Genomic DNA, 69,502 nt, shown 5'->3' with positions numbered 1-69,502 from the left:
GGTGCAGGGTCCCAAAGCCTTGGGCCGTCCTGGACTGCCCCCCCCATGCCACAGGCAGGGAGCTGGAAGGGAAGCGGGGCTGCCGGGATAGAACCGACGCCCATATGGGATCCCGGGCATGCAAGGCGAGGACCTTAACCACTGTGCCACCGCGCCGGGCCCAGTTTTTGTGATTTTTACAAAATCTCTGACTCCTTCTAATGACCATTGAGGGACTTTGTGGCTCTCAGGCCCCCGGGGTCAGCGTGATTTAGCGCACTGTGCAGGCAGCAGCGTCCCGCGGGCACCTGGCTCACACAGGCTCCGGCCCCATATTGATGCTGACCTTTTCACAAGCCAGGTCAGGTCTCCATGGAGCCACAGCTGAGCCCTCTGGCTGGCTGTCCCGTGTGCAGGGGCAGTTCCGGCCCCACTGCAGGCTGCACTGGGGACTACTTCAGGGAGTTACCACTGGTGTGGGCGACCAGGTAAGCCCCTGGCCTCAGCTCTGACATGGGGGTTCTGACCGTGAGCTCCCCTTGTTTAGGTCAGGACACCCCCAGCCCTTCTGCTTGGGCATCAACTGCCAGATGCAGCTGTGTAAGGGTCGCTGATTGAAAACGTCACTGTCCCCACCTTCTTCTAGATTTTACCCACTCTCTCCTCGGGGTTCCCGCACTCCCACCCTGCCCTGCATGCTCTCCTCGGGGTTCCCGCACACCCACCGCGCCCTGCATGCTCTCCTGGGGGTTCCCGCACTCCCACCCTGCCCTGCATGCTCTCCTCGGGGTTCCCGCACTCCCACCGCGCCCTGCATCCTCTCCTCGGGGTTCCCGCACTCCCACCGCGCCCTGCATCCTCTCCTCGGGGTTCCCGCACTCCCACCCTGCCCTGCATGCTCTCCTCGGGGTTCCCGCACACCCACCGTGCCCTGCATGCTCTCCTCGGGGTTCCCGCACACCCACCGTGCCCTGCATGCTCTCCTCGGGGTTCCCGCACACCCACCGTGCCCTGCATGCCCATCGCACCCCTCCCCTCTCCTGCTAGAGCCTCCTGCTCCAAACTTCCCTCCACTCTGGCCAGGTTATCAGTGTAAATAGCAAAGCGAGGCATGTCACTGTCCTGCTGGAATTCTTCCTGGAAAGCTGCTCTGTGGGGTGGCCCCCACCCTCGCCAGCCCTGCTCACTCTTCTCTGCCCATGCTTGCTTGGACATCTCTGCCTGGGATGCCCCTGCCCCCAGCCAGCTGGCACCAAGACACCTGTGGCATCAGGAGCTTTGCCTTCCTACTTCCGACACCCAAGGCTGAGCAGTCTGCAGCAGAGGCTGGGCCCGCCATGCCAGTTCTGGCAAGGACCATGTGGCAACGGCTGGAGCATGCAGTCATGTCTCAAGCCAGGGCACAGAAAGACAAACACACCAGGGTCCCAGAGCCTGCTCTGAGGGCTGTGCCCTATGTCCTAAGGACTCTACCACACCAGCGCCACTCTGGGGCCCTGGAACTCACAACCTGACAAAGCAACTGCTCATCATGCAAGATGTGCTGCAAGTCTGAGTTGTAGTGCAGAGCTGGAGCCGGGGAAGGTCCCCAGGGCTGCCGCTGGGCATCAGGTGCCCGGAGGACTTGCTTGGAGGCTGCAGCGCAACATCCAGTGTGGGAGCCTGGCTGTGACACCCGTGTGGAGGGCATGGGGCAGGGCACACCTGGGGGAGCTGGCACCACAGACAGGGTCATGGGGTCACAGGGGGCAGGAAGGGTGTGGGTGGGGAGGCCAGTGCCCTGTGCTCCTGATCTGTTTTCCAGCCCCATGGCTGGACCTTGGTAAACAAATGAGTAACCCTGGCCCTGATAGCAGTGGGCCTCCCTCAGGTCATAGCAGCCCTGAGAAGGCCAAGGGCCAGAGCAGGTCAGCTGTGGTCAGCTGAGGGGCCCGCCCACAGGACGGCAGGCTGGAAGGGAACACGCTCCGGGAGGATCCCCGTGTCCGGAAGGAATGTAATCCCCTCAGAGGGACTTTCCGGGCAGCTCAGCCCACGCATGACGTGGAGGTCTTGTGGGGACGAGTGGCTCTCCAAGTGCGCTTCCTGGGCCAGCAGCCCTTGCACCGGACACTCTAATCCCACCAGCAGAAACTGGGGCTGGAGCTGGACAGCAGACCAGGCAACTTTGGCCCAGGTTTATACAGATTTGCGTAGATCTGCATGATTTACATATATGGATGTTGTTTATGCATACACAGGAATGCTAAGCTGCAAATCTTTAAATATGACTTGTGTCACTTCTGCAGACAACAGAACACCTTCACTGTCTGAATTTCTGCGAATCCATAGGTATGTGGTGGGCGGCACCAGTTACAGGATGAAAAGCACTGCAGGATCACAAGTTGAGCCAGAAGTTGCAAACTGCAGGATCACAGCATCAGAAAATGTCTCATACAAGCCCAGCCTCGGCTCTCACTGTACCACAGCACAGCACAGGACCCACTGGCTGGAGCAACCAGCTGCCAGGAGCTCTCGCTACACTAGTTCATACAGGGCACCTCTCCCATGAGAACAGCCTCGAGCCTCCCTGGGCATTCTCACTGCTTGGGCCAGCCTTCTAGCAATTTCCTGTCACTCCCAGGTCTGCTCATGTGGATCCAGCACTGCCCCCCTACAGCCAAGATCCCCAATACCCCTCAGCCCATAGGGGGCCTAAGGGAGACAGAGGGACCTGAAAGAGCAGCTGCTCTGTAAGGACGCGGCCAGGCCTCTGCACAGTGGGCAGCGGCTGTGGTCAGGCAGAGGCACGCTCAGAGCCTGGGGCTGCATGCAGGGCTCGAGCCACCAGCTGCCGTCCTGGTGTCAGAGCGTTAGTTCTAGATGCAGGTACTCTGCTTTGGATCCAGCCCCCTGCTAACACACCTGGGAAGATCACAGAAGGTGGCCCAAGGGCCTGGGGGAGCAGGACGGAGTTCCTGGATCAGGTCAGCCGGCCAGCCTTGACTGCTGCAGCCCTTTTGAGGAATGAACCAGAGGATGGAAAAATTCTCTCTCAACCCTACACCTGTCACTTTACATTTAAATGAAGTAAATCTTTAAAAGAAAAAGGTCTCTAGCTTCCGGTAGCATGTTCTTGTATGTGAATCAACTCCTAAGGAGCCACTCCAAAGTTTTAGACCAAAAAATGAGTTCAGCCAGGGCTGTAGGACACACGGTAACTAGAGAAACGTTTACTGCATTTGCACACTCTAACAAAACTCATCCAAAGTGAAGGGAAGGAATCCCAGGGACAACAGCTGCAAAAAGAGAGAGAAAATGCTCAGGAATGTATTTATTTTGGCTTTTAGAAGGTTTATTTGTTTATTTGAAAGGCAGAGTGCTACCAAATGGGCTCTTCCGTCCACTGATCACTCCGGAAAGGCCCACAGCTCTGCCAGGCTGCAGTGTAGAGTCGGGGCTCGGCCTGGGCCTCCCACACACGGCAGGAACCCGGGGCCTCGGCTCATTGCCTTCTGTCTCCAGCAACTTCAGCAGGGAACTGGAGCAGAGACCCGGAGCAGCTGGAGCTCGGTCAGACGTGGGCAGTGGGACGTGGGCAGCTTAAATCCGCTGAGAGCACGCCCAGCCCCTGGCAGAGCCATCGGACTGCAAGGTTCAAGACTTACACAGTAACAGCAGTTACAACAGTAACTGTTGAACGACACTGTGAAGACTGAATCAGTGGGGAAACCGTCTGGGTCATGATACATCAGACTTGGTATTGTTGGGGTGACCCCAGCCAGTCTCTCATTTCTACAGAAATTGACAAGCTGATAGAAAATTCCCATGGAAATTCAAGAGACTTGGATGGAAACCTGACTCAGAATCATGGGAAGCCTGGGAGGAAGCGAGAGGAACACAGCTGAGTGTGCAGACTCACTCGCCCCATGGTGGTCAGGTCACGGCCAAGCAGGGTGGAGCTGGACATGCCGGGCCACAGGGACGGGGAGAGGGGGCTCTGTGGAGGGCTTGGTCTGACCTGGGGCCCTCCCTCAACACCTCTCCAAAGAGCCACCTTCTGGCCCCCCACCCAGGAGCCTCAGACGTTCAGACCAGGGCTCAGCCATGGACACTCTGGTTTGGTGACTCCCAGTCTCAGTCTTGCACACTCAGTCTTGCACACTTCTCACACTTGTCCTGGCTGGGGCAGCTCCTCTACAGGCAACCACACTGCAGATGGCACCATGTCCACTGTGGGGGCTTCTCACCAGCCATGCAGCCTTAGCTCTTCCCATTAACTCAGCTATTCTGCTAGCCACTAGGGACTCCAGGCCCACAGTCAGCAAGTGGGCGCTGCCTGTGCCAGGGGTGCAGGTTTCCACAACCGGCTAGCTCTGCTGAGGGGCCCCGAGCTGGGGGAGTGGTTCAGGCAATCCTGGAATGACTGAGGCCTGCTGATGGCCAACTTTCTTCCATCACCTGCCAGCTTGCCAGGGGTTCTTTCTGGGCTGAGCTACTTTCTTCGCATGGGTCACGGAGCAGCAGGAATGTCTGTGCGGGCAGGGTCTTGGAGCCCTGGGAACCATCCCAAGGCTGCTTCCCAGCCCTTCAGGGCCGCCTGCTCATGGCCGCTGCATCCACATGACTGAGGCAGGCTGTCTCCAAGCCTGCCTGGGCATTCCTCCACGCAGTGCTGCAAGTGTGCCCACTCTGCTGCAGCCGGACCCTGTGGAGTGCTGGCCACACTGTGTTCTCCAGCTGAGGGGCAGCTGTGATGGTGAAGAGGTTGCTGAGTGGTCTGGGGTGGTGCATGCCTTCGGGATGGACACAAGGAAGTGTAGCAAGGTGCAGCAGGGGAGGTTTCTTATAAAGTTCACACTCAGCCACCAGGGCCGTGGCATTCGGGCTAAACCTCCACCATGGCACTGGCAGCCCACACAGGTGCTGGTACAATACCCAGATGCTCTACCTTCTGCCCAGCACCTTGATAATGGCCTGGGAAGGCAGCAGAGGATGGTCTAAGGCCTTGGGCCCCTGCACCCACGGTGGGAGACCCAGAGGAAGCTCCTGGCCTCAGTTTGGCCCACCCCCTCCAGCCACAGTGGCCATCTGGGGAGTGAACCGGCAGGCAGAAGCCCACTCTGCCTCGCCCTGAGTCTGACTTTCACATAGATAAATAAGCCCATTAAGCAGTGGTTTGGATGTCCTTTCTATTTCAGATGTGGGAGCTGGAAAGTGAACTATTCTTGAGGGAGTCGTATCAGCAGCCTCCAGGACAGGGTGCAGAGCCCCAGGGACCTGCCCATTTGCGAGCTTTTTCAGGAGGTCTGCAGGTGTCATAGGTCCATGCACCATGGACGGGGTGGGTCAGTTGCATGCCCTGCCCATCGCTGGGGCAAGGCCAGTCAGGCAGACCCTGCAGTCCATTATGGAAGGAAGCCCTGGATGGGGATACTGAGGCTTCTTCTTACATGTCCTTCCCTGCCAGTGTCCTCCTGGCAGGCAGTGGGGCAGCCAGCTTCAGCAGCCCCCAGGGCAGACACTCGTGACCCCATGGCCAACCAGACCTGCCAGGCATGCTGAGTCCATCTTCCAGGGTCCCCCATAACCGCGCCTCCTTCCCGCCTCCCATCTCACGACGATGGCTCTGCACCCCAGGTACGGTGATCTCAAGCATCCACAGGGCAATGTAGTGGGTGGCTCCATGCAGGCTCTCAAAGAAACCGAACATCCCTTCTGGGTTCCTGAGGTTTTCAAGACCACCCTGCAGTGCCCGCCCCACACCCTCCTGCCCAGAGCAGCAGTCTCATTGCCCACTTCTGCGCTGCCAGCTTGACCTGCCAGGTCCCTTGTCGTCTGCTTTCCAGGGGCTGCACTGGGCCAGGCATAGAGAGTCAGTGGATGGCAGAGCCCAGCAGGGATCCCTGTGTGGCTGCACAGTGCGGGCAAGCCATGGCTCGTGTGTCTGGGATGAAACAGTGAGGACTGCGGCCTTAGCTTAGAGAATTGGACCTGACAAGGTCTGTGTCCACACACATGCCTGGGGCAGGGGTGATCCTTGCTCCTCCTCTGCATCGGTCCTGTCTGATGGTTGCATCCACTTGCTGGATGCCACAATAGAGTGGGCGTTAACCATGAAAGACCCTGGGAGCCTCTGCAAGTGGCAGCAGCATACTGTCCCTGCACAAGCCTGCTCACCTGGCAGAGGGGCTACAGGCCATGGCCTTGAGGGACCTCGGCTGGCAGCAGAGGCACCCACTGCTCTGTGTGGGGCCAGGAGGCAGGCACTATGAGTAGAGTGGCACTCCAGCCTGCTGCCCCTGTGGGTTCTGAGCCCAGCTGTGGGCCACTCCTGCCTGCCCTCCACCCCTCCCACCCTTGACCCCTGCCTGCACCCCCAGTGAATTGCCATACCAACTCCATGCTTCTGTCTGTGGCCTGGTCTGGATTCCTCACCCTGAACAGCTGGGGCTTGGCTGGGGGCTCTGCAGTGTTCTGTGGCCCAGGAGGCTGTGACCAACAAGCAGAGCCCATGCTGGCTTTGGGCCCAGGCCTGGCCTGCCACTGGCTCTCAGTCTGCCACATTCACTTTGGCGGCCCCCCTGCTCAGTGCCAGCCCCGGCATCTGAGCTGCCTTGGGAAGAGGCCCTTGTGGGCATGAGGCTGTGAAGATGAAGGCAGGTCCCCCACACTGCTGCCCAGCAACGGGCGGAATAGGTGGGCTGGCTGCAGGAGCCTGGCAGGTGGAACTCTAAACCATAGGCTCATTCTAGCAGCTCTCATAGTGTGTATTTTTAAATTTCTTTTTGAGAGAGCCTGCCCATCTGCAGGTTCACTCCCCAAGTCCTGCTGTGGCCAGGCTGGACTGAGTTAAAGCCGAGAGCATGGAACAGAAGCCCAGTCTTCCACGTGAGGTTGGAGGGCAGCTGGGGTCAGAGGCCAGGGGGTGGGATTCTGCCTTCCAGGGTTGCCCCGCCGGGAAGCGTGCTGTGACCTTGTTTTAGGCTCCCTCCGCACACTGTGTCTGTGAGGATGGACGGTTCCAGCTGTGCAGCTGGGCCCAGCGATTCCCTGCTGCTCCCCTTCCCTTGCCTCCTCTGGTTCTTCCTGGGGTGGGAAAGGAGACAGGACCCCGTCCGGCCCCAGGTTCATTGTGGACCCTGCTGTGTCCGACCGTTGAGGCAGCACAGGTGTGTGTGGACGACTTGGATCACATTTTGGCGGTATCCTTCTGCCTGGGGCTCCCCGGGGACTGGAAGAGCAGCACGTGAACTGCTATTGACACAGAATCACTCGGGGTGATGCTGCAGCCCTGACGCCGCTGGGTGGTTTTCACTACCTATTCCCTTCACACACTGCCTGAGATGACTCACACGTCTTTGTATTTTCCCTCAGCTAAACCCCTCAGGCCTGGGCTGCCCAGCTCTCGGGGTCCTTCTGCTGAGCTCCCCGGAGCAGGTGCTTGGCCCCTCCTCTGCTCCAACATCTGCAAGGGTCCCTGAGACCCGCTGATGTGAGGGGGCGCTGCATGGGGGTGAGTCATGGCTCCCATGGGAGTTGCAGCCATGGACTCCATGTCTTCACCGATAAGCTGCCACAGTGTCTGCCTCTGCTGGCCCTGCACGGCCCCGGTGTACTAAGGACGTGGCGGCTTTCACCAGCGTGCCGGCATGACTGTGGCAGGGACTGTCCCACACAGTACACGGTGCCGTCACGCCCCACTCCTGTTCTGCAGATTGGTACCTGACATCTGTTCTCTTTGTGGGGCGTGCTTGGCCATCATCTAGCTAGAGGCTCCCCACACTTCCCTGGGTGCTCCCATATTCTGCATGACTGTGTGGATGAGAGAGAGAGACACACAGAGAGAGCTTCCACCCAACTGAGATTGCTGTTCTTTGGAGATTTTTGGATAACACATGAATTATTTATTTTCATTCTTATGTTTAATTGGATAGGTGTTTAATTCAACACTGCTCCACATTCATTTGCCTTGCTATTTCATAAGCTCATTGGCATTGAGTTGGAAATGTTCCTAGCTTCCATTTTGGTCTGATGTTAGTCCCTGATTTATGGAGAGCAGTGTACTCTGGTGACTGTTCTAGCAGTCCGTTACGACGGGCTTCAGCCCAACTCTACTCCCGCCCAGGACGTCAGACCTGCGAGCCTGTGCAGCGTGGCCGTTGGCTGGGCCACTGCACGCTCACCACCTGCCAGTCCACTCCGTGGCTGCTGGCCTTGTGTTCCGCTGAGGGTTAGATTAAAGCCATTTACTCTGTTACCCGAAGCCCCTAAATTCTAATTGTATTTTACATTTATCAGCACTTAGAAATTTGCAACTACATCTGTGTTTGTCTCTTTTTCTTTGCAGCTGAGCATGTGGTGCTAGCTGTGAGGTGTGTTTCTCCCTTTGTTTTTGACTGTTGCGCTCACATCACCACTCTGCTCTTACAGGCGACGTGCCGCATGCCAGTGCGCACCCCCAGGGGCTCCAGTTCCTTAGCTTCTCTGGAACCTCTGGCTTCTTTGGTTCAGTTCTTCACCCATCTGGGGTGATGCAGGAGTGGTTGTCACCCCATGTGCTGCACAGCCCTGAGACCGCTGTGCCGTGCTCATGTTGCTGTGTCAGGGTGATTGCCATGGCCATTGTCAGCTCTTATAGCAGATCTTGGTCTTTCCTCTGTGGCCTTGGCTTGACTGACTCACCACTCCCACAGCTAAGGGCTTTGTGTAGGCCATCCTTAGCAGATGTGCAGCATTTACGGGACAGTGGCTCAGTGGCTGCCGTTCCCAGCAAGGGGCCAGCTGGGCTGGCATGGGTGGAGGACTGGCCCTCAGGGTGGGATTCTTCATGCTCCAGTTGCCTGAACGGCTGCGTCATCTCCCCTGGTCCGTGGGAATGAGATGACGACTGGCCCACTGCAGGGAGATGAGCGATCCCTGCGTCATCCCAGGCCCTCCCCCACCAGGCAGTTGGGGGAGGGAGGCGGGGAGCAGGCTCAGGCCTGGCCAGCTGGAGTCTGCCCAACAGCTGACTCCAACACACCCCCTCAGGATAACTCAGACGCTGATTCAGTGCTGCTCTGCAGACACGATGACTGAGTGCAGGACTGCCGGCGGCCTCGGCTGCCTGTCCTGCACGCACACACATATACAGCCGTGGGATGCCAGCTGACACACGCTGTGGCCGCCAGCACAGACTCAACATGCCAGTCTGTAGCTGTGGTCCGGACCTGCTGGCACTGAGGTTGGACACAAGCCCAAAGAACACCACGCTGCGCTGGCCCTGCTCTCACGCTGTTGTCGTCTCTTCTCATGTCTCCTGTTCCCCACCGCGTCCAGGGGCAGCCGGGCTCCTGCCTGTGCAGCAGCAGCCACGCTCAGCATCTCCTCCCACTCCTGCAGGCACTGCTGCGTCCTGCCCACACCCTGTGCCCAGAGCCCATGCCCACTGGCTGGTTCTCGTCGTGCCCATGACCTTGCCATTCACAGCCACCACAGGCCCCTCAGGTGGCCTTAGCTGGCCTGGCCGCTGCAGTCAGTGGTGTATGCCCATCCTTGTCCCCTTCCTGTGATGGTAGACTCTTCCTCGGCTGCATTGTCCCGACTGACCACCAAGCACGGACCCTGGACATGCAAGCAGACAAGCCTGGGCACCCATGCTGAGCCAGCACAAGAGCCTGGCATGGCAGCCGTGGCTGGCAGTGAATACCTTGGCCAGCAACGGGGGGACATCAAGGAGGGGGCCTCTCCTGGGTGACCCAGCAGCAAGGAGGGACTCCTTGTGTGGGGTGAGGTGTGAGAAGAACTGTGGCAGGAAGGGTGGTGTCCTGCAGTGACAGGCGGCATGCAGCCCTGCCTGGGAGGGGGCACTGAGAGGCCTTTTGGAGAGGCGCCTCTGCAACTGGATGGCAGGTATTCAGTGCTGCTCCCAAGCATGGAAACTGACCCCAGAGGACCCTGGCCATCCCCAAAACAGCCCCAGGCTCCTGGAGGCCAGGCCAGGGCAGCAGCAGGAGGCCAGCAGCAGGAGTGCACCTGTCTCTTCAGCCCCAGGACACTTTTCGTGCAAAAAACCATGAACCTGACTTGGCCAGCGTAGGTAGAACAGAGAGCCTGCATTTCCAGTGAGTTCCTGGGAAGTCCAGGTCTGACAAGCCCCACCAAGCTGAGCTCCTGAGGGACAGAGGGCAGCGGGCATGCAGCCTGGCTGCTGGGTACCTTTGCCCATGGCATAACTCCTGGGCTGGAGTCTGGGACGAGCCTGACATGAGCTTCCTGCCAGTGCTGGTCCCGTGAGGCCTGGCTCCTGCTGCCCACGCCAGAGACCTCCCTGGCCTGCAGGACCTGCACCTCCTGCCTGCACAGCCCCAGGCCCTCCGGAGATCACCCTGCCCTTGGTGATGGGAGGAACAGCCCTTCTCTGCGATGTTTGTCCCTGTCTCCCTTGGCTTTGGTGACTCACCCTGCAGGGAGCACTCATACAGGGCCCCTGGCTTTGAGTCCATGGTTCAGTCCCGGGACAGCCCCCTGTGCGAGCCTTTGAGCCCAGCTCCAGCTTGGCCTTCGTTGCAGTTTGCATTTGGGCACTGGACATGAGAACAGCTCTGCCTTTCAAGTAAGTTCTCAAAAAGCTTCAGGAAAAAGACTGAAAGATCTTCAAGAGAAGCACATGAAGTAAAACGCGTGTAGGTTGTTTAATGATGCTGGAGCAGACCCTTCGGCTCCGTGTGGCCACCCAGAAGCCTGGTTGGTTACCAGGAAAGCCTGTTGTCCAGCACCCAGGACGGTCCTGCAGTCATGGGTGACCCAAGTGCCCGGGCCCCTGAGCCCACGTGAGAGACCCCAAGGAAGCTGGTACGCTATTAGAGGAGTGGACCAGCAGACAGAAAACCTCTTGGTCTCTCCCTCTCCCTCTCTCTCTGTAACTTGACTTTCAAATGAGTAAGTGCCTTTTCTTTCTTTCTCTTCCTGTCTCATTTTCTTCCTTCCTTTCTTTTTTTTTTTTCAGTAGCCATGCTCCCAGGTTGTGTTTGAATTCCTTTCCCAAATTTCCAAAATCACCAGCTTTTTCAGTCCAACCTCAACTCTTCTAAGACAGGCTGGAAAAATGAGGTGTTGGGCTGTCCCAGGGCAGCCTGGGGGAGCCAGGGGAAGCCAGTAGTAAGGTCCTAGCAAGGCTGCGGGTGTGGAATGGCCCTGGAGCCCCTGTCAGGCTGTCTGTGGTGATTTCTTGGCCTTGTCTCTCAATCCCTTCTGGCTGTGGGCCCCTGCTGTTCAGAGCTCCAGAGGCCCCTGCTGTTCAGAGGCCAGAGGCCACTTAGTAATTCACAGGTGGCACCCCAGCGCCACCTGCTGGCTGCCATCGCTCTGCTTCCCAGGGACCCAACCCCTGGCCGCATCCCTCTGACCCAGTGTTGGCGTGTTCTCTCCTGCACATTGCCACAACCTTGGTGGGCCAGGACAAGGGCATGGCCAGGGCACGGGCAGGGCCACACTCCCTCCAGGGCTGAAGAGGTGTCCTTCCAGAACACTGTGACGGTGCTGAAGGTCTGGCTGTGTAGGCTTGGGTGTTCTGAATCGCACTGTTGCGGTGTGCCAGGAGCAGAGGTGCCTGGTATGAATGCAAAGTCCCAGACAGACATAACCAGCATTGTGTGCCAGTTCCTGGTTGGCCCCAGGCATCAGGTCTAAGGGGCCCAGGGCTAGTGGTCCAGCAAGGAAAGCCGTTCCCTGGGGTGGCATGACTGAGCGTCCTGCACACCTGTGACAGGTGAAACCGGCTTGTATATGGGAGCTCCGGTCTCCTGGACCGCCACGTCCCGCCATGACTCTGAGGAATCTGGACATACCCTGCACAGACGGTGACTCCCCAGCGAAACTACAGCCCAGGAGCTGTTCTCCCTGCCACGGGCCATGGGGAGCGGGCAGACACCCAGGCAGAGCCACCTCTCATGGTGGCCGTGCAGAGCCTGCTCTGCGGCGGGTTGGAATTTCTGGTCGACTTTGAGGCTGCTGGGATACCCAGAGACAGGAAATGGCATTGGGTCCACCAGCCCAGGAGGGACGCCAGGCTTCAGCCGGGAGGGCAGACAGTCGGATGAAAGGCGTCACTGCCAAGGAGAGCCCAGGCAGGGACCGCTCTCTCTTCCTGCATCAGCACCTCCCCCGTAGAGTTAGCCAGTGAGGGGAAGAGCTCCAGACTTCGTCCCTCTCTCCCTCGCGCTCTGACCCTGCAGGGTCCCCGAAGGAGAGCAACTGCACTGCCCTCACCCTTCAAAGCTGGGAGGGGCTGGGATGCTCCCAGTAGCCCCAGGGATCAGAAGGGGCCTGGAGAGAGGGGACGACCAGGGCTCACACTGCAGCTTCTGCCTGCGGTACTAGGGAGAGGGCAGGCCCGAGGCACCTGTGAGCTGGGGCAAAACTTTGCCCTGGGAGAGGCTGTGCTCAAGGACCTGGACCCTGTCCTGGCTCCCTCTCTGGCTGGACCAGGTCACAGATCAACATCCCTGTGTGGGGACTGGGGCAGGAGCTGTGTGGCCGCCCTGTGGCCCACAGCACACCTGGCTGTGACCTCCACATGCCTGCTTTTGAGGCCAGGGGCTGGCCCTGGACGTGCTGCTTCTCGGGAAAATGGGCACAGCCAGGGAATGACTGCAGAGGTGCCATGAAGCTAGAGGGCACAGGCCCTGACAACCCGAGGAAGCTGTGTGAGCAGCGGAGATGGGATCAAAGCCCTTGTCACATAAGGAGGTGGTTCTGTCCTCTTGTTCTTTCCCTTTCCCAGCAACACCTGGGGCTGCAGCTGGAGGAGCCCTGGAGGTCGTCCAGCAGGGCTGCCCAGCTCTGGGCCCCAGGATAGAGGACCTGGGGTCAGGCTCGAGCCCTGGGTAAGAGCCAGGAGCCCCAGGCTGGATCGGCCAGGTGCTGACTGGACGCTGACAGGGTACCGAGTGTGTGCAGGACAGTGTTCCTTGCTGTTGTTCATTCTGCCTGCTGCTCCCAGGCCTGGGCATGGCTCTGGGCCTGGGCAGAGCTGTGGGTGCCCAGGTGCCTGCTTGGCTTAGAGACCCTTCCCCAAGGCCCACCCCCACCCCCAGCGGTGAAGGCTGAGGTGCAGGGTTGGGCTCCGGATTGCCTGCTTCTGCCAGGCAGATGCTGCCCACTGATGCTCAGCAGTTTTGATCTTCCGCCTCTCCCACAGATGCTCAGTGACCCCTGTCCCCTTGCCCCTTCCCACAGACACTCAGCCGCTCTGGTTCCCACCCCTGCCCACAGATGCTCGGGGCCCCATTCCCCCCACCTGGTCATGGACACTTGGTGGCCCATAGACTCTCAGTGGCCGCAGTCCCCCTGCCTCTACCCATGGACACTTGGTGGCTCCAGTTCTCACCCTGTCTATGAATACTCAGTGGACCTGGTCCTGTCTCCTGCCCGTGGATGCTCGGTAGCCCTGGTTGTGTCTCCCACCTCTAGGAGCAGTGGACAGGGCCTGGGACTTTCCTCCATTTTCTTTTGGGCACCTGAAGGGTCTATAGCAGTCACTGATTCAGATTTGCTCTAGGACACTGAGCAGTCAGAGACCCGTCTGAGGCCACAGGAGGGCATGAAGCAAATGCGACCGTCCCCTTGGACGGAGTCAGGGAACCACTTCTGCCAGATGCACCAGGCATAGGAGGCAGTGTCCTCTCACCACACAGGGGACACTGAACCAAGTCTTGCCATGGACCAAGTCTTGAGTACAGGGCAACATGTCCGGGGTCAGAGCCTTGTGTGTCCAGGCACTGGTGGACCAGCTCCTGGCTCATGAAGGACAAAAGCCCAAAGTCCTGGCCAACTCCCAACGAGCCTGAGGCATGGCCGGGGGACTCTGGGCCTGGTCACAGGCCTGCCTGGGATACCAGGCTGCCAAGGGCAGTCCTCGCTCAGCACAGGTGCACAGCATTCAGTGAATCAGCTGGAGGAAGCCAGCTAAGTCACATCTGCTGCTTCTCCACCAGCCAGCAGGTGGCGCTGGCAGGGGCCCAGGAGCCTCTGTCCTTCCTCTGACTAGGCCCCTTCCCTGGAAACCACAGCTGAAGGAACCCACAGATCCCTGGCTACAACACGCTCATGAGACACTGAGGGCCCGGCATGCTGGTGACGCCAAGACTGGGTTGGACGAGGCCCCTGGCCACTTGTGAGCTGCTCTGCCAGGACTCAGCAGCCATTTCTGTGCCTGGGACCCCCCATATCCTGTCCGTCCTCAGAGGGGGATTCCAGGATGAACACACAGGTCAGCCCCTGCTCGCTGGGGACAGCGCAGGGGCATCCACAGCAGGAGGGACCCGGGTCATGCCCTGTCACGTGCTGGGTCCCCAGCCTGGCAGCAGGCTCAGGTTTATACAGATCAGGTGAGGAAGGTGTTACAGACTCTGACGGGAGGATTGTGGGGTCTTCCTGTCAGGGAAGTGGCCAACACCCAGCCAGGTCCCAGGGAGTGTCAGGACATGACCTTGCTGGCTGCCATCCCCTCCCTGGGACCCACACCACATGGGCGGCTGTTCCTGTTAGCTGTCACCTGCATTGTCCCCAGGGAGAGTGGGACCAGCGTGCTGGGTCCAGCTCATTCCCCAGGGCACACAGGGCACTGGGACACAGCTGTCCCCTGACTACCAGTGCCAGATGAAAGGACCTGGCCAGTGGTGCTGTCTGTCCCTCCTCCCCCAGTAGAATCCTTCCCAGCTGTGGGCACAAGCTGCTGGTCCCTCTGACTCCGCTGCTCTTTGGGGGCAAACAGCATGTCCACCCAGAGCCTGGGCTGCCTACCATGAGCGGGGCAGGGCAGTCACTGCTTGTAGGCTGTCCCCACTGCCACCCATCCCCCAGTCACTCACGGGCTGCCTATCAGTGACAGGAATGGCCTGGGATGCCTAGTCCCTCTCGGTAGCTGCGCAGAGCCAGCAGTGCCATCCTTCATGGCTCTCTGGGGTTTTCCTCTGTGACCCCCTCAGCCATGTTCCCCAGGTGGGTGTGACCTCTTGTGCCCAGCCTGCATGAGCAGGGCTTTGGCGGTGACTTGGCTGTACCTGCTTCTGCTGCCTGGTTCAGGTCCAGCTAAGGACGTGAGGAAGCAGGTGGGGGCTGCTGGGTGGGCTCTGGATGACAATGGGCAGGACCCTAGGTGATAGGTGAAGGGGAGTCTAGGAGGACATGCCGGGGGCAAAACACCTCGTGGGTCCCATGCGGCCCAAGCCCTTCCCTTAGGGTCACGCAGGTGCTGTCCCCAGGATCAGGGCAAGCAGAGCTGCACTGCCTTGGGGAGAACCCTCCCCACCCCCAGAAGGAGGTAGGGCAGACTGAATATCAGCTACAAAGGTCAACCGAGGCAGGACCGTGGTATGGTAGTGCTCCCCAAGTTTATGGGTGTAGGGTGTGAGGACACCCAGCAACCACAGAGGGGGTGCAGTGAGTGGGTGCTTGCCAGTACCCCCAGCAAGCTGCAGACAGCACCCAGTCCCCACAGGTAGTCTGTCCCCCCAACCCCTGCTCTAAGGGGCAACTCTCACGGACACTGGCTGTGCTTCGCAGGGGCTACCGAAGAAGAGGCTGTGCTGACCGAGGCTGGCAGCTGAGTCAGTCAGCTGCCCTTCAGTCTGTGGCTCCAAGCTGCATGGTCTGCTGGTCTGGGGCAGCCATGGAGCACCAGGGACTGAGGCAGCAGACTCAGGAGACTTCTACCTGCACAGGAGGGTCTGGGACCCACAGGCAGGCTCCTGCAGGAGATGGGGAGACAGGAGGGTGTGAGGCGTCCACCCCGCCCCAGATGGCCCAGGTGTGCGCCCTCACTGCAGTGGTCAGCAAAGGATGTTACTCCAGGCTCCTGTGTCTCCCTGCTCTGGAGGGCAGGTGTGGTTCCCCAGGTGGGAGGCATGGCAGCACCCTGGGGGTACACCTGGATGGCTCCAGATTTGAATTCTGGCTTTCAGAATAAGGGTGTGTATGTGTGAAGGCACCCGAGTCTAGCAGAGGCTGCATTGTGGGGACTGTGTGATCACTTGGCACAGCCGGTAGGACAAAGGGCAGCTGTTTGCAGTGAAATGTGGAGAGTGGGCTCCATTAGCGGCTCGGAACGTGTTCACAGCTGTTCCCCATGGCACTGCCCAGCTCAGGCTGGGATCCGCTCCCTACCACTCCCCATGGGGCTGAGGGCTCAGGGTGTGTGTGGGTGCAGGTGTTCACTGTGAGTAAGCCAGGAGGTAACACCGATTGACCTTCCTGCATTGAGTATGGTGCTGCCACGGGAAGAGCCAACTGTGAAAGCTGGCATTCTCCTGGCCTCCCAGGTTCCTGACAGTGGAGCCCCATGCTCTGTCAGCACAAGAAACTGGCTGCCAGCAACTTAATAGGGGCACTGGGCTAAGACATGGGACTGGACCAAGACACAGGGCATTGAGCTGGGCAGGGAGCTGAACCCTGAGCCTTGAGTGGACACTAAGCCCTGTGAGTGAGCACTGGACACTGGGCGCTGAGTGGACACTGAGCCTTGAGTGGACATTGTGCCCTGTGAGTGAGCACTGGACACTGGGCCCTGAGTGGACGCTGAGCCTGGAGTGGACACTATGCCCTGTGAGTGGGACTGAACTGGATGCTGGGCACTGAGTGGATGCTGAGCCTGGAGTGGACACTGGCTCCTGTAGCAGGTTGCCGCCATCCTCCCCCTGCCCGGTCCTGGTGTGTCTGTGTTGCTCTAATGGAGCACCTTATTCAGCATTTGCCATTTGCATATACAACCTGTGCAGGACACAGACGTGGGAGGGAGCACAGATGGGCATGCATAAACCACATTCACTTCTCGGCTGCTCTGGGTGTCATCAGCTTCCGGATTGTGCTGGAAGCTGTGGTGCCATGATTGTGTGAGGCTGGCAGACACTCACCTGCCCCACGTCCTGATGCCGCCCACATCCTGGATGGGAAGTGGCTCTTCCATCACTCCCTGTGACCGGCAGTGTGGATGCAGAACTGGAATGTCTCCTGTGACAAACACCACACACTGTCGCCATCACTATCACCACAACACGTCCTACGCCCTGGCAATGGCAGCATCTCCCACATGGGAGATGCACACTGGCCCTGGACAGGCTCTGATTTTCAGGACATGGGTGAGGGAGGTATCTGCAAGGAGGTGAGCATGCAGATATGTGATGGGGCCTGCATGGTGTATGTGCAGAGTGTGTTGGGCTGTGCATTCAGACATGTGTGGTGGGCCCTGTGAAGTATGCATACAGCTGCGCGTGGTGACCTGTGTGGTATGTGTACAGACGTGTGATAGGCCCGCCCACGTCCCACATGCAGCCACCGGAATCACAGGAATGCGGGGTTCTGCAGCCCATGGCCAGGGCCGCTCCTCTCCGGCTGCTGGGGGCTGCTGGCATCCTGTAGCCTACAGAGGCACGTGCCTGTGGATTTACACTTTCCATATTAGACTGACTTCTCTCTGAACTGCACTCCTGAGATTAGGGGTCTGGGAGTGGCATGGGTTCTCACAGGACCCAGGTGAGAGTGGACAGGCATGGAGCCACTTACCACCTGTAGATCACCGTCCACGTGAGACCTGCCATGCCACCAATGAGCAGGGCGCCTAGCGCGATGGAGACCCAGGATGCCCGTGGGAGCCTGCCGGAGTCTGGGTACAGGATGGGCCAGGTAAGTGGGCTGGCAGGTAGGCAGTGTCTGTCCTCCCACCTAGCCAGCCCCACAGCACAGCCTGTTGGGGGGGTTCCTGTGTGCCTGGAGAAGCTATGCCAAGAGCCCAGACCCCCAACAGGCCAGGAGCCAAGTGTCCCCGGGGGTGGGCAGAGGCAGCCCACTTCCCCTCCATGGAGTAGAGACCCAGTCACTGCAGGACAGATGGGTGCTGCCCTGAATTCATGGGGCTGGGACAGAGAGAGGTGCTCAGACCTGAATGTTGATCCACTCATGGGAATTTTGACTTTGTGTAACCCGGGCTGAGCTGTGCACCTGCATACATCTTGGGGCAATCGAGACCCATCTTCCCGCTCCACAGAGCCATGCCCCCAACTCACCCACACAGGTCCTGCCATCCTCGCCCAGCTCATAGGGGTCAGCGCAGATGCAGCGGAAGCCTCCCTTTGTGTTGAGGCACCGAGCTGGACCATGGCAAAGCGCACGTGTTGGGTCCACGCACTCATCCACATCTGCACAGATGACGCTGGTCAGTGAGCCAGCTCTGCCTGTGCCCTGGCAGCCTCAGCCCTGCCACTGGGTTTGTGGTGACATGTGGCCACCATCCTGCCACCCTCTCAGCTGCAGGACCCAGCTCAGGTGGTCACCATGTGCACCTCAGGGTTGAACAGCAATTCCTGACCTCAGGGCCTGCCCTGTGTCCACCTTGGTCCCGGTGAACCCTGTGGAACTCACAGCCACGGTCAGGGCAAGCAGCTGGGGAAGCTGTGTGTAGATGTGTGGGCACCTCCTGGGCACAGAGTCTCACAGGGCAGAGGCATGGTGGGAGAAGGATGGGGTGACACTGCAGACAAGCCTGTGTGATCCAGGCTGCCACGGGAACCTAGGCCCTATCCTCCACCCTTCAGGCAATAGTTAGTGTGCAGGCTTGGAGACAGGGCCCTAACCGACCTCCAGGCCTCCCAAACCTGCTGCTCAGGGGAGCCGCTGCCCCTCTGTGCGTGATGGAGGTGGGCAGTAGACCCGCACCTGTGGGTCCCCGGCTAGCCCCTGGCCCCGTGTCAGGGTGTGGTAGTGTGACCTCTGGAGCCAACCTGGGAGCTGAAGATGCCTGACAGCATTCTTGTGAGACTTGAAAGGAGGGCACCCCCTCCACCTCTCACTGCTGACGTGACTGGCACTTGTACACTTTCGTGTGTCCTGGTTGTGTGTGCCCTGCTCTGGGGTGAACCATGGCTCGTGTCGCTGTGCCGCCCTCACGCACTGCATCACAGCACATGGTGCTAACCCACCAACAGCCCCAGGCCACACACAGCTTGCAGATGCACACTCACAGCCCATGAGTGAGACCAGACCTTGTCCTTGTCTTGAGGGTCCCCAGGGGCTCTTGGAAGCACTGCAGGTCCACAGGCCAGGCAGGTGCCTGAATTTGTGCTCCAGGTCTGGCCTCTCTGCAGCTTAGCCCTCCTCTCTATGACAGCCTGAGAAGATGAGGTCCCTGAGCCTCAGGGTGCACAGGTCACAGCACCACAATCCACAGTTGAACCCTGGGCCTCAGCACCTCCCCTGAGGGTGTGTTCAAAGACCGGATTACCCACTGCCTGCCCACTGCCACTGCGCACCAGACGCTAGACCTAGACCCCTGGATATGCTCAGCTTTTGGCTGGACCCTGTCTTCCCTCATCTTGTTCTGCTCCTTTAGGTCAGTGGTGTAGAGCAGGCCAGGGGCCACTGGAGGGCAGTACCTCGCTGCATGGCTGCCCCAGAACCTGGGACCTGACACCTGTGGCCCAGACACCTGGGGTGACTCTTACCCAACACCATCACGGGGAGAAGCAAGCAGACATGAATAGTGGCTATAGGCACAGTGGCTGTGGGTAGCTCCTGGACACCTGGATGTGAGCAGGGTGGCAAGCTGACAACAACATGGGCCGCAGGTGGCAGGGGTCTCACAGCGTGGGCACCAATGGAGGAGTTGGTTCCACAGGACCTGGTGACTGCCTCCTCTCTTCCATCTGTCCACAGGCCTCTCCCTGGGCACTACTGGGTGCTGTAGCTGCTCGGCTGATGGAATTCTGGCTCCATGGCCATTTGAGGGTCAACCTGGTCACTGGCAGAGGAGCCCTTTCCTGTGTGCCCGGTGGCTCTGAACACAGGTAAACCCACAGGTATGTCCAGACATGACCCACAGAAGCACCTTCAGAAGCACCCACAGGCAAATACACAGGAGCACCCACAGAAACTCCCACAGGAGCACCCACAGGAGCATCACAGGGGCACCCACAGGAGCATCACAGGGGCACCCACAGGAGCACCACAGGAGCACCCATAGGAGCACCCACAGGAACACCACAGGAGCACTCACAGGAGCACCCACAGGGGCACTCACAGGAGCATCACAGGAGCACCCACAGAAACTTCCACGGGAGCACTCACAGGGGCACCCACAGGAGCACCACAGGAGCACCCACAGGAGCACCACAGGAGCACCCACAGAAACTTCTACAGGAGCACTCACAGGAGCACCCACAGGAGCACCTACAGGAGCACCACAGGAGCACCCACAGAAACTTCTACAGGAGCACCCACAGGAGCACCTACAAGAGCACCACAGGAGCACCCACAGGAGCACCCATAGGAGCACCTACAGGAGCACCCACAGGAGCACCACAGGAACACCCATGGGAGCACCCACAGAAGCTCTCACAGGAGCACCCACAGGAGCACCCGCAGGAGCACCACAGGAGCACCCACAGGAGCACCCACAGGAGCACTCACAGAAGCACCCACAGCACAGGAGCACCCACAGGGGCACTCACAGGCATAACAACAGAAGCACCCACAGGAGCACGCACAGGAGCACCCACAGGAGGAGCACTCACAGAGGAGCCCACAGATGTTCCAATCACGCCATCTGTTGGTATGTTTCTTGCTCTCCCCCTGCCCACCCTCCCAGTTTGGGCTCATCTCCAGATGGCTCCTGCTGAAGGACTGACCTTTGCAAACGGGGGGCTGGGAGTTCCACCCCTGTGGGGTGCAGGTGACTTGCTCTGGCCCCTGCAGCTCATATCCGTGACGGCAGGAGAACACCAGTGTGCGCCTCCCCGACTCCTCACACAGCACAAAGTCCCCGCCGTCCACCGGGCTTGGGAGGCCACACCTGTCATCTGTGTGAGGTAGGGGATTCAGGATGGCTCCCAGGCCTGGGATGCAGCCACCTCAAGGGTGGTTCAAGTCCTGGCTGCTCCACTTCCTATCCAGCTCCCTGCTCAAGTTCTGGGAAGACAGCTGCTGATAGCCCACGTGCTTGGGCTAGTGTAACCCTATACGAGAAAGCGGAAGCTCCTGGCTCCACCCTGGCCCACACCTGGCCATTGTGGCCATCTGGGGAGTGAACCAGCTGATAGAACCCCCGCTCTAACTCTCTAGCTCTGCCTCTCAAATAAACAAACATCTTTTAAAACTAAGTTTGTGACCTGCTTGCTGCTTTCAACCAGGGCCTAGAGGGTTGTGCGGGGGCCCCATGGAGCCAGCACAGCATCTGCTGTGGAGACTAGGCCTCTGGACAAGGGAGCTGCACCCCAATGGCTCCTGAGACCCTTCTCTGTGGCACAGGACAGCATGCCTTGGCATGGTTCTGGCAGGGTGTCTGCTGCTGGGCCATGCCCAGGCTGTGAACTTGCCCCTCCCAGCCTGCAATCAGCTTCCTCCAGAGCCTGAGCAGAGGTCCTGGGGAGACACCCCTGCAGGCCCCGGGAAGTGGCGCAGACAGGGCTTCCTCACGGTCACCTGCAGGAAAGGTCTCGCGCCAGGCATCCAGGCTCAAACCCGGGATGTCCTTGCAGGATTTGAAGTCTCGGGGGAACTGTCCACCTCGGAAGGCATCAGCTGGCACCCAGGTCAGGCCGGTATTGTCACAGACCACACGGGACAGGGAGTGCTTCTGTAGCTCCTGTCGCTGGGCCTCGGTGAACACCGGATCGTGCTCCCACCAGAACCTACCAGGGAGGGGACCCAGGGTGAGCTGGGCTAAGCCCACTGGCCCATCACATACCCAGTCACATGGCAGGTCCTGCCGAGGGTTGGGAGGCCAGACATGGGGCAGGGCAGGGGCAGGGGGCTGAGGGTGAGGGGAGAGAAGAGGGAGAAAAGGACAGAAGGGGAGAGAGGAGGAGGGAGAGGAGAGCGAGAAGACAGTGAGAGCAGTGGAAGGACCCCACCAGGGCACTGAGCAGCAACTGGGCAAGGTCCACGTGATGACTCCTGCCTGGGATGCCACATACTCCCCACCCCGTACACTCCCTCTAGTGCTGGCCCAGTGCACTCCCTCTGGTCCCTGCCCCTCATGCTGCCTCTGCTGTCCACCCCACTCACTGTGGAGGTAGCCTAGGCTGAAAGCGCTGCATGGGGCCGCACCTGTCGCCGTCCCGAAGGGCCCTCATCTGCCGACCGATGATGCAGGCAAAGAGGGGCCCTGTGCGTGCCCCAGGCAGTGGCGCCTCGGCCAGGCCACCCAGCCACACGTCGATGTTGTCGGGGTGCCCGTACAACTCCACCAGCTTTTGGGCCGTGCGCGTGTCTGCAAGGACCTCGCTCAGGTGGGCCAGGGTCTCCAGGCGCTGCAGGCCGCAGAATTCCCTCCACGCGTTGTAACCTGGGGCGGGCATGGGTGAACAGTCCGAGGCGCAGCTCTGCCTCTGGGCTGGTGGTGGCCTCCCCACCACCCCCAAGCTCAGCATTCTGGAATGTTCCAACAGGGAAGTAGGCTCACAGTGGGAGGTCTGCACACAGGAGCCAGGAGCAGGCCTCAGTGGTCAGCCCAGGATCTCACTTTCTCCCAACCCTGCTCAGCCTCACTCCTGCAGACACACACACACACACACACACACAACACACAACACACACACACACCCTGGCAAGCAGACCTGGCAGCCCGTGGTCCCGACCCCTCTGCAGGTTCAGCGATGCCAGATCCAGGGTGCCTGAGTTGGACAGCACGAAGAGCCGCTCCGTCAGCTCCTCGTTCATCAGCTGCCCGTGCACCTGCAACTTGGCTGGTCTTGCGAGGAGGCCTCTGACCAGTGGGTCCACTCCCCCTGGAAGACACCGCGGGGTCCCCAGACTGGCCTCCAAGTGCGAGCGCAGAGACTGGCTTCTCTGTCACTGTGCATGGCGGCACTTGGCAGAACGCTCTGAGCTCCATTTGCACGCAGCCTCGGGGTGCCCCCAGCCACTGAGGACCAGCTCGGGCCATGTGGGGCAGATCCCATTTCCTCACAGCACGTAGGGCCCACGCAGCATGAGCCCTGTGCAGGAGCCGTGTGTGGGATCCAGTGCCATGGCTTCCAGACTGACAGGAGGGGCCTGGGAGAAGAGCTGACAGAGTGGCCAAGGGAGCTTGCCCATGGCGAGGCTCCCACGGAACGGCTCCCTTCCTGAGGTGGCCAATGTGGTCCATGTTGCTGGCCAAAGCCACAGCCGGAGCCAGGCACATTCTGGTAAAGAACTGATAGTGTCAACTACAGCAGGGCTTAAGGTCGGGTTTCTGTGCCTGGTTCTGCGACACCATGGCTGGAGTCAACCACACCTGCCCCATTCACTTGTGAGCGGGAGGACCTCCCAGCAAGAAAGCAGGCATTTCTGGACAGCTCAGGCTGACTGACAGGCACCCTGCTGGGGTGGGCATCATGCCCGAGGGTCATGTGGGGTCTTGCCTGGACAATCATGGGTGGGACTGTGGGTTCAGGGAGTCTGGCAGGTTGGAGTTGAGTGACACTGTAGCCACTCAGTGGCCTAAGCAACAGCCAAACCACTCAGTGGTCTAAACAACAGCTGAGCTATTTTTCCGGACTGGCAGACCAGGGCTCCCTGCTGCTGGACACTGGGCAGCAGGCTCGGCTGCCAGCTGGGACAAGGCCGTGACTCCAGGCACACAGACCTTCCCTGATGAGACGCCAGGGGCTGAAGAACACGTCACGAAGCTGCAGCAGGGGGCGGTCAGGCAACTCCTGGAAGCGGGTGTCCAGCCGCCGCACCCAAGGCAGCACTGTAGCGTGGCCGAAGCGGAAGGCGGCCGTGGAGAAGACATTGGACACTGTAGGGTTCACGGTGGGGTCGTAGCCGGTGTATGGACCCACATACTGCTGGAAGGCCTGGGGGCCCAGGATCTGGGGTACGTAATCCCGTAGTGTGATGATCTGCAAGGAGAGGAAGTGGGTGAGCTGCGGGGTGGGCACAAAGCCCAGGTACAGGGTGGGGAGCCAGACAGCGCAACAGGAGGAGGAACACCAACAGGAAGAAGAGCTTCCTGGTGTCCCTGACAGCCACCCCGGGGCCGGGGTCATTGCTGCCCTGGGGAGCCCCAAGGGCTTTGGCCCCTGCTTGTTGCAGCTGCCCCCAGACACTCCCCAGGCAGGTGGTCACACAGGCCCTGCAGTCCTGCACTGGCCACTCCCCACATCACGAGCCAGCTTCTTCCTCTCCCAACCCATGCCGTATGTCCCCCTGACCTTAGTCAGATCCCTCCTGGCATCCAGGATCCAGAACTGAGAGGACCCTGCCCCGTGAGTGGCCATGTGGCCATTCAATAGTGCTCTGCTTTTATGTGAAAAAGCCTCTTCTGGGTGAGAAGAGAGGATATTCCTGGTTTGATCCAGGGCTAACATGTTAGGGGTAACCTTGATCAGAAGTAACTGTCAGTAGCCCATTTCGCTCTCTGCACTGTTCTACACATTGGTTAGGGGAACCCCACCCCCACGGTTCAAGGCCAGTGGTGTGTGTCAGGCAGGGGGGTCGGGAAGGGGCCAAGGCCGTGAGCTCCACCCCAAACCATCACCCTGGAGCCAATTCCAGCTGATTTTGGCTGATTTCTGGCCAAGCCCAGGTGTATCCATTGCTCACCCTGCAGCAGAGCCTTGCTCCCCATCAGGCTGCAGACGCCACAACACCCTCCTGGAGACCGCCACATCCTGCATCCCCTGCATCCCCCTCCGTGCTCCAACCTGCCTGCTCTCCCTCCTGCTGTCAGGCCCCCGCCATGTGAGGCAGGGGCAGCTCTGCAGGAGGCTGCCCGAGTTGCCATCAGCTAGGGGGTGGTCTCTGCTCCCCTGTTCTCCTTTGTCCTGAGTGTGATCTTGTAGGCGTGAGCACAGGAGTCTGGCCTGAGGCCAGCTGGGGTCTCTCCCACTACAATGAGGGGTCCCCTGTCTCCATACCAAGATGACAAACTAAAGACTGTGTGGCCTGCCCAACCGCTGCAGATGAAGACCCCCATCTGTGATCTACGCTCCCAGATCTCTGGTGGGCCACGAGTGTCCCATCTTTCACAGTCTCAGCTCCTCTTAGGAACATCAGCCACATTCTGTGCCAAGACTAAAGGTCTGTTCCCATGGAGCCCCATCCACGTGGGGCAGGAACACAGACCAGCTGATGATCTGTCGGGCTTGTGACGCCACTGGCCCCGTCTGAGCTGCTCGCCCATGCTCAGCTCGTCCACTCCATGCTGGGTGTCAGATGGTGACTGTGCAGCCAGGGAAAGCAGCCCAGGCTCCAGGATTCAGAGTGGACAGAGCACAGCCTGCCGCCCATGGCAACAATTCTGACTGCACCCACCAAGTCGGCTACTGGCTTGTTCTCAACCCCATGTTCACTGTCGCTCTAGGTTCAGACTCTGTGTAGGCACTCCCCACTTTCATTTCTCACTCTAGCACCTTACACATGTGTGTGCACACACATACATGCTCATGTGTACATGTCTCACCGGTCCCAGCAGGTGTGGGACATCTACACATTAGGCAGACTGGCTCCCTGCAGCTGCCCAACCTGTCCCCTTACACATGTGTGTACACACACACACCTCACCGGTCCTGGCAGGTGTGGGACACCTCCACATTCGCCAGACTGGCTCCCTGCAGCTGCCCAACCTGTCTGCTCACCGCCCAGCAGCTTAGGGATTACTGCCTGGGTGGTGGGGGCTTCCAGGTGGGTGCCTGGACTTGCACCGCATGTGCCTAGACAAGACTCACCTCCCTTCTTTGGAAGAAGGGTTGCATCTGTTAGGACATGGGACAAAACCAAGTGTCCAGGCAGGATGTGGGGCAAGGGACACACATGGCTGGAATTACTGATGCAAGCCACATGCTCACCTTCCCCAAGCATCTACCAACACTCGCCAAGTGTTGTCCTCATACCGCATAAGCACGTGTACCAACTGTCTCTAGACTGTTGGAGTCCATATGAAAGAGGAAGCAGGAATTAAAATGACCACTTTGGGTCACAGGCTCCTGGGGGGTCTGGGATCTGGGTGGGGTCCGCAGTGTGAAGAGGAGGGGCTGGGAAGGCACCATCTGTTCTGAAGCGAACCCTAGCAGACCTTGCCCGCACTTGTGGGGATACCCGGGACTGCCCAGATGACAGGACACACAAAGCCTCCTCCTGCTGGGGAATGCCGTGGTGACTTGGCTGGTAAGTGGTGTGGGGTGATTACAATTCCGGATTCCTCCAAACGGGGCGACTCTGAATTCCTTCGGAGTGCCCAAGGCCTTGCCTACATCGGGTTAGGGGTATCACAGCCCATCCACCCGCACACCTGATGCAGGGCTCCCACCACCTTGCGCGCCTCCTGGTATGCAGTATCCGCGCTCCAATGGGGGTTGAGGGCCTTCAGCTTGACGGCCAGGCGGTTGTGCTCTCGCAACCACAGCGTGTGCACAGCCGTCAGCGAGGGGACCTCGCTGGCTCTCCCATCCCCAGCCAGGAAGCAGGGGGCGCGGGCCTCTGCTGGGGTGCCGGGCCCTGGCGCGCAGGCAGCGGGCACGCGCGGTGCAAAGGGCAGGAAGGCGCGGCCGGCATCCGAGTGGTGCGCGTTGATGCGCAGCAGCCCCTCGGCGCTGGTCCAGTTGCGCAGCAGCGTCTCAGAGGCAGGCGAGCTGCCATACACCGTGGACGCGTCGAGGAACGAGGTCAGCCCGTTCATCTGCTGCCGCGGGTTGGCCTGGGACAGGTTGCTGAAGAGTGCGCCCTGGTCACCGGTGCCGCAGGCTGGAGAGGAGCGGTAGAAGGGCAGGCACGCGGCGGATGAGGCATTCCCGGGGAGCTGTGGGTCAGAGGATCAGAGAGGGCACCCATTTGCAGCCTTAGGCAGAGACGACCCCAACTCTTGTGCTGTTCCTAGCTCAGGCTTTCCCTGTGGGGCCAGCCTGGACCGTTGGAGGAGCGCATGTCTGCAGATTCATCAGCATGCCGCTCTGGCTGCTGACCATCTCAGCGCAGTTATCTGGGAAGGTGGGAAATCACAGGGCTTTGCTGGCATCAGCACTGAGTGCGCAGACTGCCAGAGGGACAGGGCTGCGGGGTCTGGCCCCAGCTCCACTGTGCCCGGCAACTGTGGCTAGGGCCACGTGAGAGCCGGCACCCTCCCAGCACCGTCACATAGCACAGCTCTGTGGATGCCCCAGTCAGCTGGTCCAGGTTTGGGTCTTCTGACTCAAGGCTCCTCACAGGTCCTCCCAGTGAGACTATCCAAGCCTGCTGAGGTCTTGGCCACACCTTCAGGTGGGCGGCACCAGCACTGCCCACCCATTTCCTAACTAGTTAAGAGACCACCCATGGGGAACATCTTACCTGTAGGTTCCCCGCCCAACAAGGAGGGGTCAGGGATCTTTAAAATCCCAAGAGCCTCTCTCAAATCTTTGGTGTCTCTCCCTCCCCGGAGGTGCTTCCCCTTCCCTCTCCCTTCCCTGCTCACCTGGTCCCTTCACAAATAAAGCTTTTCTGTCTGCAACAGATTCCCAGCTTTTTATTTCTAATACTAAGCTGAGGAAAGAACCCACCGTGCTTTTCTGGTAACACCCAGTTTCTGGTCTGAGGCCAGAAGGTCAGGGCTGCGGGCAAGCCCCAGAGGACTGTCCATACTGAGGCTCTGGAACTCGACCCAGCCATATGATGGTTTCTGCTCTTTAGCATAGCCTGCTTACTTCCTCTCTGACCTGAATGCCCTGGCTCACATAGCTGGGGTGCCCGCTGCCAGCTTCTGCTTTATTATGGCTGCCAGACTTGGGGCTGCTGACTGGCCCTCATGTGCAAATGCTTTTGTCCTGACAGCCAGCTGTGGCTCAGCTCCTAAAGGGCGCAGTGGACACCCTGGGGACAGAACCTGGGCTTCCCACCTGCACTCGGCCTCAATACCCTCCCCATCTGTGTGTGGCTGGTCAGTCAGGCAGGTCTCCTGCATGGGTGGCAGGAACGTCCCTCTGCCTTCCAGGATGGAGACACAGGAAGCTGGACTCAAGTGCAGGGGCCGGGGCTCAGAACAGACGCTCTGACACAGCATGCAGGCAGCCGGTGCCTGCTCCATACCCTATGTGATCTAAAAACTGATTTCATTGCTACTTTGCTCTGAATACAAAACTAAAGCTCCGCCACAGACATTTTGAAAAACCAGGGGAATGTCTTACTGATGGAGCAAGAGCCCAAGCCTCAAATCTGCTTGGAATTCCTTGCCCACATGACCAAGGAATTATTAGGTGAGGAATCGAGTCTCCTTTTAGACAACAAAAGCCACGTACAGCTAAAGTGCCCAAACAAACCTGAACCCAGGACTGCATAAGGTCCCCAGGAGCAGGGTGGAGTTAGAGCCACCATCTGTAGGCTCCAAGGGTTTGCAGCAGTTCAGGCTCTGAGCCACCTAGGTGAGGATGGGTCCTGTCTGCCTGTCTGCCCCAACAGTTCCTGCCTTGGCTAGGAGTCCCCTTCCTCCAGGCTCTTCTCTCCGTATGCCGCATCCTGGGAATGTTCTGTTCAGGGCCTTGACAGATGCACTGGGACATGAGATGGAGACAGCATATATCCAGTACATGCACATACACGTTGTATGTGTATGTATGCATGTGTGAGATGGACGTGAGATGGAGAACACACATCCAGTACGTGCACACATGTACCTATGTGCGAGATGCACACAGGTGAATTAATCAGGTGACTTTCTTGGGGTGCCCAGGAAAGTCACAATGGTTGCTACCGCTGGGAGCAGGACCCAAGGAGGAGATGCTGATCTTTTGTCTATCTTTCCTGTGTGACCACTTAGCAGGCAACCGGAAGCCTGCCCTGTTACCTGGATAGGGAAGCATGGGCTCCAATTCTTGCATGTCAGCTGGCAGTCGATGCCCCCTGAGAAGGCGGCCCTGCTGAGGCTCTGAGGCGTGAAGGCAATGTCGTGACTGATGTACTGTCCCCATGCTGTAAGGAAATCCGAGTGCTGCTTGTCCTCTGTCACTGCCTCATTGGGGGCTTGAATAACTTGTCTTGTCACTTCTCGAACCTGGGGACAATGCTAAAGGTCATCCACACGACTCGTCCACAACTGGGAGACAGTGGTGTCTGGCCCAGGTCAGAACATGGGGTTACCACAGGTCAGGACACAGGGGTTACTGAAGGTCAGGACACAGGGATCACATCCAGGTCGTGACACAGGGGGTCATGTCCAGGTCAAGATACAGGGGTCACGTTCAGGTCAGGATATGGTAGTCACTCCCAGGTCAGGACATAGGAGTCACATCCAGGTCAGGATATGGTGGTCACCCCCAGGTCAGGATGCAGGGGTCACGTTCAGGTCAGGATATGGTGGTCACATCCAGCTTAGGACACAATGGTCACATCCAGCTCAGAACACAGGGTCATATCCAGGTCAGGATGCAGAGGTCATGTCTGGGTCAAGACACAGGACAAATGACCCTTTGGGTCAGCAGGTTGGTCAGATTCAGTGTGAGTTAAACAGACACACTAAGTTCTGGACATGCAGTAGGTACTCCACCTCCACAGACAAGAGTAAGTGAAGCAACGGACACACCTTGACTTCTGCCTGGGGAATTTGTTGTTTCAGTGATCATCAGGGAAGACAGCGTCAGACACCACGGACACTTCCCCTCTGCTCCCCAGAATCAGAACAGGGACTGTGACCTTATAGGACCCTGGGGCTTGAGCAGCAATCTCAGCACCCAGCAGTGCCTGGCGTAGGGACCAAGTCCACAAAGCTCAGCCGCACCCAAGGCCTCACCAGGAAACACACTCAACTTGGCCCCAGGTACCCACCGCAGGCAGTGGAAAGCCGTGGTGTAGGAAGCCGGGGTTCCAACCCCGGGGCTGGCTGAAGCCATCCTCATAGACGGGAGGGAGCCACCGGGCCAGGGCTGTGTTGGAGGCGCCCCACCGGGGATGGGCTCTGTGGAAACAACATGCAAACGCACCTGAAAGGCCGAAAGGCTGGAGTGCAATGCACCAAGTCCCAGCCCAAGACACTGACCCCAAGCAAAGCCAGCCCAAGGCACTGACCCCAAGCAAAGCCCGAGACCCAGCCCAAGGCACTAACCCAAGCAAAGCCCGAGACCCAGCCTCCTGGACTTAAAGGAGGCTGCCTTTGGTCTGTCGGCCACAGACCGGCCTGTCCTAGAGAACTTTCCTTCAAAGCTTCTGAGTTGTAGACTGAAGACGAATAACTGAGACCACAGCGCCTGTGTGTCCATGGAATTGACAGGTGCTTCTTCCAGGCCAAGCAGGGCTCCTCCCCCCGAAGGAAGTGCAAAGTCACTCAGATTCACCAGGGCCTGCACAGCACCAGCCCCAGGCAACAGCAGACATGCGCACAGCTGTAGGGTCTGGCCGCTCAGGGGCTCCATCTCATTTCCAGCAAGTGCCACCCACCCTGCGAGGTGGCTGGGGCCTGGAAGTTCATCTGCAGCCAGAGCTCCTCTTCAGGTGGTCCATTGGTCTCAATTCTCCCGAGAGGAGCTCTTGGGAGGGAAAGGGCCGATTCTGGCTGCAGTTGGGGGTTCGCGGTGCCTAACCAGCAACCTGGCTATTCCAGCAACTGGTGAGACTGGTGAGGGCAGGAAGCAGAGAGGGAGCAGGCTGGACATGCCTTAGACAGCACACCCTCCTGGGAGCCCTGCCTGCCAACAGTGAAATAAGTCCCCAAGGAAAAGCAAGCACTGGACATGTTTTAGAGTCAGGTGGAGGGTTGGAGACAGTGGCCATGGTCAGTAGGTCAGATCTAACTCTGACCCTCAATGAATCTCAAGGAGCAGAGTGCCACGTGTTCCTTGTGGCTGGAAAAAAAAAGATCACCTGCACCAGCAATGATGTGAGGGCTGAGTGAGTGGAGCAGGGTGAGTCAAAAGCAAAATACAGCTTCTAAGTTAAAAAAAAAGGATGCAATGCCTGCCTCCACTACTTAAGTACAAGCAGGTACAGAAGAGTACAGTGAACATGTCAACAGGAGCCACAGCCGAACCTCTACAATGCACTGTGAGTTCCTTAGCTCAAGCTTCAACCTGCACTGTGCAAATCCACACTGTGCTTACAGTCCAGCAACCCCCAACACTGTCGTGGGGGCTGGGCTTGGGGTGACCTGCTGGGGATTTCACCATCATGGAAACTAGAAGCCAAGCCAACCGGGCTGGGCAGGGCATTTGGGGCCCCAGCAGGAAGACAGTGCCCATGGAGGTTGCGTGCCTTCCAGGAGGACAGGCGGGACCCAAAGGAAGCCATAGTAGCAGCTGAGGCCAGGGTGGGAGCACAGATGGGGACTCAGGTGCCAAGAATCCTTAAGAGCACTGGTCCTAGCCAGGGTACAGCTTGAGTCAGCTCAGGGGTCATGGGGGGCCAAGGTAGGAGTGGGCAAGTGCTCCGGCCCAGCACACTGAGGCCAGCTGAGGGATGGCCACCAGGTGGTGGGGAGCAGTGGATGCTCACCTGCAGGGTGGGGCATCCACTAGAGGGTTCCACATCTGGTGATGTTCCTTAGCAGCCCACAGGTGGGAGTCCCATGGGTCTGGCAGCTGAGAGGCTGTTGTGGCCTTGGGTAAGGGGCCCTGTGGCTCTGTCTCACTGATACCAGCATGGACTGAGGTAGACTTCCGAGGGATGCAGAGGGGACCCTAGTGCCGGAGGCCAGTCTCCATCAACCCATTGGACATGCACAGCATTGACAGCTGCTGAGATACCCCCGGGGCGTAGGTGGTCAGGAGGGGTTGTGAGCTCCAGCGGGAATGGGATGCACTCACAACAGTCCCCAGGATCCCTTTCAGGCAGCAACCACACCTGTTCAAATCTAGCCCTGTGAGGCACTGGGGAAGGCTGGCAGCCATACCTGTTGTTGCAGGCGCCAGTGATGAGCCTGTATTTGTTCACCAGGCAGGTGTCTGGGCATCTGGGTGGCAGCATATGAGCGAGGCAGCCAGATATGTTGGCGATCATGCTCAGCACCTCCTCTGACAAGATGTCTGAGGACCAAGAAAGGAGCCATGTGGGCTCTGGGCCCTAGTGCCCACGAGGCCGCTGATTTCCATGGCAGCCTCCCACCTGCCAGGGCCTGCACTGCCTAGAAAGTCACCTTCTCCCCCTGCCCATGCTCTCCTACAGGCTCCTGAGCTCTGTGCTCACTAAGGCTGAGTTAGAAAACCACGTGTTTCAGGAGGGGAATGTAGTGCCTATGGCCCCAGAAGGAGGGTCAGCAGGAACCTCCTTAGCAGAGTCTCCTCAGAGCAGCAAGACCAGGACTCAGGCTTCTGGAGGCAGGGCGTGTGTCGTGTTTGCATAGCCACAACTCAGCCACGCCGAGCACACATCCCATCACAATGACCCACAGTGACCCACAGCTCAGCCACATGGACCACAGATCCTGTCACGGTAGCCTACAGCTCAGCCACATGGAGTACAGATCCTGTCACAGTGACCCACAGCTCAGCCATGTGGAGCACAGATCCTGTCACAGTGACCCACAGCTAAGCCACGTGGAGCATAGATTCCATCATGGTGGCCCACAGCTCAGCCACGTGGAGCACACATCCTGTCACAGTGACCCACAGCTCAGCCACGTGGAGCACAGATCCTGTCACGGTGGCTCACAGCTCAGCCATGTGGAGCACAGATCCTGTCATGGTGGCTCACAGCTCAGCCATGTGGAGCACAGATCCTGTCCCAGTGACCCACAGCTCAGCCGCATAGAGCATGGATCCTACCACTGTGGTAACCTGGCTGGAGCCTCAGGCTGATGAGTGAGGTAAGGAGGTAGAGAGAAACACGTCAACCGTTCTCATGGTAGGCATGCTCAGAATGCCAAGCAGAGCAGAAGAGAGGGGTGGGGGCCTACTAGGGCCCAGCACAGCTGGACAGGTGGCATGTGTCCAGTGGGGATCTACCCCAGAACAGAAAGACAGGCCAAAAGTTCCTGGCATAGCACTTACTGTTCCAGGAGAGAACAAAATGACTTTTATGTTATCATACATCATGCTGTCTATGGATTATACTGGATCCCATACTTATGCAAATCTCATGTTCAATTTCAAAACATGAAAACTATGTAAGAAACACTCCCCCCCGCCAGCATCTCTGCTCCCACCCCAGCAAGGCCACAGATCCAGCTGTTGGCGGGGCACCCCGGTGCTCACCTGTTGGGTGCTGGGACTGGCGAGCTTCCCTTCTCACCGCATGCAGCGAAGCTTCCATGATCTCAGCTGCTCGGGAAATGGCTGTGCTGGTTGGCTCCGGGAGTTTGGAAAGGGACAGGAGCTGAGCCGGAGATGTGACGTCCCTTTTCTTGAGGTTTCTGTGGCACAGACACACTCGTTAGTGGCTGCTTTACGATATAATTACGAGTTAATTAATCTCCCCTAGGGAATGCTCACCAAGCAATAGTGGGCACTGCATGGGAACAAGAATGCAAACCCGGGTGAGGGTGCAGGTGGCTGAGGGCAGCAGAGCTGCAGGACTGGCAGGGAACCACCCACCTGCTGGTGAGAGCTCCACCCAGAAAACTCTTCCACTGCCGTGGCTTTGGAGGAGACTCCCAATTGGCCCTTTCCAGTCATTTGCTGGCCAATGGATTCTTTATACTTTTTTTCCATTAACAATTATCCAAACACAGACATCCGCTGAGTGAAAGTAACAGACATGAATCCAAAACCCATCTCAGCAAGGGACTTCTACCAACAGAAGAACATTCAAATATGACCCTGCTTGACGGAAGTTGGTAGGATCCCACCTCCCAGAAACTCACCTGGGAGGCCCCGCGGGAACAAGCCTTGGTCGGAGTGTGTCGGAAGTGAGCTGCTCCCTGCTCCCACATATACCCAGTGCCTGAGTTCCTGATTCTGTGATCAGGCCCCTTGTCCGGGTGCCTGCCGGGCCACAGAGACATAGTGACTGCCCAGGCATGGCCACCCCTCCTCTCAGAGCTGCTGGCCAGCAGTGCACCCTGATAGGAGTGCCCATGGCTGCTCTCAGGATTCGCTCTCACCCCCTTCCTCCCTGTGGGTTCAAGGAACCCCAGTGTGGAAGGAATGCAGATAACTTAGCTTCAACATTCTTACCAGTCCTCAGCAATATCTCAACAATGGCTCCCTGGAGAAACACTGCCCGCAAGTTCCTCCCACTCCTACATCGTGTGGACACCATGTGCACATGTGGCCGCGCACGCACATGAACCACCACGCACGTACACGCACATGCTTCTCCCGTTTGTGTCTAGGTGTCACAACTGCCAGCACAGCTCTGAGTCATCATTTAAGTTCTCCCTGGGTTGGACCTGAAGGCGGTGTCCAACAGCATGGGGCAGTCGCACCACTTTCCTAGCCTCACATCAACCCTTCTCTCAGGCTGCTTGTTCCATCCCCAAGCGCTCGGAGCCTCTGCGAAGCTCCTGCAGGTGTGAGGTGGCAGATCTGACGAAGCAGCCTCCTGACCACACCTGTGGGAGGGTCCACGTCTCATCCTCACCTTCACCTGCGCTTAGGGATGGGGGCTCAGCTGCCAGGACTGAGCGAACAGCTCTGTCTGCAGGTGCCCCAGGAAGGGCAATCCGAAAGGCAGCGATCATGTGCAGCTGTGCCACTGCAAGTGTGCACAACATGCACATCTGTACATTAACACGCATTCTTAGAGTGGAGACACACATGTGGAACGTTCTCATTCCATATGTGCATGTCTGGACATTAACATGCAGTCTCATAGAGTGTGTACAAACGTGGAAGGTTATTGCTCTATATCTACACATGCACCTCTACATGCTGTTCCCTCACACGTGTGTTAGCAGGCACAGGAAGCCCTGCTGTGCACCTGACATTCGTCCCCACCCCCAGCCCACTCATGACAGGTTCAGACACGCTAACACATGGTTCAACTCACAGGAAATGTATCTCCTCTTTTCCCCCTTTGGACCAAGATTTTAAAACATAAGTGCAGATGTACCAGCAGCCAATAAGGTCAAGGACATGTTTTGGCTGGCACCGACTGGCCGCTGCTTTAGGGTTCTCTGTGGCTTGAGAGCCTGTGTAACTGCAATCAACGTGTCACACTGCACACTGCTGGTATTCATTCTCCAAAAATCTAAAACAAGTTCACATTATCCTTAACAATGGAGTCTGCTACACATTGTAATCATGGAGTTGATCAGTCATTTCAAAAAGCACAAAGGATGGATAGATTCCTTCATCCCAGTCTTGACCCTGCCAGGCATGGGGCGGGGACTCAGGTCCTCCCCTGGAGCTGAGCTGGCTCCCGAGGAGGGACCCCTTCACCTGTCAGCACTTTGGCTGCTGTCAGTTTTCAAACTGTGCCATTTGTAATTATTTGGTGAGCCCTGGTGCTTTCCTTTGTCGTTCTAAAGAAAGAATCTAAGATTCACCGCAGCTCTGTCAAGCGCTGACACTTGACATTGGAAAGGCTAGTGTAGACAGAGGGGATGTGGCCCATGTCAGAGGCACCCCTGCATGAACAGGTGGGATGGGGAGGTTTGGGGATGCCTACCGTAGCACAGTCTGCTGCAGGGCGTGGTCCACCATGGACCTGCTTTCCTCCACAACACGGAACACCTCTGCCACGTCCAGCGTCCCTGCAGAGAAGGCACCATCACATTACAGATACGGGGTCACTGTCACAGCCACAGCAGCTGTCAGTCACTGTCACAGCAGCTGTCAGTCACTGTCACAGCAGCTGTCAGTCACTGTCACTGCAGCTGTCAGTCACTGTCACAGCAGCTGTCACTCACCATCACTGAAGCTGTCAGTCACTGTCACTGCAGCTATCAGTCACTGTCACTGCAGCTGTCAGTCACTGTCACAGCAGCTGTCACTCACCATCACTGCAGCTGTCAGTCACCGCCATAGCAGCTGTCAGTTACTGTCAGTCGCCACCACAGCAGCTGTCAGTCACTGCCATAGCAGCTGTCAGTTACTGTCACTGCAGCTGTCAGTCACTGTCACTGCAGCTGTCAGTTACTGTCAGTCACTGTCATAGCAGTGTTGCTCATGATAATCCCAGCCCATTTTCCTGTAGTTGTCTCCACGTGGGGAATGCTTAATAGGCCAAGACTGTGAAGTGCGATGAAGTTGGGATTGCAGCGATGAGAGATGGTGCTGGTCCCCTGGGTTTATGTCCACCACTGCAGTGCCCAGCAACACTTTATCCAGAAACAAACAACCACCAGACAGTCATGTCCACAAAGGCAGAAGGAATCGTCTTGGTATTCCTGGACAAGTCGTGCCAAACACCCTGGGGGACACGCGCAAGCTTGCAGGATTACCTCGCCAGCGGAATGCCTGTGGTCTGGGAGCAGGGCTGGAGGGAAGGGTGGGGCATCTGCCTGTCAAGGTGGTGGGGGCTGAGGGCGACAGGTGCTGAGCTCGTATCACTCACCCCTACAATCACATCTGTCGTTCCCCTCTACCCTGCTCAGAGCCAGCTCCTGGCAAAGGTGTGTCCATTGCAGAAGCACCAGAGTAGGAGTTGGGACGGGGGGGGGGGGCACGCTGTGCAGGTAAAGCTGCCACCTGCGCCACTGGCATCCCTGGTTCTGGCTGCTCCACTTGTGACCCGCCTCCCTGCTCATGTTCCTGAGAAATCAGCAGAGGGTGCTCCAAGTGCTTGGGTCTCTGCACCCATGTGGGAGACCCAGACGAAGCCCCTGGCTTTGGATTGACACAGCTGTGGCTGCTGTGGCCATTTGAAGAGTGAAGCTTAGCAAAGGCTAAGCTCTCTCTCATTCCCCGCCCCGCCCCCCCGCCCCATGCTGCCTTTCAAATAAATAATCTTTTCTTAAAGAAAAAAAATAAAAGCACCGCGAGAGCCTCACAGAGGGAATTAGAGTTGAACCGTTTCCCTTTGGAACAGAAAAACGCTTTTTGGGAGCACAGGGTGTGGGCAGGAATCTGGGACCCCAGCAGCTCTCCTGGGCGTGACCATGTGACACAGGCCCCGGGACCCCAGCAGCCGGGGCAGAGAGGAGCAGCTCCCTGGGCAGCAGAGTGGCCATCAGAGCAGAACAGAGGCCCTGCTCTCCTCTCCCCGGACTCGGCTGTGAGCCGAGCTGCATTGTGAGGCTGCGCCCTGCTCTTCCACACAACCTCAGCACCCTGCTGCCTCCTGGACCTTCCCAGCAGCAGGAACAGCCATATTTATGATCAGGAGGAAATGGAAATTTTCTGTTGAGCAATCATCACAGATTCAGTTCTCCAGGGAAAAGTACATTTCATTCATGTGAACTCAAGGATAGCACACAGATGACCACAAAAGTTTTTGCCCAGGCACGAGGCAGCCTCTGGCCACAGCGCACCTGCTACGTACCCCCAGGGAGCTGTCTCTGTCTCAGAAGGAGTGGGATGATAACGCAGGTGCAGGCCACAGCCAGTGCGAGGGCCAGCGCCGGGAGCCCTCTCATTCTGCCTGTAGGGAACACACAGCGGGCTGGGTTATGAGGCTGGGCAGGTGGAGACGGTTCCTGACATCCGGCCAGTGAGAATCTGCCCACTGCGCCCCTCTCACTGCTGCCTGGACACCCAGCCCCACGAATGAGGGGCCAGAGCCCCATGAGATGGGAGAAGCTATCTGAAAGACCTGGAGCAACCCTTTGCAACCAGATTCCTCCTGTTCAGCAGCTCCAGCTGCCGCAGCATCTCAAGGCAATGCAATTACTAGAGATGATTTCTCCCTCAGCACACCCGCACAGAACAAGTATCTCTGTGCCCCCAAACTTCTCACTGCAGTTTTACTCTGCTCCACTAGGCTCAGCAGGAGTCGATATGGAAAGGCAACAGACGTCCATTCGCAGACCCTGCTCGCCCGCACTGTGCGTGTGCAGAGGCTGCTCTGCTCCCCAGGGTTTGCAGGGAAGGACGGTGCTGGGGATGGTGCCTGGATTGTCTCGATGGTATCTGCCTCAAGGCAGACGAACGGGCACAGATCTAGCACGCACTAGTACCTGTGGGCCACACGCCCTGTCCTCACCTGGACATCTTCAAGACCAAGGGCGGTCACCCTGCCAGCCCCAGCACTGGCCACTGCCGGCCACTTCACAGACACCATGAAATGAAAAATGAAGGGTTTTCAGCCTGACCTTTCCTGGTCTTCTCTGCTGGGAATGCAATTGCTGGCATGGACTCTTGTGAAGTATCATTCTCCTTTGCTTCCCGGGATCCTGCAAGTACCATATAAACCCTTGCCATGCTCCACTGCCCGTTCGAGTCTCTGGGAGGCGTCAATCCCCATGGCCATGGAGTGCTGGCTGGTGCTGCTGTGTCCTGGCTGGTCGGAAGCCAGGTGTAGCACCACTGGGGCCACATGAGGGCCACTCGGCCATGTGTGTTAGAAACAAAGAATAGACCAGTTAGAATGGCTGCTGTGGGACAGTGGTGTTGGAGACCCTGTTGGGGAGAGGCTGAGCCTCCAGTGTGAGCTGGGACCTCCAGAACCCTGTGGCAGCTTAGGGATGGCATTCAGCTATTCTCTGGTCACCAACAGGTGAATCTGTGTGCGGGGGGTGACAGTGCCATCAGGGAGTCCAGAGAGGCCACCAGCTTGATAGATGCCTGAAAGGATGGGCCAGAGAGGGCCCATGTCCAGTTAGTCTTTCAGGCCACTTACTGCTAAGGAACACTGTGTGCCCAGCTGCTGGTACGTGTGCCCAGCTGCTGGTACAGGGGCACAGCACCACCTCTGTAGCAAGTTTCATCCCAGCTCCTTGCTAATCAGAGACTCCAAGCTTCTCCGTGCCTATGAAAGCCTTTGACTGCTCTGAAACCCATCGGTTCTTCCTTCTCTTTCCCTTCCTTCTTTAACACTTACGTAAGTGACTGCTTCCTTTCCCTGGAGAAGTGACACTGAACCCTGAAGCCATACCAGAGGTACCTGCGTGTCCACACATGCGCAGAGAGTGTGGGGAGGCTGCAAGAAAGGGACCAGCTGAAGGTGCTGGCCACAAGCACTTGGAGGTTGAATCTCCTTTCTGGAGTGGGGCCTGGACCCACCCCATAGGACTGGGTCCTCTGTGTGTGGGGGTCCTGCACCCCACCCAGTAGATCTGGTCCCCTGTGTAGGGGGGCCCTATACCTTCCCCATAGGACTGGGTCCTCTGTGTGTGTGTGGGGGGGGCCCTGCACACACCCAGTAGACACCATTCCCTGTCTATGTGGGGATCCTGTACCCTCCCCATAGGGCTGAGTCCTTTGTCTGTTAGGGGGCCATGCACTCTCCTGCAGACAGGGTCCCCTGTCCGGTGTGGAGTCCCTGCATTCTCACCATGGGACTGTGGTCCCCTGTCTGTGTGGGGCCCTATACCCTTCCCATGTGACTGTGACCCCTGTCTGTGTGGGACCCTGTACCCTTCCGTGGGACTGTGAACCCTGTCTGTGTGGGGCCCTGCACCATCACTGTGAGACTGTGACCCCTTGTCTGTGTGGGGCCCTGTACCCTTCCGTGGGACTGTGACCCCTGTCTGTGTGGAGCCCTGTACCCTTCCCTTAGGACTGGGTCCCCTGTGTGTGGGGTCCAAGCACCATCCTGCAGACGGCTCCCCTGTCTGTGTGGGGTCCTGTACCCTTTCGTGGGACTGTGACCCCTGTCTGTGTGGGGCCCTGTACCCTTCCCTTAGGACTGGGTCCCCTGTGTGTGGGGTCCATGCACCGTCCTGCAGATGGCTCCACTGTCTGTGTGGGGCCCTGTACCCTTCCCTTAGGACTGGATTCCCTGTGTGTGGGGTCCATGCACCGTCCTGCAGACGGCTCCCCTGTCTGTGTGGGGCCCTGCACCGTCCCTGTGGGACTGTGACCCTTGTCTTTGTGGGACCCTGTACCCTTCCGTGGGACTGTGATGTGAGCAGCCAACATCGCGGAAGGTGCTTAAATGCTCTGAAGTAGTACAAAGGGTTCTTCACGCTTCGCAGCGCCGCTGAAGGAGGTACAAGCTGCTGACTCCATTCTGACGTCAGAGTCACAGAATGTTCCTCTGGGGAGTCAGGGTCCCCAACCACAGACACACAAGACCTTTTGTGCAGTAGCAATATGGCAGCTATGCACCACCATGATGTCAGCTGAACTATGTGTGTACACAGGGAGGGTGCAGGGACCCACACAGAAAGAGGATGGTGTTAATGATAGGTGATGTGTAGATGATAGAATACACAGATGACAGTTAATAAACTGATGAAGATAGCCAGATGGGTGGGTGGAGAGAAGAGAGGAGGTGGGTGAATAGTGACGCCTGCAATTCAGAGGCCCAACAAGAACATTGTGAGCAGGCTGTGTAGGAAATGAGTAAGAGACATATAAATACAATTAACCTTAAAAGGTTGAAGATCACATTTAAAGGGTAGCAATTTAGAAATAGATTTGATTGAAGGATTAATCTAAAACCAATGCAGTGGCCTCCTAGGTGAGAAGACAGAAGGAGGGACGTGCTTCAGTTTCCAGGAGCAGCCATATCCAAGTCCTTCATGCCAGGCAGCAGAAGTGACAGAGGTTGGCTCCTTACAGCTCTGGGGGTCACAGCCTGAGAACAACACTGGTGAGGTTATTATCCACCTGAAGTCTCCTGAACGGGTGCCATGGCATGACCTGTGTCCTCATATGGTCCTCCCCCTTGGCATGCCCTGTCCTCATGTGGTCCTCCACCATTACTCTGTGTCCTCACATGATCCTCTCCATGACTCCGTGTCCTCACATTTGTCCCCATGTCTCCTGACTTACCCTGACCCTAATTCTTATGCCCCAGTCTTACACTGCTCACATCTGCCTCAGGCCATGATGTGTGCTTAGGAAACCCCTAGCTCCTCATGCTTGGTAGGAGGGTCAGACTCTCCCTACACCATGTGTGTGGAAGCTGTGTGTGTCGCCTGGACTTGAGAGCAGTCAGTGGGATGGCTGGCTTGTGCTTCCGTGCCAGGTCTTTTCAGAGGCTCTGTTCTCTGGCCACCCAGGCTCAGGTTGGCATGTAGCAGCACAGTCTTGGCAGTGACTGTGTCATTCAGTGAAGTCCGACTGGTGGGCATGCCTCACCTGCTCCAAGAGCACAGGGAAGCAGAACCGATGGATGTCCAGAGGGGTCATGGCCGCTAGTAGTATGTGGTCACTGTGGATTGTGGTGGTGACCTCGTCCCCGTACAGGGCATCTCTGTGGGCACAGCCTCACACGGTGACCCAGCAAGTGCTGGGCTGTGGGCCCTTGGTCCTCAGAACCGCTCAGCGTTGCACTCATTCTGTTGGTCTCCACCTTTGCAGACAGTGATGTGGGTGAGTGGCCACAGGCATCTAGTGCCTGAGCTGCCTGGAGAGACCCACTCAAGCTCAGGCTTCCTGCCCAGCTGTGCTCTCAGGTGCGTTCCAGATGACTTCCTGCCCACTTGGTGGGAGACCAGAGCATAGCGAGGCTTGGAAAGGCCAACATCACACTGCAAAGGAAGAGCCAAAGTGGCTAGCAGCAATTGGGTACAGACAGCGAAGTGGTGAATGCTCCATGCTGGAAAATGTCAGGCTGGCCTGGAGGGCATTTCTGCTCATGCGGGGAGCGGGAGCGACTCGAAGGCCTTGCAGGTGGGTCATTGAAAAGCAAATGACACCTCTGGGAAAGACTTGCTCTGACAGTAGGTGCTGTTGAAATGCACAAGTGCAGCCAGTCAGGTCAGGAACCCCTTGCTCTCCTCTGCTCCCATTTCTGGTCCCACATACCTACTCCCAGGTGAGGCCCCACACACTCAGAGCACCTGCTCCTTCTAGTGGTCCCTCAGGACTGGGAAAGGCCACTGGTCAGCATGACTGGCACCTTGCATGCTGGGCCATATGTGTAGTGCCATCCTCTGGTTCCCTGGCCTTAGGGATGATGCTGGTCCAGTAAGCTGGACAGTACTATTACTGGTGAGCTCTGAGTGAGATGTGGGTCAACCACATATGAAGACATCTTAGCTTCCCCTCAACTGAACACAAGAATTCAAAGAAGGTGTAGTGGGGCAGCTGCCGTCCCTGCATCCTGAGTCCATGCACCATTCCCTGACTCAGACCAGGATCATGAAAGCCAGCTTTGCCACCTGGCTACAAGCTTTGCCCAGACCGCAGCAGTCTCAGCCCCAGTTCCGGATGCATCCTCAGAATTGGATAAATAATCCCAGGTGCAGGCCAGTCAAGGGGTGAGTCAGGTGTCCCAACAGATCCGCAGTCACACGGGGTGTTTACGAGGCTGTGGGGATTAAGGGTAAGTCAGGGTGTTCTGCTGCAGTTCCCTGGGCCATGGTCAGCAGGGTCCTAGCCAAGGGCCTATTCTGAGATGCCAAACAGCACCTGTTCTGTCATGTCAGCTGACCCCAGGAGGGATGGAGAGGGACAGCGGCCACACAGACTCTGCTCTTGTGGACAAGAAGTTGGTTGTGAGATGGAGGCTGCTGGCCTCATCATGTTGTGTGACATTTCTGGAAGTGACTGGAAAATCCTCTACTTGGGAGGCTGTTGGGCTGGGAAGACTCCAGGGCTTTGGCTGCTGTGTAAGCAAACGCAAGAGCATGTGGGCAGGAGAAGGAAGCAGAACTTGACCAAACTGCCCACTGCCCTTAACTGGACCTTCCCTCGCCAAACAACACTCTCCTTCCACACGCACCTATAAACCCACAACCAAACAGACGCACGGTCTTAGACCGATTTCTTCATCCTTTCATAAACTTTCCAAATACCAAATGTACTCAATCTTATCTCCTCATCCTCCTACACACCTCCAGCCATCCAAACGCATTTGCCTTACTTCCACGTCCTCAGATAAACCTCCACCAAGCCAAACATGCTTGCTCCTATAAGGCAGACCAACAGCCTGCTCGGAATGTTTTCTTCTCAGTCTGTGAACCCCAACACACCAAATGCACTTTCTTAGTCTTTCATTTGCTTCCTCCTATCAGCTTCGAAACATGCAAACACACTCAGACCAACCCCAACTTCTGCCACAAACCTTCCTCCAACACATGCACTGCCTCACTTCCACATCCTCCCACTATCTGCAGATGGATTTTCTTAGTCTTCCTTCTGCCTCCGTGTACAAGCCTGAGGCCAACCTTGCACTGTCCCTCACCGAGATCCCTTAGAAACCTCCATTGGAACGCACAGCCTTCCTGCACCCTCTTGCTACAACTGTCAGCCAGCCAAATGTCCTTTCCTGGTCTGCCTGGCATCTGCACATACATTCTTGACCTCACACACTCATGGTGGAGCTCGGAGAGCCTCTTCTGCTCTCGCTCTGCCTGGTCCAAGAGTCCTCACTGCCCACAGGGACTCAGTCGCACTTCTTAGAAGTCTGTCTATCAGAGGGACCGTGATGGATGCTCTGTTTGCAGAGCATGGAAGCATGGAGCCCTGAGGCTGTGCAAGCTGCCTCAGCCTCCTGTGGATGGGACTCTCCGAGTTTCATATGCAATGACTTGGAGTCCACAGCACCCCAAGAACTGAGCAGAGTCACAGGTGGTGACCCTGGGATCCACAGTCACTCCAGGAACTGAACAGTTGAGAGTGGGGTTTCAAAGGCTACTTATGTTGTCTCAGCCAAGAAGAGATCTTTTCCAAAGTTTCATTTGGCATGCCAAGTCATCTGAGTGGCACTACGTGAGGTTAGCATGGCCAGTGCATTAGCCAAAGTTATGTGTCACCAGGAAGTTGGAGGCCAGGCCAGCAGAGCCAGCAGGGCTGGCTGCCGACCTGGGAAGACCTTGATGAGGTTGGTGTTTGACACCCACAGGAAGAGGGAACAACCAGACACTTAAGATTTCTCCCAATTTATAAAAAGGTTTAAAAAAAAAAAGTTGCAAGTTTTTAAACTCATAGAAAATTCTTGTTCATCTGAGGATATGAATTGTGAAGAAGGGGTGGGGAACTATTCACAATGTATGAGTCAGGGTCAGGAGCCATGGTAGTGACAAGGCTGTGGGCATCCCACATGGGCCCGGCCCCAGCGTAGCCGACCACAGCTAAGTGTACCTCATCCCGGAGCCTCCAGGCAGCTGCAGAGTTGGCTCCAGGACATGGTTTCTTAATGATTAATCATCTCCAGTTATAGGTGTCTACTCGGCCCCCAGACTCCTCCACACACAGGGAGGAGGCTGAGGCAGTGAGGAGGGCCACCTCCCTGTGCCCCCAGCTCTCCTGGCATGGGAAACAGTACCTGGCAGGCACTACTAGTCCCAGGAGGACAAGCGGGTGTTCATTTCACCAGGGCCTGACGGAAAAACCTTTGGAGAATTTTGCTTTGAAAATGTTTCACAGCTTTGGGAAAGACCCACATACGGTGGATGTGCACAAATGTAAGCTAACCTGAGGTCCCAGGTGTGCCCCGGACTCCTCCTTTCCTCATTCTTCGTGAATCTTCACAACATGGTGTTTTTAATAAGGACATTTTCACAGCTCCTGTAGTATGGATGAATATTTTTAAATTTTGGGTGGGTCTGGGCTTTGTGACATAAGAGCAGAAAATGAGAACTAGAGCTCCAGGGCAGGCGTGTGGATGCTGGCCGAAGCTATTGCAACGCGGCACCAGCCCTGTGACCCTGCTTTCTAAAGCAGGGAGCGAACATCCGGGCTCCTGACGCCCTTGACAAAGTTAGCACTCCAAGTAGCCCTGTGCTTTGGCTGTACCTGCGTGCCGTCGCTCTCTGCTCAGGTCTCGCTCTTCCAGGGACCTTGTCTCGGAGCAGACTGGGGGCTGATTACGAAGCTTATGTGTGATGAAATCCTTCCAAGCTAGTAGTTCTAGCTTTTGCCTCTTTATTCCCTCCACTCTTAGGTGGTTCAGTTGTGGAAAGATATTATGAAACCACAAAGAAACTGGTGCAGGCTTGAGTGAGTAGAAAAGGGGCTGAAAATGCTGTTTCATGTTCTTGGTTGCATTTTGTGAATTTCCACTCAGAAATTCGGATACCTTTTGATTTATTGAAGTGCTGTATTCCCAAAAGCTAAAAGCACCAATTTAAAAATAAAATATATAAGACATAGGCATGTGTGTGTGTTTGCAAGCATACAATACAAATAGCCACTGTTTGCGAACGGACTGATTCTATCCCAAAGAGAATCTCAGAAGCCTTGAAGTGTTTATTCAGCAGCCAGCAGACTGTCCTGCCTCACCGTGTGTGGAAGAGGGGAGCAGCTCGGATGGGCTGCAGTTAGGGGCTTTTAAACTCACACAGCCAAGACAAAATATCCAATAAACTATAATTGGTGCAACATGATGAGGGGGAGCTGTCAGGAATTCTTGTCTTCTCAAGGTTGAACTCTTTCCTCCCAGGGTTGTAAAGACCTGTGCTTCGGCCTGGGCTGTCGGGAAACTTGGTAGCTGAGTGCTAATCCGAGGCTAACGGGACAGTCGACCACCTGCAACCCCACTGCCTGGCACACCAGGAGAAACGGTCACACTGTTTAACATGTTCTGTTTCCGTCTCCTGTCTGCTGTGGCCTCTGGCCCACCTGTAACCTCTCTGGGAGGCAGATTAGTCTAAGTACCGTGTATTATAAACTATCTGATGGGCAACTATTTACACGGACTAAGAGCTACATCCTGTTTAGAAGCCAGCAGCTGAAGCAAGCAAGCAAGCAAACAAGCAAGCACGATTTATACAAGTCAGTTTTGCAGTTGGCCAAGTTTTCACGCAGACAGTAGGTGCCTTTCTAATATTCTGGTTCCACATATGTATCCCTAAGTGCACTTGTCTATCTGCTTGCCCTGAAACTCTTGTAGACTTAGAGGGCCTGACGTAGCTGACTCCATTTTGAATTTTCAGGCTGTCATATCATCTGGGAGATGGTATCAACAATAAAAGCAGAATACCTCAGTTGCTAAAAGTAGGAGCTTCTATAACACACATGAAATATGTGTCTGTTCTTTGAAACCAAACACTTTGTTGGAGAGAAATGTGATGAAAAGAAAAAAAGGTTCTATAACCTTCCAAAGAAAATTGTTTCCTAAGAAGCTCAGGAGAATGGCATGTCTAGACTTTGATAAACAAAATCATTAAAGCTGTCTCTATTTTGAAGACATTCTTATAGTAAGAAGGCTTTGAAACATATTCAAACAGCTGCTTAAACTTCTTTTCAGAGAAAGCCCTAGCTATTACTTAGCGTAGAACATTATTCAACATCCTCGTCTTATACGCTGCTGCCTAAACTGAACCCTAGATCAAGCTGAGGTATTTGCTCCTTGATTCACAATTTCTGATGTCAAAACCATGTAAATGCATCAACAGAAGGCACTGCAGGATGCCGTTTCCAACCCCATGGGGGCCTGGGCTCAGGTGCGCACCAGTGTCCATCAGGCGTGTGACTGCAGGTGCCAGCCCCACCTCGGCTGTGAGGCCACCTATAGCCCTTCACCCCATCTGATTTCTGGATAAAGACAATTAGACTAGCAACTTCCACATTTTCTTGCAATCTTGTGATTCATATTTATGCAAACACAATACATTAGGGATTTTTCCTATTGACTATTTATTTTGGTGTTGCCACCAATCACATAGCAATTCACAGGAGCAGCTACAGACGACTCCTCACAAACTAGTAATGTGGACTTTAGTTCATGAACTGTGAGAAAGAAAGGACTTGAGAGCTGCAGGAGGCTGGAGGCTCGTGAGCTCACCTTGGCACGTTTACAGCAAGGAATGGAGGGCAAGCTGCGAGAAGCCAGAGAAGCTGCTCACACGGAATCTGACGACTATATGTAACATGGGTGAGTGGCCGAGGCAACGACATGGGCCAAGGGACAGCTGGATGGGGACTGCGTGCGTGAGCTCTGGGCTGCGGTTCACACCAAACGAGTCCTGTCTTCATCCGCGGTGATCAAAACCCGCCAGCCAGCTCAGAGTCAACCCATCCTCACCCTAGGCACGATGCTCTTCCTCCTTCCAACAACCGAACGTTCAGCGACCCAAGTGAGGATTTGTAAAGCATCAAGTGAACCGCGGCCCCTTCTGTGCCCCTGTCATCTTACAGGCTGGGCACGGACATCAGCATTTTATGACTTATATGCTCTCCATTGGCAGAGCAGCCTCATCAAATCCTCATTACATTCAGCTGGCTAAGTCACAGAGCAACACTAAAAACGTAAAGACATCACAATTGAGAAGACACTGGATGGGGCCAGGGACATAGGGCTGGTGGACAGTCAGGGAGCCTCCCTCAGGTGTCAGCGACCCAGGGCCAGAGTGGCACAGAGCGTGATTCCTCTGGCTGTGCCACTTCTGACAGCCTGGCAGGCAGTCTGGGAGAGACACATTTGTAAATTAAAGGTTTATCTCATTGTTATTTGGAAGAGTTACAGAGTGAAGGAGAAAAAATGCAGCTTAGAGAACAACAACCCTGGCTGTGCAGTTTTATACCTTGACCACAGTGACCCCACAAGAAGCAAGAAACAGGCTAGGGAAGCTGTGGGAACCTTGTGACTTGCTCCAGTGACTGACACCCATGCCTGGGACGGACGGGGTGACCCCACAGCGCTGCCCAGGCAGAGGGATGCCTCCTGGCCAGCTGCCGGCCTGCATGTCAGGTGACAGCACCCGGGTGGAAGACCTCACACCGAACACACTGCGAGGACACAGGAAATACAGCACAGGACCAAGAGCTTCCCAGAGGGGTCGGAGGCCTGGCCAGAAGCACAAGCCAGCACAGGCAGGGGCGCTGGGCTCTGGAGCTGCAGGTGGACTGGGGCTTGCATGGGTCTGCCAGGCACAGGGAGGGGCACCAGAACTCAGGGTGGACAGGGGCTGTGTGTGGGCCTGCCGGGCACAGGAGCTCAGGGTGAACAGGGGCTTGTGTGGGTCTGCCAGGCACAGGGAGGGGCACCAGAACTCAGGGTGGGCAGGGGCTGTGTGTGGGCCTTCCAGGCACAGGAGCTCAGGGTGGATGGGGGCTTGTGTGGGCCAGCCAGGTTGTCCATGTGCCTACAGGATGTCTGCAGAATGGGTGTGAGTCAGGGTGAAGGACACGGCAGGGCAGTCCCACGCACAACTGGCTCCCTGGAGCGGGAGGCTTGGGCTGAGGAGCTCAGGCGCTGGAAGAGAAACCAGCAACCAACTCACTCGCACTGCCCCCCACACCACGCTCCTGCCCAGCCCTCCTGCAGGGACTGTCCTGGTGCCAAGGTCGTTTGGAGTCCCCACAGCAGCAGAGTGGCTGCAATCACTCTCCTGTCCACTGCGCCCACAGGCAGAGCGGCCCTTCTGGGAGCCCTCGTGGGACCACACTCGCCTCCATGAAGCCACGGAGGCCTGTCCCGCGGAACACGGTCCCCCAGGACGTCTGTGCCTCCACCAGAGCTGGTCAGGTCCGGGAGGATTTTGCGGCATCGGAGCCTGCGGGCAGGGTCGCTCCGTGACGCGTGGCCGTCTGGCCCGCGCGCCAGTGTCGTGCCTGCCACTGTTCTCCCGCAAGGACAAGATCTCCGACCAGCCGTGTCCCGGCCGCAACAACTCGATTTATATAAGCAGTCTGGTCATTTAAGTTGATTGTATTTCAAAGGCTGAGGCAGAGAACACCCACGCCCCCGCTCGCTCCCAGACGGAACGCGGAGCGCAGCCGGGACTCGAACCCACGTACCGTCAAAGGCGCCACACAACCGCCCCTAAACCAGCTCAAACCACGAGACACCGCGAGAGCCGGCTCCGCCAGGAAACTATCGCGAGAAGTACTCCCGTGGCCGTCGGCGGCACATTGTTTTCTCGCGAGAACACGGGACGGCGTTCTTCCTGGTGAGGCCGGCGGGCGGCGTGGAGGCCGGACTTCTGGCGAGCCATGCCGTCCGCATTCTCCGTCAGCTCCTTCCCCGTCAGCATCCCCGCTGTGATCACGGTAACCCGCAGCCCCTCTGGCCGCCCAGGGGTGGGCGCGAGGGCCGCAGTGCTGCGGGGCGGACCCGGAGCTGCGGGCGCTGGACTGGGTGGGCGGGGCCAGCGGCCGTATTCGGGGCGTGGCTGTGGGTGGGCGGGGCCAGGCGGGAACCCGGGGCGTGGCTGTGGGTGGGCGGGGCCAGGCGGGAACCCGGGGCGGGGCTGATGGGCGGGGCCAGAATCGTGACCCTGCCCGGGGGCGGGGTGATGGGCGGGGCCAGGCAGCGATCCTGCCCGGGGGCGGAGCTGTGGGCTAGTGGGCGGGGTCAGGGTTGTGACCCTACCCGGGGCGATGGGTGTGGCCAGGGGCGGGACTGCGGGTGGGCTGGGGCAGGCAGCGGCCCTGGGCGGGACCTGGTGGCTGATGTGGACCAGGGGCGGAGTCGGAAGGTGAGCTGGCTCTGGGGGCGGGGTTTGGAGGTCCATGTGGGCGGGGCTGAGGCTTTGAGGTGTGGCTGTGGTGGGGCGCAGGGGGAGCGGGTCAGTTTGGTGGGTCTGAGTGAATGGGTGGGAGTGTCCCGGGTCTGCATTTATGCCCCGGCGCTGGGTTGCCAAGGCAGCTGGTCCCCTAGGCCAGCTTTGAGCTTGCCTGTCCAGCGGGCGCTCGGGGACAGCATGTTGGAGGGTCAGGTGTTGGGGAGTGGTCGGGGTGCTGTGGGAGGGTTGGAGCTGAGAGGAGGCGCTTGGGGATCCTGGACACAGACTAACAAATGCTTGTTTTGGTACAAGCGGCTGAACTTCTTTTTCGTCTCAGTGCATGAGACTCACTTTCAGGTAGGATTGGGTTTAGTCACCAGGTTGGCTGGGTTCCCCTCCCCACCCGTGTCTGTGTCCTGCAGCAGACAGACTGGACAGAGCCGTGGCTCTTGGGGCTCCTCCTCTTCCACCTGCTCTGCCTGCTGCTCACCTGCTGCTCCTCCCAGAGTTACAACCTGCAGATCGGGCATTTCCTGTGTCTGGGTGAGTCCCTGCGCCCGGGTGCTCCTGTGTCGGTCCCGCCTGCGATGTGCTGTGCTCTCACAGGCCTCCTGCTGCGCCTGAGATGAGTCTAGTTGGGTGTCAGGGCAGGCAGAGCCATGACCTGCGGGAATCTGCCATGTGCCTTCCTCCAGGGCTGGTGTGAAGTGCTGGCTCTGCCAGGAGGCGTTTGGCGTACTGAGTGCTGGCGGGCTTTGACCCAGGCTGTTTCCTCCTGCGCTGCCTGCTCTGGGAAGCCAAGCGTGAACATGAAAATTGCCCACACAGTGGGAACCAAGCTGTGTGAGGGGAAGACTTCCCAGAAGTTGAGGCGCAGCGCATGGGCTGTGACTGCGATCAGCCCGCTGCCCCAAGTGCACGCAGGGCGGCCGTGCTCATTGCTGTGGATTGTCAGAATGTGCACAGCAGTGTGGGTAAATGGTGCTGTGGAGCCAGAGCCCCACGGGACTCCCCCGTGTGCATGAACGCTCACGCCCTGATTTCGCTCTCATCTGCCATGGCAAGACCTAAGCAGGCAGAGGAGTGCAGGGAGGCGTGATGAGGCCTGATGGACATGGCGCGGTGCCCCTTATGCGGGGGTCAAGGGTATGCAGCAGTCGGCCAGGCCGTGTCTGAGGCCTGGGGTGCACACACCAAGCCTGGAGTCCTGTGTGCCAAGGCTGCTGGGAGCCCCAAGAGTGGGTGAGACAATCCCGCCGCACCGTCTCATTGGTTTAGCCCTGCCTAGGCCACCCCAGGTGAGACTGGACCTTCAGCTGGTTCACAGCAAACTCACATCTGTGGTCTGGGTCATGTTACAGCCTCATCACGTGAGCTGATGTGTGTGGGACCTGCTGTGCCACATGGGTGAAGGACGACTGCCCACAGTACACTGCTGGCCACTGGGCTGTGTCCCGTGCTCAGCCCCTGAGCTGAGTCTCATTCAGGGCTTCTGCAGTGTGTAAAGACAGAGCAGCGTGATGCCCCTGGGGCGGGCCTCTGTGCCTCCTCTTACTGAGTACCCCTTAGCTGCCTGACCCCACTGAAAGGGCTAATTGTACAGGTGCCTGTACTCCTGGAAGTCTGGAATCTCCAGAGAGACACCTGCATCCTGGTAGGAGCAAAGCTCCTGCTTCCTGAAGCACCAGGAGGCAGGCAGGAGATAGGGAGAACCTTGCAGTTTGAGGATTTATGGGAAAGACAGTTCCCTCCGAGGCATGCTGTTTTATTACTGTCTGCATTACAGTGATATGATCAGGACCCCCAAGCCTATACCCTGTAAATTCCTGTCGCATGCTTTCTGTTTTGTGTCACTGTTAGCCCCTAATCATGTACTTGCTCACTGTCACGTAGCTTTTGATTCTCTTACTATGAAAAACCCACAATTATTTTGTTCAGGGCACTTCTTGCTTATGGCAAGAGGTTGCCTCTTGGATAGAAATTAAAGTCATCTCACTTGCCTTGGAGTCTTGCTCAGGTTCATTGAACCCCAGCACCCCACTGCCTGCTCCCAGGAACCTCTGGGTCAGGAAGACTGCACGTTTTCCCGTCCTGATTTAGCTGACAGATGAACACCAGTGGTTGAAGCTCGCGCTGCCCCAGTCCACAGTGCTGGGCCTTCGTCCTCACTGGAGATGTGGGGTGATTCGCTCCCGTGGCCTGGGAACTGGGGTTGATGGGGTGCTGTGAAGCATGCATGTTCTGTTCTGGAAAGGCTAACTCGGGGTTTCTTTTTGCAGTGATCCTGGTCTACTGTGCCGAGTACATCAATGAAGTGGCGGCGATGAACTGGAGGTAAGGTCACGTTCTTGCCCTGCGGCCGGGGGAGCAGCTGAGGATGGCGCAGGCCTGAGCCGGCCAGAGCGCTGGGTCTGTCCCTCAGGACGGTCCCTGGCCCGTGCCTGTGTGAGGCCTGGATTATGCAGTGCCTGGGTATCTCCTGCTTCCCTGGCCCCTCAGTCATCCAAGATGTTCATGAGTGTTCCAGACCATTGGAGCAGAAGCAGAGCCATGCACTGAGGCCCACAGCCCTGGGTTCTGGTACCTGTGACCTTCTGTGGCCACCTCTTCTGTGGTCTCAATTTTCCTTGTGCCTCCTGTGAGGGTCAGAAGGCTTCCTGCGTCCTTACACCCTCCTCCCGACTGGCTTTCTGAAGCTGCTCACTCCTCCCTACACCCACACACCCTCCTCCCTGCACCCATTGTTTGGCCATTTGTAAAGCCCTGGGGTCGTCCCTCAGTGGTCTTGATCATGCAGCCCATGATGGGTGTCAGATGTGCCAGCTCCCAGCCAACACATCGCTGTTCATCTTCCCTGCCTCACTGCTTGGAGGAGACTCTATTTTTATGCCAAATATGGTTGTTTTTCTTCAAACAGGTTATTTTCCAAGTACCAGTACTTCGATTCCAGGGGCATGTTCATCTCGGTGGTGTTCTCTGCGCCGTTGCTGCTCAACGCCATGATCATCGTGGTACGTACCCTCACCTCACAACCGGCTCGCCTTGCTTCCTGTTAATGCGTCCCACTGTGACCCACCATGGCTGCTGTTTCCAGGTCCTGTGGGTCCGGAAGACTCTGAGTGTGATGGCCGACCTGAGGTGCTTGCGCGAGAGGAGGAGGAGGAAGGTGGAATGAGGTGCGAGGAGGAGGAAAGGTTGAGGTGTGAGAGGAGGAGGGAGGAGGGCCTGAGGTGTGAGAGGAGGAGGAAGAGGAGGAGGGCCTGAGGTGTGAGAGGAGGAGGAAGAGGAGGAGGGCCTGAGGTGTGAGAGGAGGAGGAAGAGGAGGAGGGGGAAATGGGGTGATTCCCTGCCTCTTGCCTGTCCTGTCTGCTTTAGCATCGTGGCCGTTGGGGCAGTTCCCTCTGGTTTAGACTGATTTCCTCTGACTCACAGGCATCTTGTGTGATTTTATTCACAGGAAGTGCTCCGCTGATAGGAGCCAGGAATGCCAAATGGCCGACAGCAGCCTGGGCACCATCCCATGTCCTGTGATCCCCCAAGGACCAGGCACCATGTGGTTAATGGGGCGCAAGGCCCCTCTTGCCCACCGGGTTCCTAACCACCACCTCCAGCGACTCCTGATAGGTCCAATGACCTATGTCAATTTATGGTTAGTTATCGTCAGCATCACGGGCTTTTTCCATTAAGCAAATTGTTCTTTAATTAAAAAATATGCAGATGAATGCATCTAGATTTAAAAGACTGGAAGTTGACAGTTTTACTGGAATATAAAATTTCCTTGAAGTCCACATTTGTCATATTTCATAGTTTGATGTAATTTTAAGCTCTTGGTAGAGAAACTGTTTCTTGGTTTTGACAAGGAGTTGCACAATGGAACCTTCTGGAAGAACCCAGTGGAGCCTGTCTGTGGCTGGAATTCTCCATTCCTGTCTTGCTTGGTTGGTTTTTCATTAAACGCAGAAAGTGCTATGGAAGCAACATCCTGTACTTGTTAAACTGAATGACCTGTCCCACCGTGGCTCTCGCACCTCAGGTCACGCAAAAGTGCAGGTCCGTGGGAGTCCTGCCCGCACACTGGTTTCAGAGAAGTGGAAACGCCAGAGCTCAGCGTGGCACAGAGGCAGCAGCTGGGTGGTGCTGCATCCTCACCCTCCGTGCACTGTGTTTGTGGGCCACACGCCGGACCTTGTGACTGACCTGTGGTTTCCTGTGGAGATGTGGGATGTGTTGGTCGTTGTGCCCAGTCCAGTGTTAGCCTTTCCAGGCGCCACGCTGTGCACTGGGCACGTACGATTTTCATTCTGTGAAATGCTTTGGAGCAGTTACTGTGTTCGCTGTTTTTTAATTTAAATGAAGGCAGGGATGGATGTTGTGGTAGGTGGATTCAGCCACACCTTGGCACCTGGCATCCCATATTGGAATGCTTGATCAGGTTCTGGTTTGCCTGGGAAGCAGCAGATGGTGCCCAGATGCCCATGGAGCTCTGGGTGGATCCCGTGGCCTCACTGTGCAGGCCCAGGAAGTGAGCTAGCCACTCTACATTTCAAATAAACAGACCTTTCAGTTCACATGTTGGTGGCTTCGGTTGCATTCTTAACAGACCTCTGACTATCTTGAAATTCACTGATTGTACACATGGGCCCCACTTCAGTTTGAACATGTGTGAAATGCAAGGTTAAAAACAAAAGCTTGATAAAATATGGGCACAGCACGATAGCATAGCACCTAAGTCCTCGCCTTGAATGTGCTAGGTTCCCATATGGGTGCCAGTTCTAATCCTGGTGGCCCCACTTCCCATCCAGCTCCCTGTCTGTGGTCTGGGAAAGCCTCTGGACCCTGCACCAGTGTGGGAGACCCGAAAGAAGCTCCTGGCTTCAGATCAGCTCAGGTCCACCGTTGCGGCCACTTGGGGAGTGAACCATCGGATAAAGATCTTCCTCTCTGTATGTCTGCCTTTCTGATAAAAAAAATAAAAATTTTTTAAAGTATGTCCATGAAAGCAAAAGGGCTCTGAGGGATCTTCTGATAGACTTAACACCAGCGCTTTTAGAGTGTTTCTTAGCTAAGTAGAGGAAGGAGATTCATGATTCAGAACAAGGTGTTTCCATGGTCCAGACCTGGGACGTGCAGGTTGTTGGCTGCTGGCTGTGGAGCACCTCCCTGGGTGTGTGCTGTGTGGTGGTCACCCTGTGATGTTACACAGTGACTACCATGCACACCCTGCTCGAGCTGTGAGCCATGGGATGCGCCTCCAAGGTGTGCTGTGTGGTGGTCACCCTGTCACGTTACACAGTGATTGCCATGTGAACCCTTTTGAGTACCTGCACTACCATCCCAGCTCAGGCTGCCAGGGTCCCCCAGCATCTGCAGGGTAACCAGGACTGGGTGTGGCCCCAGTGGAGCCATCTTGTGGCTACAGAGTCGGGGCAAGACACCTGGTGTTGGGAGAGAATGTTCCAGCTCTACTCCTGTTTCCACTCCCTGTTATTCATGCTGTATTATCTAATGTACAGTTTAGTTTCTAAAATTGTTCAGCAGAAATTGTAAACATTTTGTTTCCTTGGTATAATTTAAGTTGCTAATTGTAATTTGTCTCACATTGATAGCAGGTTTGGGACCTTTGGGTAACTGATCATGCACAAATGTTGTTCATAGAGTGCCAGGCTAAGGGTTCTAAAGTTTGCATTTAGAAAACATCTAATTTTTAACTGAAAAAAATTACTCTAGAGGATCTGTAACAGGAGCTGATTATCCATTGCTTTGGTGGACTCTGTTAAAACAAGTGAGAGAACAAATTGGGCAAGTAACAGCAGTATTTTAAAGTCAATGTTAGAAGCTAAATGGCCCACAGCCCTGCCCTCCTAAGGGGTACAAGGGTGGAGTTGACAAAGAGAAAAAGAGTGTTTAAACTGGCTTCTCCTGGAAATCACAGCCACACGGAGTAAAGGGTTTAGCCAAGAAAGAGGGACAGGGATAGGAAGTGCAGTGGTGGTGGCTGCTGGGGAGACGGAAGGAGCTGGAGAATTCCCTGAGGCTGCTGGGCCCTCCTGGGTGGATACCTGCAGTGTGGCAGTGCCTGTGGGGATGCCTGAGGCTCCAGGTAGGGAGGTGTGGTGGTGTGACACCCAGGTGTGAGCCAGTTTCCTCAGCCGTCTGACCTCTTGTTCTTCCTCTAAGATAGCTTTTGGAAGCTCCCCATCTTTCTTGAGTTGATGGCGGAGCACTGCTCCACTCCTGAGCTCGGGAGCCTCAGGTCCTTGGAGTGAGCTCTGTTCTTCTGTCTTGGTTTCCAAGTGTCTTGAAGCTTGTGTTGGGGAAATAGTTCATACACGTTTTTATCTTTGCCCTTTAAAGCCGTTTTTCCACAGATGCTTTGGATTTTCCTCCTCTAAGTTGGTAAGCACCACTAACTTGATGTTCAGAAAGTGTACACAGATGTTGTACACACTTCCTGTAGCCCTTGCAGCATTGAAAACAGTTTTCTGGTTGATAGGTGGAACATTGAGCTCCATGTTGCAGCCCCTCGGCTACTCGTGAGGTTTAATGTTTTCTAATTATTATTGGTGTCTTACATTTTTGTATTAATTCATACATATTTCCTTGCAGTATAGCAATTTAAAATCATATTTCAACTTCTGCATGTTAAAATGAGGTTTCCGGTCTGGTTAGATTTGACCTTGGAGCCAGAGCTGTGACACAGCCTGTAGTGCCAGCATCCCGGATGGGCACAGGCTTGAGTCCTGGCTGCTCCTCTTCTGATGAAGCTCCCTGCTAAGGAGTGGAAGACAGTGCTTGGGAAGGCCTGGAAGAAGGTCCTGGCCCCTGGTTGTGGTTTGGCTGGGCCTAGGTTATTGTGGTTATCTGAACTGAACCAAAAGGTGGAAGATGTTACCAGAAAAGCCCGGTGGATTCTTTCCTCAGCTTAACATAGAAATAAAAAAGTCAGGAATCAGTTGCAGACAGACATTTTATTTGTAAAGTGACCAGGTGAGCAGGGAAAGAGGGAAGGGGAAAGTCCAGAGAGAGCGTTGCAAGGTGGGTGCCTTTGGAAGGAGAGACACCAAAGGTCGGAGGAAGCATCTTGGAACTTGAAGCCTGACCCCTGCTGCTGGCCGTGACCTACAGGTAAAAGATGCCCCAGTGGTGGTCTGTTAGCCAGTTAGGAAACGGGTGGGCCATCCTTGTGCCGCCCACCTGAAGGTGTGGCTACGATTTCAGCAGGCTTGGACTGTCTCAGTTCTCTTTCAGTCTACTCTCTGTGTAATTCTGCCTTTCAAATAAATAAATCGTTTTTTTTTTTTAAAGTTTTAACACTTGGCGAAGTCCCTGTTCTTTCCAAGTCACTGTCCTGAGCAGTGAGGGGCTGGGCTCTGTGCCCTGCTCAGCTGAGAAGTGAGCATCCTGCCTTTCCGTGCACTGGCAGAGGGGCAGTGGTAATGGCAAAGTTGGCTCACAGGCCACCGCGCAAGTGTGGCTGGGCCAAGCACCTCCCACTCCACTCATGACGCCCACAGTGTACACACATGCCCACTGAAGTGCACACACCCAGCAATACTCAACTCAGCAACACATGCACACCCTTTAATTCACACATACACACACACATTTCAGTGACACACACATCCAGAGATTTGCCCATGGCTAGTGACACATGCACACCCAGCGAGACACATGCCAACAGCACACATACACAATGATACACATGCATATACAGCCGTGCCACACACAAACAGTAATACAGACACACATGCAGCCAGCATGCATACACACACAGATGCCCACACAGCGATATAGTAACACGCAAAGTGATACGCACACACAGCTGTGACACAAACAGTATTCTAGACACATGCAGTCAGCATACATACATACACATACATAGTGATGCACACACAGTGGTATGAACGGCCAGCAACACGTACACACATACAGTGATACACACCACACAAACAGCATGCCACACACACACACACACACACTCGCCCAGTGACACACATGGCCTCCACCAGCTTCCAGGACCACCTATACAATCCCAGAGTTCCTGTTGATAATTTGCTAAAATTTGTGGTTTGTTTATTTGCAAATGTATTCAAGCTGGGCAGTCTGCACTTTAAAAGACCAGTGTGATCATTATTAAATCAATAGTGTAGTTTAGGTAATCTACATTTTGATGAAACCTTCAGCCTCCGGTTTATGAAAGTGTACGTGGTATACAGTGTTATGAATTCTGGATTTCAAGTATGCTTGGCACTCTACTTTGCTCCTCTGCCAGATATGTGGCCTTGGCCAGTCAGCAGGTGTACGTGAGGGGCAGGAGATCCAGAGCAGACAGGGACTCCAGAAGCAAGACAGAGTGAAAGTGAAAACCCAGGCTGGGCAGATTCAGGTTCCCACTGCTTCAGACAGTTGAGCACTTTGCCTTCCCGCCCCCCCCCCCATGACCTGGGTTTCCATAATGAAGCTACGCACACTGAGGTGGAGTTGTGCATATTAACACATCTTCATGCAGCCACCATGTGACTGGGAAGACGCTACAGGGACAACCCTGGACAGTCACAGTGCAGCCTTGCCCCCACATGGCCCACCACAGTGTCCAGGAGCTGCGTGAGGGGGGAGTTTCAGGCTCCCAAAGCCCTGACGCTCCTTGGAGGAGTTCTGGGAAACTGCCTCCTCATCACTTGGATGAGCTGGGAATTCAATTGTAGCACAACCTCTGGCTTTCCCTGAACCTGTTTCCCCTGTGAAAGCCATGTGGTCATATTTGCCACTCTTGCTGCATCCCCTGTTGTGATCACAAGGCACCCCATGGCCACACTGGCCCAGCCTGTGTATGAGCTGTCTCTGGGAGCCCCTTTGGAGGGTAGAGGCCGTGTCTGGACGAGAGCTGGCCTATTGCGCACAGCCAGCCACCTGAGCTGTATGTGGACACCTGGAGGCCTGGGTGCAGCAATGCAGAGCACATATACAACTGCACCTCCAGGGGGCGCCCACGTACCATGTCACCTAAGCCATACGGCCAGAGTTGGCCTGGCCACCTACTGAATGAACTGCGTGGTCTTTCTAACTGAGCTCAGTCAGCTGGAATATGGGGGTGGGGAGGTGGGGGCAGCACCTGGGGTCAGCAGTGTGTGGGTGCCTTGAGTCACTGCGTAGCAGGCTAACGTCCAGAATGTGTAGGATCAGCTTTAATGTGGCCACAAGCAACTGCAGCTGCAGACATAGGCACATGTGTGCAGGCACCTGGGTTCACCTTTCTGTCGGGTATGCTCACACGTTCCTAGGCTGGGGGTCTGCCCTGGGCTCTAGGACAGGCACTGTAGTTGCTCCCTCCTGTGCAGGGCACAGCTGCCCAGCCTGCCCAGGATCTCAGGGTGTAGTCAGCTGGCCCCATCCCAGTGTGTGTGTGTGTGTCTTGTCCATCGTCTTCCCGTGGCTTCCCTTGACAAAGCAGGAGCTCTGGGTCAGGATCGAGCTGCCTGTGTCTTGGGGACGGAGGAAGCTAATGTAAGGGAAGACCCTCTGCAGGGCATGACAATGGCTCTGGCACCTTTAGACGCAAGGGTCTGGAAATTGGCACAGAGGTCACAGCCAGCACGGGTGCTGAGCGGTACAAGAGGCCAGGGCTGGCAGGACCCGGTAGCCTCTGTGCTGGGCTGGGCTGAGGTTGCTTCCTCAGACCGTGGGCACTTCACCCCACCTTAGCTTGGGGTCAGTTCAAAGGTCACATAACCACAAGTGGTCCCTTAGGGGACAGAGGATGGGGAGAGGGGCAGGAAGCTGTCTCTCGGAGGGGGCCCTGGCAGGCACTGTGGGGGAGCACAAGGGTGCTTTGTTCCCAGGTTAATCCTCTCGGTGTTTGCATTTCAGCACACACGCCTTTACATTCCAGTCAACAGGGCCTGTCACCTCAGAAGGAAATCCCTAGCAATGCAAACCCAGGGCAGCCGGAGCAGCAGGCACACAGTGGCCTCCGTGAGAAGCCACCCCGTTGCCCCCAATCCAGGATTGAGGGGCACCTGGTGGGATCCTGGCATGTGGGGTTCATCCAACAGAGGGGAGGTGGGGTGTGGGGCTGGGTCCCTGTGTACAAGTGCCAACAGAGGAGGGTGAATTGGATGACACCACAGCTAAGAAAACAGTTGCCATCTGGGCATTCCTGACAGCCTTCTGCAAGTCGGGACAGGCGAGGCGGGGGTGGTCCACCGGGAGGGAGTTCACCACGGGGCCAAGTGTGGCTCCAGCAGGTGCACGGAGGGTCAGCGACGCTCTGTGCTGGGTGCCCCTTATCATTTCCTTCACATTTGTGGAGACTGAATGAAAAGTTGATGGATTGCTTTTCAAATCTGCCCAGGTTCTTCCGGACACCTCATCCTTGTATTTATGTGAAAGGCAGTGGCACAGCCCGCCCACAGGCTTTCACCCTTCCATTCCCCAGGTGCCCATGATGGACAGGGGCCACTCAGGAGCTGGGAGCTCCATCTGGTCTCCCCCTGTTGGCTGGTGGGGACCCACCGTGGCTGGGAGCTCTGTCTGGTCTCCCCCATGACTGGTGGGGACTCACACCTGTGGCCTTGCTGCCACCCCGCAAGGTGCATGCTAGAAGACTGGCTCAGGAGCAGAGCCAGAACTCAAGTGCACTGAGGCCGGGCCACACTGAGCCTGGTTGGTTGGGCAGGCAGGTTGCCTTGGGATCCCTGAGATGCCATGTTCCTGGGGCTGCCCAGTCAGCCTGGCCTTGCAACTGAGAGCCCTATTGCTCTGGGATCCCTTGAGATGCTGTGTTTTGGGGCTACCTGGGTTGGGCCGTGGTCCTGGAGCCGCCAACCCTCACCCCTGGGGTTGCCAGGTCATCGTGGCACAGGCTCTACTGGAGCAGCTCCCAGGGTCCCTGAAGAGAAAACCAGGAAAAAAAATCGGGGGTGAGAAATACTAAAGCTAGGGAGTAAAAATCAAGCCAACCCTGACACCTGACAAAGATAAGAGCTACACCCAGGGGATACCTAAGCAGGGTGGGAGTGGCCAGAAATGAGGACACAGGATGGGGGAAGGAAGCTAGGTGGTGACCATGGACCCCGAGTGGTGACCATGGGACTCCGAGTGGTGACCTGGATCCCTAGCAGTGACCATGGGCCCCAACAACTCACCATGGAAGGCAGTGGGAAAGGAGGTCTTGGGGGAGCAGAGAACCCTGCACACAGCCCAGCAGTGGGGCCTTCCATAGAGGGACAGTATCTGACACAGAGGGAGTCTGGGGGCGGTTTCTTACAGAAATCCGAGGACTTCCTTGGCAGTGACAGGGAAGCCCCAAAAGCCACACACAGTCGTTTCCTAAACAAAACTTCCCAGTGAGATGTGGGTTAGGGTTTCTACATAGAAAGCTCCAGGTGTGGACAGACAGCAGTGGTGTTCCTGAGGAGGGTCTGAGGGCTGTGGTGTATGAACTCAAGGTCATCTGAAGGACAGATACGTGGTAAGGGAACTTGGACAAGGGTGGTCTGTGCAGGCTTCCCAGTGGCTGCTCAGGCAAGAGCAGCTCAAACACTGTGCCACATGCCAGGGCCAATTGCATGTTGTGTGCCAGAGCCAGCTGTGTGTTGTGTGCCAGGGCTGGCTGCAACTCTGTACCATAGCCAGCTCCAACCGTATACCAGGGATGGTATGTTCCAGGGCCAGCTGTGGCTGTCCGCCTACTCAGACTCCGATCCCTTTACGGTGTAATGGTATTTGCTTGGTTACTCAGGAACGCAGCCCTGACCTGCTATCCTGTTCTTCACCAGCCTGCTAGCGCGTCATGGGGACTCCAGCCCATATTGCGAGGCTGATGCCAGCACACGCTGCCCCGGCCCTGCCCCTTGCCTCCTCAGCTCTCCCCTTCACTTTCTGAGCAGCAGAGTCCCTGGTGCTCCCCTGTGGTGTGAGCTGGGCCTGGAGACCAGAAGGCCCACCATCTCCTCAGCTTCTGGAACAGGCCAACTCCTGGCACCAGCCCTAGTCTCTACAAACCTGGCCCTGAGAAGCAGGTGGCCAGCCTTGTCAGATGACCAGCTGAGGTGTGTGCGCTGGTCAAGGGGTAGCCTGAACCTGTCTGACAGATGCCAGAATGACCTGATTGGAAAGCCGGGATAGGCAAGTTCGTCCCCTGGCTGGGGTGAAGTCAGTCCCAGCCCTGGGTGACATGGTCATAAGGGGGCCTCCTGCCACACAGAGATGTGTCCACAGCACATCCCAGGGCAGTTCTGGGGGAAGGTGGGAGGCAGACGCCAGCTAGCCTCAGGTCAGGGCACGGAGTGAACCCTGGCAGGAGGGACCCTCGTGGGCCTGTGGGGGTGATTATGTTCCTGGCCCAGAACTGGGGTTGAAGCCTCTTGCCTGTGGTATGACCTGTGCCGGGAACCAGGGTGGCCATGCTCCTCCCGTGTGCCCACAGACATGCTCAGACAGGCAGCAGCCTATGAATCCTGCTCCCGGGGTCTCGGCAACTACACACAAGCTGAGGACCCTATGGTGCGGCTCTGAGCATAGGAGCACTCACAGGACAGGACTAAGTGCAGCCCCGGATGTGTTCCAAAGCCTGTATTTGCCCAGATCAGGTTGTTAATGTGTTGACGGGCGGGCAGGTGGGTTTTGCTCTGTCAACACCTCAGACCAGCACCCAAGGGTGACATGGCCCCTGAAGAGCCAATCAGGGGTAGTTCTGAGCTGTCCTCACTCCTTGCCCACTGGGGGCAGCTCCGTGGACAGCCAGGACTTGTCCTGCACTGCCCCTTGCTGAAGGGCTGGCAGAGCCCCATGTGTCAGGTCCACTTAACGGCAAAGGCATGATAAGCGGCTTGAACGCAGCGCCATGTGGAACTCATCTGCCTTGCCAGCTCCACCATCACCCTCTCCCCTATCGCCCAGCAGCCTGACAACACCACCCCCAGAGCTGCTAACATGTTCCAGAAAATCGATCTCCCAGACCACGGGGCTGCCCTGCCTGTGAGGAGCGAGCAGTGTCTGCAAGGCTCCATCGTTCACAGCAGCTGCTGGGCTGGGCCATGAGGCGCTGTCTCTGCCACCCTACAGTCACGTGGGCCCCATGCCAGGAAAGGCTTCCCTGGTCAGTTTGGCACCTTGTGCACCCTGGCACCTCTGTGCCTGGGTGTGCCCTCACTCTCAGTCCTGGTAGTTTTCCCTCTCACTCTGCAGCACAGGCCCTGGGAGCATGAGTGGAAGGAGTCACCTCCTCCCTGGCACCCGGCCTTCGTGCCCTGCATCCCCTGCTTCTGGGCTGTCCTGCTGCCTTCCTGACCCAGGCTGCCCCTCAGCCTGGCCCGAGGTTGGCAACACACAAGCCCACACCCTCAGTGTGGATAAGCCCCGTCCAGCCGCAGCTGGACACCCTTCTCTGCAGACCTTTCCCACTGCCTCGCTTGCTCCTCCACCAGGCCACCCAGCTCTTGTTTCCTGCCAGTTCCTTGTTTCTCTTCTTTCCATTGCAGTGAAATTACATTGTTGTTTCTCTCTCTTCCAGGGCCTACCTCTAGGTCTGGTGGCCTGCCCTGGAGAAGTGGACAGGTTGGGACCCACCATAGCTAGACTTTTGACTGCAGGACCTTCCAAGTCCTACTTTGGTGAAACAAGGACAGGGTGCTCTTGGGGAGACAGGATGGATAGTGTTGACCAGTGGCTCACAGTGACGGCCATCCACCGTCCAGTCCACCACCATGGCAGAAGGGGACTCAGCCAGGCCTGGATCCTGCCATCCAGGACCCTGGCATGGGTGTGGAGCTTCATGCCATGGACCTTGGACATGTGAGGCCCACATGGGCTATGGATGGAGGCCCCTCGAGTGTGAGAGGTGCCAGCCTCAGTTGCCTGTCCCTGGGCCTTTGCAGTTCACAAGCTCAGCATTGGGGGATCCCACCCGTGCCAGGCAATAGGTGCCCCATGGATACACACAATTCTGGAGTGGAGATGCCCACTTGCTTCGTTTCTGATGTACTGTGCCTGGTGAGATTCATTAGCGGTGTATCTTAGAGCCATTTGGGAAATGTAACCTCATGGTGTGGACCCAGGGCTGCCAGGAAGCATGATGGGCACAGGAGCCACCTCCTACTTGGCTCCTGGGCAGATTAGCCTCACTCCACTCTTCCTTAGCCAAGCACAGGGAAACTGGTGCCTGCATCGTAATTATCCCACCCTGCTGACCGTGGGAGGGCTCCCCAGAAAGGTGTGGAAAACGGCATTTCAAGGGAAATGGATTTTGCTGAGCAAACTTTGAGCTCTCTGTGTAGTGTCTGCACAGTGCAAACTTCTCATGAACGTTTTCAAACCTCCTCATGTGTTTCAGATGAAAGAAAATGCTCTGACTACTTGGATCCAATTATGCCTCGGAATTTCTGAAGGATAAATGGCTAGTCACCTGGAGAATGTCATCCTTCAAACAGCATTTTTGATGAGACTGAGATGGGCAGGAATTCCTCTGGAACCCCGAAGACTCAATTCTGGGCACACTCTCCCCAGGCTCTCAGCCTGCATCCCAGATCCCCGCCAAGGGACAGAAATGTCGGATTGTTGCAAAGATTTAGAATTAAATGGAAATAACAGCTGGGCTTGAAGTGCTTCTACACGTTGCCTCTGGTCGCCAGGAGGGGGACAGGTTCACCTCCCAGAACTCCAAGGCAGGTCAGCCTCACCTGCAGGGCCAACAGCCCCTCTGTCCAACTGCCACCCGGGTCCAGAGGTCACAGGACGACTCAAGGAGCCTGCAGGCAGAAGCTGGCATCCTCTTCAGGGTCTCCGCTTTCAGTCCTTAGGTGCAGCAAGAACCAGAGGGCAGGGCTGGGAGCAGGCCTGGCGGGCAGCAGATCATTCCTCCTGTGGTTTCTTGGCTGTTGTTGGCCTGGAATCCTGGAGTGGGGCTGAGAAGTATCCACAGTGAGGGGTGGACAGGCCCCGTCCCAGCAGCCCACCCATCAACATGCATGCGTGTTTTGTTCTTCACTAGGAGATGCATGCTGTGGCTGCCTGGGTGGGATTGCAAGCCAGACATCTGGGGTGGTGATGAGGGTGCCCCTGCCTGCAGCCTGCACCAGGGTGCCTGGGCCTGAGTCCCAGCTCCCTTCGGCCTGGAGTGTGCGCACTCTTGGATGTGGGGGCTCTGACCCCCATGCTTGGTCCCTGGAGTCCCAGCACCCACCCCCACCACCACTGGGCACAGCACAGCCCCACAATCACAGACATGTGGGTGCAAGCCAGTAGATGGAAAGTTCCCATTTCTCTCGGCCTTCTCTCGGCCTTTTAAACAGAAGTAAAATGTAAGTAATATTTGTGAGGATAAACACTGTTCTTGTAAAAATTTCCAGATGGAATCGTCCTTACAGCTGCCGAGGTCCTGGGGTCTGTGCATCCTTCTGGTTCCACTGTGTCCCTATGTAAACAGTGATGTCCCTTCTGGGCTGCCAGAGACCTTGTGTCGCCACACTCTGCTGGTCAGAGCCGGGGCCAGTGCCCAGGGACCTTGTGTGGCCACACCCGGCTGTGAGAGCCAGGGTCAAGGCCAGTGGCCAGGGACTTGTGTGTGACCACGCCAGGCTGGTTAGTACCAGGGTCAGGGCCAGTGCTCAGGGATCTTGTGTGGCAGCCAGCTAAAGAGGAAGGGGGGGGGGGCGGGGAAGAAGAGAAGGAAGGGTGGGGAGGGGACCAGAGAACTGGGCTGCAGTTCCTGGAAAGACCCAGCAAGTAGGTGAGAATTCCTCCCTGGGGCCAAAGCTCAGCACATCTAATGTGGGTGTCAGTCACGGGTGTCAATCATGCTTTGATTGTCCATGACAAGGCGGCTGGGCTGCGCTCGCCCAAGCCCACTTGACTGAAACCCAATCCTCCCCAGCCCCAGAGCTGGCGCTGGCTGCACTCTGGGGGCCTTGACCCCCTGTCCTCGCACCAACTCACAGCAGCCATGCGCAAGAACTAACATGGCTGACCCGAACAGCTAAGCTGTGAGTGGCCCCCGCTGTGGATAGGAGCCAAACCGCTCCTTGCTGGCCTTGCACCTCAGCCGCCAGCACCAGGGTGAGCTGCAGCCCAACTGGGCTGACTGGGGCTGGCTGTATGCCCTTCCTCAGCCAGGCCAGCACCTGGCTGACAAGCCAGCGTGGCCTTTCCCGTGGAGTTGGTGCCCATGCCAGAGTGGGTGAAGCGACAGTGAGGAGGGTCCCAGGCAAGCCCAGGTGGGTCCTGGGGACAAGGTGGGGACTGTCGTGTGGGTCCTCCGTGGTCTGAGAGGACAAGGGTTCTTTGGGCCATGGCAAGTCTCTGGCTTGAGTCATGCTTGTCGCCCACAGGGACTTCTCTGTGGCAGAGTCATCGTGGCCTTTCTGCCATGGCGCCTGCACTCCTCTCCCGAAAAGTCAGACCCAGCGTGTCTCTGCTCTTCCACTTCCTGCCTTTGGAGGGGCACCTACACTCCCGTGAGTGGGGAGGGCACCTACACTCCCGTGAGTGGGGAGGACAAGGATCCAGGGCTGGGCTGTTGTGTGCTCATTCATGTCCCAGGCCCACAGACCCTCGTCTTATCACTGTTGCCCTCCCCCATTGAAGCTGGATGGCAATCATTGCCCGGTTCTGATCTAGTCCCAGCTCAGAGCCAGAGCCCATTTTCACGGGGCCTTTGGGTGAAGCGGGGGGCAGCTCTGAGCCACAATTTTGTGGTCTTTTTCTCTCAGAGGCTCCTGAAAGCCTCAGAGCTCAGGGCTGTGGCTGTGCAGTGTGAGAACCAAGGATGAGGAGTTGGGCGTCTTGGCCAGATACTGGGATGTCCTGCTGAGGACAGCCTTGGCTGTGACCAGAATTGCACACTGACCAGATGAGACGTCGGTGTAACAGACCTGTGGTTCTCAGCTGAGCTGCCTGGACACCACTTGGGTACACTGAGAGGGTGGCCCAGGTCGGTGGCCTCTGTACACACTGCCCTCTCTACCCTGAGCATCAACTACCAACCACCAACCACAGTAATCACAGTGCTGACTGGGTGTGGGCCTGGAGGCCTCTGGAGTGTTTCTATGATCTTTCTTACCTGCCCTGAGAGAGAGGTTCTTCACTCCCAGGCCGACTCTCTGGTAGGGGCCAGCTTAGTGCATTGAGAACCCCAGACCCTAAAACACTAATTATTTTGTATGCTGGAGGTTGAGGACCAGGGTGGAACGGTGTGAGCTGGGCTGTGCTGCTGGAGCCTGCTGGGTGCCTGCTTAGAGCATTTGTGTACCCTGGGGGTGGCACAGTTAAACTAAGCATGTCTGATCTACCACTGGAGACAGATGGAGATTCTTGGCTGAGCGAGTCTGGGGCCCAGGTGGATTCTGGAGTCTCTCTGCCATGGGAACTCCTGCTTCAGCTTGACTCAACATCGTGAAACGTCTCAGGGTTAACTGAGGGTGTACACTGGCATCATGGGTTCCCACTGCAGGAGTCCCTCACCCACACTCAGCCTGATCCCCACCATCCCTGAGGCATCTCAGGTCTTCCAACTGGATTCTGGTTCTCTTCGGTCCTGGTGCGTGTCTGGGGCTGGTCCCAGCAGCACCCATCAGTAGTGGTAGTGATTTGATGGCCATTGTCTCCTAGTGAGTCCCATGCACGTTGCAGGACCCGTGGGGATTGGCACCCTTGCACAGGCACTGCCATTAGCTGAACTTGCCAGTTGCAGTGACTTGCACATGTGGAACCTGAGATTGCTTAGGATTAGCCATGTATGGGCAGCAAAAATCTGTGAGGAAAGCAGAACTGAAAGGCACATTTTGAGGCAAAAGTGTTTCACAGTCCACACATGCAAGGGGTCTTCACCAAGTTCTTGGAAAATGCTTGTTATGAAAAATCCATGGATGGATTCCAGAATTTCTTGGTGCCAAAATAAATGTTATGAATTCTGCTTTCTTTTTTAAAGATTTATTTGCTTACTTGAAAGTCAGAATTAGAGAGAGGGAGAGACAGAGAAAGGGATCTCTTCTATCTGCTGCTTCACTATCTGGTCATGATGGCCATGGCTGAGCCTGGAGCAGAGCTTCGTCTAGGTCTCCCATATGGATGGCTGGCGCTCAGGCTCTTGAGCCATCTCCTGCTGCTTTCCCAGGCCGTTAGTAAGGAGTTGCCTGAGAAATGGAGCTGCCAGGACAGGACCCAGTGCCCATATAGGATCCAGGCACCACAGGAGGCTGTTTTACACGCCTTGTCACAGCGCTGGCCCCTTGAGTTCCACTTTGCATTCCTGAAGCTCCTGCATTGTTCCTGTTCCCTCCACTGTGGGTCAGGTTTTCCCCTCCATACCGGGGACACTGAGCAGTCCCTGATGACTCTCTCCACACTTCCTCCTCTTCAGGCAGGAGGCACAGTAGCCAGGTCCCCTCTGGCTCCAGTCCTGTGCCCAGTTCTGGGTAAACTTAGTGGACACCATGACAAGTTGATCTGTGTTCTTGTCTGATGCTGCACATGTGTGCATGTGTGTACATGCATGGATATGCCTGTGTGAGTACATTTGAGGACAGCCCAAAGCTTTGGGTCCCTGCACCCATGTTGGAGACCCGGAAGAAGCTCCTGGCTCCTGGCTTCAGGTTGGCTCAGGTTCAGCCATTGCAGCCACTTGGGGAATGAGCCATCAGAGAGAGGATCTTCCTCTCTATCTCTCCTCCTCTCTGTATATCTGCCATTCTGATAAAAATATATAAATCTTTTAAAAAATTACCTATTTGAAAGACAGAGTGACAGAGAGAATCTCCCATCCATTGTTTTAATCCCTAAGCAGCCACAACCAGATCTAGACCAAGTGGAAGTCAGCATCCTGAATGCCACCGTGGTATCGCATGTAGGCACAGGGCCCCGGTCCTTGGCTCCTCTCCCATGTGTGTTAGCAGAAAGCTGGATGAGCAGCTGGAACTTGAACTGGCACTCCAATGTGAGTTGGTATCATCACAGGTGACAGGTTAGACTGGGGATCACGATGCTCATTCCTAAACAGCTGGTTTCTAAAGTGAACATTGAATCAGCCCAGAAATGTGGCTCATTAACAGAGAAAGCAGCAAGCCCTGAAACCCAACTCTGCCTGCTGAATGGGGAATTCCAGATCTGAGCTGGTGGCAGGCCTGAGATCTCCCAGGGCCTGCACTGTCACATCCAGATAAACACTGGCCTGAAGGGTGGATTCACAGAGTCAGCTGAAAGTACCTGGTACTGAGTAATTGTGAGGAGTTGAGCAGTTGTGATGCTCAGCTGCGGGTCTGGCCTCTGGGGGACACGGGCACAAGCACCAGAGTGTCCAATGTGATTCATCAGTGTTCAGAAACTGGTCCAAACATCTGATCCCATTGATGACCACTGGGATCAGCCAACAGGTTTATTAGTTTGATCTCATTCCGGAAAACACACGTGTGAGATTATCACTGTTTTGAAGCTTCTAGTCAATCAAAATCATTACCTTAACGTGATTGATCTGTCAGAGTGGACTCTGATAGGGTGGGACAAATGACAACAGTATCTGATGGGGTGGGAGAAGTTGCAGCAGATCTCCAGGGTAGAGAGTGTTCCAGTGGAGCTCCATGGGGAGGGACATGTTACAGCAGATCCCCATGGACTAGGGAGTATTATAGTGGATTTCCATGGGATGTATGTGCTACAATGGATCCCCACTGGTAGACTACCAACAGGTCCCCAGGTGAGAAAGTCACAGTGCATCTGAGAGAGGGCTGTGCTACCCCTCTGGGAAAGGCACATTGATGAGATCATAACTCCTGCATGTTTCGTGTTATCTTTATTCTGGTTCCACACGACTACCACTCGAAGAAATTGATCACTTTTCCTATTGATAAGTGAGTCTTAGTTGACCTATGAGACGTTACGTGAGGTAGAATCAGGACAATGGAATTTTCCTCACCTGCCTGTGGCTGAAGTGCTGGGCTGCTTTCCACATAACCTGTGTGAGGCATGTCTGTCGGGCACTGTGTGTCCACAGCACTGCATGTCTCCTGACAACATGTTAATCTATGAGTTTGATGCACCTGAGACAGAGAGCGTCAGGGAGATGGCCTCCCCTTGATGTCCAGGATCTCTCACTGCAGAGACCACCCTCCCCGATGATGTATACAGCCAGACTCACAAATTCCAGACTTTAGCTTTGCACACGAGACCACCAGCTTGACTTGACCTCCCCCAACCCACAAATCCCTGTTGTTGGCCTGACCAGTAAAGGTTCCTGTCCTCCTGCTGCTGCTGGGGCTCTGCTGAACCCTCTGCCACCTCCAGACTGCCCAACCTGCCTGATACCTTCCCCTAGACCCC

At 56.6% G+C, this 69,502-nt stretch overlaps 2 protein-coding genes across 4 annotated transcripts; one reads left to right on the top strand and one right to left on the bottom strand.

Moving 5' to 3' along the window:
• Positions 1 to 17,280: 17,280 nt before the first annotated feature.
• On the bottom strand, positions 17,281 to 35,778 carry TPO (thyroid peroxidase). Its single transcript, XM_040994050.1, has 15 exons — positions 35,751 to 35,778; positions 35,422 to 35,506; positions 33,066 to 33,223; positions 31,766 to 31,898; positions 29,710 to 29,839; positions 28,733 to 28,939; positions 26,210 to 26,716; positions 23,561 to 23,819; positions 22,548 to 22,718; positions 22,039 to 22,276; positions 21,412 to 21,620; positions 20,619 to 20,789; positions 18,003 to 18,134; positions 17,503 to 17,602; positions 17,281 to 17,359 (listed from the first exon to the last, which is right to left on the bottom strand). Exons 1-15 carry the CDS (start codon positions 35,776 to 35,778, stop codon positions 17,281 to 17,283), a joined length of 2,607 nt encoding a protein of 868 aa, XP_040849984.1.
• A 12,849-nt stretch (positions 35,779 to 48,627) lies between these two features.
• TMEM18 (transmembrane protein 18) lies at positions 48,628 to 54,030 on the top strand. 3 transcript variants are annotated; one of them, XM_040993903.1, is made up of 6 exons: positions 48,628 to 48,740; positions 49,618 to 49,738; positions 51,475 to 51,529; positions 52,113 to 52,206; positions 52,290 to 52,371; positions 53,998 to 54,030. In XM_040993903.1, exons 1-5 carry the CDS (start codon positions 48,684 to 48,686, stop codon positions 52,368 to 52,370), a joined length of 408 nt encoding a protein of 135 aa, XP_040849837.1. In that variant the 5' UTR covers positions 48,628 to 48,683; the 3' UTR covers position 52,371; positions 53,998 to 54,030. The 3 variants fall into 3 exon arrangements, with proteins under 3 accessions (XP_040849837.1, XP_040849838.1, XP_040849836.1); XM_040993904.1 differs by lacking the exon at positions 53,998 to 54,030 and adding an exon at positions 52,653 to 53,763 and having other exon boundaries at positions 49,621 to 49,738; XM_040993902.1 differs by lacking the exon at positions 53,998 to 54,030 and adding an exon at positions 52,653 to 53,763.
• The last annotated feature ends 15,472 nt before the right edge of the window (positions 54,031 to 69,502 follow it).

The sequence above is a fragment of the Ochotona curzoniae genome, unplaced genomic scaffold (assembly GCF_017591425.1).
Source record: "Ochotona curzoniae isolate NIBS_2020 unplaced genomic scaffold, NIBS_Ocur_1.0 contig_883, whole genome shotgun sequence".
Taxonomy (NCBI): Eukaryota; Metazoa; Chordata; class Mammalia; order Lagomorpha; family Ochotonidae; genus Ochotona; species Ochotona curzoniae.
The sequence above is the reverse complement of the archived record's forward strand: the minus strand, read 5'-3'. Positions and strand labels throughout refer to the sequence as shown.

Excerpts from the sequence above, each read along its gene's own strand:
- TPO (XM_040994050.1), bottom strand. The coding sequence starts at position 35,778 with ATGGCGGTGACTGACAGCTGCAGTGATG. Across the intron at positions 35,507-35,750 it reads GACTGACAGCTGCAGTGATG|GGACGCTGGACGTGGCAGAG; the intron begins GTGAGTGACAGC and ends CCTTCTCTGCAG. Across the intron at positions 22,277-22,547 it reads TCGGGACCACGGGCTGCCAG|GTTACAACGCGTGGAGGGAA; the intron begins GTCTGCTTGCCA and ends TGCCCGCCCCAG.
- TMEM18 (XM_040993903.1), top strand. The coding sequence starts at position 48,684 with ATGCCGTCCGCATTCTCCGTCAGCTCCTTCCCCGTCAGCATCCCCGCT. Across the intron at positions 51,530-52,112 it reads GTGGCGGCGATGAACTGGAG|GTTATTTTCCAAGTACCAGT; the intron begins GTAAGGTCACGT and ends TTCTTCAAACAG. Across the intron at positions 52,207-52,289 it reads TCAACGCCATGATCATCGTG|GTCCTGTGGGTCCGGAAGAC; the intron begins GTACGTACCCTC and ends TGCTGTTTCCAG.